Genomic DNA, 72,089 nt, shown 5'->3' on the forward strand with positions numbered 1-72,089 from the left:
TTTAAGAAGGAAAGTATGATTTTTGTTTGATCAGACATGATGTCCTAATTTTGGGAAGGAATTTTAAGAAGCTTTGTTGTCTCGATTATACAAGCCTGATGGTGATTTAAGATGAAGCATCAAGTATAGTCAAACGATTAAAGGGTTCAAAGAAGAATTCCATGGAATCATGTCTAGCACCCAAGCATTTGATTGCGCGATGACCTAGAATAGAGTCCTAGAAGCGCAAACGCGTGCCTGTGCTACAAATAATGCACACGAAACAACAGCAGGTGCGCAATCATGCACCCACCTGCACAACCAAAAGCTAATTCTTCGCCACCATGCGCCCAAGTCTACCAAAAATGTGAGCAACTTGAGTAAGCGACATGCAACAACGTGTTTTCTGCCCGCTATAGCACCCCACGATGCAAACTCAAGAAGAAAACCCTAGTTTTCGAGATTTACATGTTTTGTTGCTTTTCTTACATATAAAAAAATTTGTTAATATTGTTATTTGGAATAGTATTGATATTTTCGAAGTTTTCTCTCAATTCAAAGCTTGCCTTCGCTACACTTTTTTGTATTTTTCAAATCAAACTTATCAAAGTTTAATAATTTTTAGTGTTTGTCAATTGTTTTTTCACGAGAATTGTCAAAGACTGTGTTCTTTGAAAATTATTTTGAGAATGATTATTATATATGTGTTATTTGTTACTAAGCTTCCTAGTTTAGGGGTGAATATTACAAAATACTTGTTTCAAATATCGGGATAAATTAAAGATTGCTATGTCTTGGATTGAGGGAACAATTTCATCCAAATATTCGACTTTGCATTTCATGTTCATGAGAAATCATATCATATTCATACTTACAAATAAAGACATTCTTAGTCATCTCCTAACGTAACATATACATACAATATAAATGAATAAAAAAACAATTGCTAAATATGATTTTGAATAGTTACGAGTTGATGTCAAAACATTCTTATTTGAAGTATAGTTATAGTAGTTTGCCCAGAACAAACAAGTGAGCTAATTGGCTCAGGTAATCAAAAAGAGAAAATTTGTCTCTACCAACTAAATAGAGAAGAGGCAGAGTGGGAGACATCCAACAAGGAATCTATAAAGTCGTTTTTATTAGTGAAGATCAAGATATGGGTACTTTAAAAGGTCAATCAATGCTCTCTTTAAGATTTCACAAGGTAAAAGGACAAAAAGGAAAAAAATTTAAAGATTGCGAAGATCACTGCTTCGCCCCATTACCAAACCTTACGACCTTGACATTGTTTAACAATTTAACATTGAAAACAATAAATCTCGTAGATCATTCAGTAGCCAAAAAAACGGTCTTTTACGGTAAACAGAATTTTTTTCTTCACATCGCAGAGCATAATTGTGTGAAGGAACAATTAGCAAGTGAGGGTCGATTGAACACATAAACAACATGATATACATATACACATAATTTGAAATGTGGTATGCCGCACATAACATGTCGCAACAGAGGTTAAGACATAATATGAACAAAATTTGAAACAAATAATCAAAATGTATCTTAAACAGAACATACTTTTCATATAAAATACTTATAACACTGAAATTCATCTCATTATCCATGGTTTATTAATATGTAAGACCCAAAATGCGATAACGTAATCCAACTGCATGCGAACATAGGATAAATATAAAATGCCTAATAAAATTATTTTAATTGCATTAATTGAATGTGGTAGGCATGTTTACATGTTTAAAATATGATTTTCTATTAAAATGCATAAAATTGTGTTTTTAAGGGCTATTCGAGACGTGATCGAGGAACGGAGACAGGGGACCGTAAAGGGAAAATATTTTTATTAAATGATTATTTTTAATTATTTAATATATGGTATAATTAATATGTTATTTTCGAAAATGATGTCTTTTGAGGTGTTTTTACGCGTCGAATCGTATTTTAAACCGGTAATCGATTTTTTACGAAAATAACAAATTTTTGGGAACTCGGCTAATATTTTCTAAAAATTTTCCTAAATTAAATATTTCACCTACTATCTAATGTACCTATTATACCAAGGTTTTTGGGCCAAGCTTTCCACCTTATAATTTAATACGAAAGATAGAGTTCTAAAACCAACAAAACACACGCACACATCAAGAGTCCTAGGGTAGCTGAACACCAAACACGTACGTTTTGAGGCTTTCACATCGGTTTTGAAGATTAAATGCAACAAGGTCTCCTCCTTCATCTCTCCGCCAACATCCCTCGCATCAATGATTGTTTTTCGTGCGTGAAATACGCAAAGGCATGCCTTAATCTTCCTTTGCTCATCGTTCATACCATATTATGTGTATTTATACATTATTTCATGAAAAATATGACACCCTTCCTTTTATTTTCGTTTTTATGACATACACATGATAAAACTTAAGTTTTCATTCTTTTTAAACTATGTTATTGATGCACAAAGAGGCTTCCATGGTAGGGTCATTAGAAGCGTTGTTTTTTTGTAGGTTTAAGGGCCATAAGGGGCATGATTAAGGACTGGAACTAGTGAGGACAAGGGCTGCATGATTTTGGGTTGTAGAGGAACTAGGATTTTGGTTTTGCGTTTCTAGAAGGGCGCGGCTGTGGGCTACTATTGGGACATGTCCAGGGGTCCTAAGGGTGTGTGTCATGGTCCTAGATGGATTAAGGGAAGGCTGGTTCGAAGGGAAAGGCTGGACGCGAGTTCCTTTGGGCGCATGTTGCGTAGGTTGCGGTAGGAGGAGTCTAGCGTGCATGGGCTATAGAAGCAGGTCTTAGCGGGTCCTAAGGGGCTCGGTCTATGTCCTAGGAGGGTTTTTCATGGTCTGGTCCAATTGGTTAGGGTATAGGTATGAAGTGATTGATGGATTGTTAGGGCTAGGGCTTTTTCAACAAGGGCAGAAATTTTTTGTATCCTTATAGGCATGTTCAAGAGTTTTAAATGGCTTGATTTGTGTTACGTAGGGTATGGTCAAGTGTTATTAAACTATGGTTAAATTTTGGTTAAGTTTCGAGTTGATTCGGGTTAAAATCGGACGTAGGTTCAAGTTTTAAAAAGAATTAGCAAATTAGTCGAAGGGCATAATTTTACCACTAAGAAATGTTTATAGGTGTATTTTAATATGTTATGTTAAGACTGGATGGATTTGGGACGTTGTTTTAAGGTCTAAGAGTAAATTTTGAAAGTTGGGGTTTCAGGGGCAAAACGATCATTATACACCTGAAAAATGTTAGACGTCCTGGCAGTGCCTTGCAATGAATGTTAAAATTTTTATTTTGAAATTTTATGGGATTTCTTGATGAAAAATGTTACATGTTAAAAGTCGTGTTGCATGCTTGGTTTAAAAGAAAAATGTTTTATGCATGAATTTTTATAAGTGATTGATATGATGAAAAGATTGAAGGAGATGACTTGATTGTGACTGATACGAATACGAATACGAAATGATAGGATGATATGTAAGGCTAAGGCTCAGTTGATGGTTGAGAGTGTCGCTGATGACCTCGTCGCCTAGTACCATGGTTAAACGTAAGATTGATCAATCGACCAACAGCTGAAATGGAAGTCACAATTAATGATATGAATTCAATAAAAAGGGAAACGTATACATATATGATGAAAAGAAAGGATTTAAAGTTACGAATGTTCATGAAAAGTTATTTTTATTAAAATAATTTTCACTATTTCTTGTGGATGTATATGTATTACTTGTTATAACAGTTAAGGTTTGTTGAGTCGTTAGATTCACTAGGTGTGAGTGATGCAGGTGAGAATAATTTTGATGATGATGGAGGATTTGATGGTTTAACTAGCTGGACTGATGATGCACATAACCCGAGAACATTTGCTAGTTTTTCCGCATTAGAATGATTTTAAAGATTTTGATGATTGTTATGACTTTTATGCTATCGAGTGGTTTTTGAGAGGATTTAGGAGTTCATGCTTCTTTTTGAAAAATGCTAGTTTTAGGTTAGGTTTGACGGTTTACGACTATATGTTTTGCACTGCGTTCGGATTTTTATATAATAAGTTGGTTGGTTTATTTTTAATAGCAAAAATATTTATATATATGTAAGTATATTCGGCTAAAATTGTTAAAGGAAGAAAAAAATTCTAATACATTTTAATGAAAAACGAGTAATAGATGTTTCAGTTGGTATCAGATCAATGTTTTTGCAAAGGGTTGTGCCACCACCAGTTCCGAAAAGTTAAGTCGTCAAGCCTCAATTTGTAAGTTTTAATGTTTTAAATGATTTTAATGATGGTACCTGCATGTTTAAAAGGCATGATGGTTACGTTTAGAATTTTGAAAACGTTCAGATATAATGTCTCCTAGACACGCACTTAGTACTGATAGGCAAGCTGAGACTAATGATGATCATCAAGAAAATGTACCACCTCCTAATGGAGATGCTGCTACTCGTGTTCTAGAGGGCATGACATGTTTCTTTGCTCAGCAGGCTCCGAGGACACATCAAGACATGTATGATCAGTTCCGGAGGCTGGGTCCAAATGAGTTTTCTTGCACTACCGGCCCATTTTTTGCTGAGGGTTGGATTAGATCTCTTGAGGTGCATTTTCGTTAGCTGAATATGGGAGATGCTGACCGAGTTAGGTGTGCTACTTATATGCTACAAGATGATACTTCTCTTTGGTAGGAACGAGCGGAACATGGTATTAATCTTGCCACCCTCACTTGGGCACAATTCAAGAACCACTACAACAAAAATGACTTTTCGCAGAGCGCAAATTTTCTTTCCGCGACGCACATCGCATGCTGCACAACTGAAAGCTGTTGAAAGTTCAAGATTATCCGCGACGCGCATATGCACGCCGTTAATTGTATTATCCACGGAATGCGCTTGCGCGCCGCGAATAATCTTATCGGATACTCTTATCCGCGGTGTGCATTCGCACGCCATTAATACTATTATCAGCGGCACGTACATGCACGCCGCAGATACTATTATCGATAGCACGCACACGCACGTTGCGGATAAAATTATCTGCAGCGTGCAGTGTATGAAGTTAATATTCATATCCAAAACATGCAAACAAATTCTACATCGTTCGTTTGCAAGCCGATAAAATCAAATTCGTTAAAAAACTCAATCGAATGGACAAAAACGATAAACCAAAATTTTACAAAAAATTTTGTGCAGCTTTAAGTTTAATTAACACAAAATTGATAAAACACATTGTTTTTCAGTATATCAATACTGAAAGTCTGAAAATCCAAACCAAGATACGAAATCTGTAACAACTAGCTGGTACATATATAACAATGATTAAACTTTCAATACACGCACATCAGTAGAATATTTATCAATCACACAATACTATAAATTTAGATAACCATGCTACCATGCTTCCTATCGCGTCCTCGAGAAACTGCATTTCATCATTTGGTCGAATTAGGTCCACCTTCTCCACCAAAACCTTATCAACCCAAACTTTCCAACAAGATCTACCAAGAACAACGTGATGCACTTTTGTGTTTGGATATGTGGATGCAAGTCGACCTTCTGCAACAACTAGTTCATCAGCACAACAATGAAGCAGCTTACATTTAGTATTAGCACGGATATCTCCAAGACTCACATTCCTCAAATTTGACTGTAAATAAACAATGAAAAGTTATTGATTCAACCACGTCTATTTTAGTAGCAATTTTGCGGTTTAAAAATACATAATTTAAGGATAATTACCTGAGAAACATGATCAAAATTACCATTTTTCTTGGCACCAATATCTATATCACCATTACTAACAACTTCATTCCCAATACCGCTACAAATGCCACCACTAGCAACCTAATTTTACAATCAAATCGTGTCAAGCGATGTAATCATGATAATTCAAAAGAATTTAAGTGTGTATATATACCAAACATATTTTTTATATGTTGTTTACTTACTAATCTGTTCTTACTGATTTTGTTGATTCATACTTTGTAAAAACATGGACCTCATTTCTTGCATTTCTAGCTGATTTTGTTGCATTTGTTGTTGAAGGCTTTGTACCATAGTTTGAAAGTTGTTGAACATTTCTATTTTGTTTCACCGAAGCTCTAACTTTCGATGGTGTAACTCCGAAGCCCATTCCGCGCACTCTACCCCGAGCTTCCTTGCCAAACACAAGGCTAATTGCATCATCAACAATGTTAGTTGTGTTTTGAGATTCAGGTGGACATTCTTGTATTTCTTTCTGCAAAAAAAAATTATGAGCAAACACAATAAAACTGAGAAGGAGAAAATTGTGTTTAATATTTTAAAAATAAAATATTTATTTTATTACCATTTTCTCTCCAACAGCTTGAGTACTAGGCTCCCCATTTTTTTTCTTGTGACCTTCAATCCAAACTTGCGATCTCGTAATTTTTGTGTCTGCCGGGCTTCTCTTCTCCTTTAATATAAAAATAAATACAAAATCGTAAGAACATAATTCAAGATGTATATATCATTACTAATTACATAAATTATAAAAACCATAAAAATATTTACCATAATGTGAGTCAAACGAGCATAACCTCTCCGGCTCATTGTGTGAATGTGATCTTGTTTTTTTCTCATCGTTCTAAATCTTTCGCTCTTTTCCTGAAATTAGTTAAAATCGCATAGAATATAGATGCAACAAGTTTGTGATGTATTTACTTGTACTTAAGTCATGTACAACGGTCAGCAACAAATATACACAATTCGTACATCTTTATTGGCTCTTTAAGACTAATAATACGATAATAATCGATATTCCATCAATTAATATATACAAAGATTGAGGTCCAAATCGCTATTAAATTCTTCACCATAATCCTCAATTATTGTTTTAAACAATTTTCATGTTTATAGAGCTAATTATCATTTTAAAATATGGTTCTCAGTACTTCCACATTACAAGACAATAAAACTATATATACTTTGACCTAACGACAAGCTTGTGAGAATCACACAAGAACATTTCGTGAGGCTATCACAAGCTGGAAACTAAACTAATTGTAACTGTGAGGTTCTAAAACTAAAGAACCATATCAGACAAGAACATTTCGTGGGGCTATCTCTTTATTTAATAAAGAAATTAAATGTTGACAATATTTTGTGCCACAATTGTTCAAAATTTATATACAATTAGTTTTAGAACCTCACTGCTACAGCTTCATAATCACACAAGAACATTTCGTGGGGCTATCACAAGCTGGAAACCACCAAACCGGATTTTAAAAAAATAACACTCTTACACCAGCGTAAAAGAATAAGAGTGGCAAAAACCATAAACAAATTATCATCCAAAACAAAAAATATGATCAAATTCAGCCATTAGATAGTAAAATCTTCATCGAAAATGGTTTCAATTCTTGCATAGAAAGAGCCAATGGACACCAAACTTCACGTATGTCAAGTCAGAACTCAAACAAAGTCAAACATAGAAAAGAGAGTGGACACACCTAGTTTACAAGCTCCTGAATACTCCGCTTGCTTACAACACTGTAGACTGGAGTCCACCTTGTGATTTTTAACTTCTAGCACTTTGTGATTTTTAACTTAGTTGCATATTCACATGGTGCTATGTCACATGATCTAATCCAGAAAACTAATTCTGGAATACATGCCTTCATATAAGATTCACATGTCTTACATTTACACCCACCTCATATTTGCCACACGTTTTGGTATATTTTAAAATTGATTTGCCAATAAATCATCACAAAAATTACAAATACCAACAAATTGAAAGGTAAAGCGAATATAATAAGTGACCATAAAAGAGTCCAGAAAAATTCTTACTTGAAAGTTACGTGATAATGTCCTCTGTACAAACAAGTCTCACTGATTTTGGTCCATAAATTCAGGCTTCAAAAGATTGAGATCTCGTGAAGCCAGTCGACTTGTATTAGCTTCTTGTACAAGTATTTGCAATTTGGATTTCCTATCGCCCCACAATTTAGCCAACTTTCAAAAAATTTATTTCTTTTGACAATCCTCAACTTTGTAAGTTAGCTGTACATTAAATAACAAGAAAATATGTCTACATTTTGTTATGAAAATGGAAATGAAAAATTAAGTAACTAAATATATTACCTGAAGACAGCTCCACATCCTATCCTTCACTTCTTCGCTTATGTCATTTCATCTATCTAATGTATAAGGCACAAATTCTTTTATCATGCAACCTCAGAAAGAAGCATACCTCACTGAATTATCTTCAACCGGCTGTCCAAACTCATTACGCTCCAGCTCTTTACACCTGTCTTGGCCACTAACCATTTTCAACTTTGATGCACCCCGTCTTTTTTCTTATCTATTTTCTCATCATCAATTGGTTCTTTGCCATGCAAATCATGTGATGAATTAGCTGAATTGTTAGAATCCATTTTCGATAACCTATTAGATATATTTTCCTGTAAAATGGAAAAAAGATACATTGTAAAATGGAAATAAGATGCATTGAAATATACTAGTGTGCTTTAGTGAAATAAAACAAGATTTAATGTCTCACCTGAGTTTCATCTACAGATCCTTTGCTATGGTTTTTGACCATTTTGCTCATCTTTTGAATGTTATTTAATGACCTGATAAACATGTAATATGACATGATGCATCACTGAAAATAAACAAGCAAACAAATAATTTAAACACTAAATAAATAGTTACGTAACTTTAGAAAAACATGTATCAATCAAAATAAATAACTATAAAATCTATTGCTGTAAATTTCAGTCATGTCTCAGTCACATCGATTCCCTCACACTCATTACTTGAATACGGTTTTTTCTCAGTAATGTTAATCTCAAGTAGGGACACATCAAGAGGTGTTGATGACGTATAAGCATCTTCTTCAAGCACATTCATGTAATGAATACTCCGAGGCGGCGCTTTTAGCAACACATACCAATTTGTTTCGTCATTGTCCCTGGAATAAAATACTTGCTTTGCTTGTGATGCTAAAATGAAAGGATCACTTTCAAAAGTTTTTAGTCCTTGGTGTAAGTTGACCAGTGTAAAACCATCTTCAATTTTGATACCAGTTCCAGGATTGGCTCAATCACACCTAAAAACAGGAACTTTGAAAGAATAGTAGTCTAGCAAAACAATATCTCGTATAACCCCATAGTATGATAGTCTTCCTACTGTATGTGAATTGTCATTAGAATTAGATTGACAAACAGTATCAGCTTCAACTGAAACACCACTATCTTGTGTCGACCTTCCAACATCAATTGTGTGGATCCGATGTCCATTTACAATATATCCCGTATACGATGTAACATGCTTTCTTGGACCATGTGATAGCCAATGAATTCGGTCTGAAGAGTTAACATGAACCTGTTTTGATAGTCATTCAGCAAATGTTTCCATATGTTGCTTTTATAACAATGTTTCATTACTTAAGAAACGATGAGCTGTTTGTTTAAGCTCGTCAATGTGCTTCCTAATTAAAATCATTGAATGAAGATGTTAGAATACACAAGATATGTGTGTAATAAATCAAGACTAACAGTCTGAAACTAACTACAACTTCTGCAGTATTGAACAACACATATCGATGTGCAGCTTGTAACACGTGATCCTCTAAAATATTTTCTTTCCCTTTAGAAATTGGACCGACCTTCTAATATTCCATCTTCCAAATCATCGTTCCTATTAGAACGAACACCAATACTAGAAGCATTTTTTATATAAGCACTACAAAATGCCATTCGTTCTTCTGCGAGGTAACACTCAGCTATACAACCTTCTGGTCTTGCCCGGTTCTTCACATACCCTTTTAGTATTTTCATAAATCTAAATCACAAAGCAAAATTCACATGAAATAAGTGTTGATAGCAAAATATAAAATTTATCAAAAAGATTAATGATTACTTAATACCTTTCAAATGGATACATCCAACAGAATTGGACTGGCCCACACAAGCGAGCCTCTCTTGCTAAATGGATTGTCAAGTGAATCGAGATAGTAAAGAAAGCGGGTGGAAAATACCTTTCCAACATGCATAGAATTTCAGCAATATTCTCCTCGAGTTGTCATAAACGGTTCCTGTCTAATACTCTTTGACATAATTCATTGTTAAATGCACCCAACAGAAATATAGCATTGCGTGGACCTTTCGGTAGAAGATATCTCAATGCTACTGATAGCAATTGTTGTATCAGAACATGACAATTATGAGATTTAAGCCCAATAAGCTTACGCTCTTCTACAGAAACAAAGTTACCAATATTTGAGCTATATTCATCGGGTAACTTTATTTTCTTCAACCTAGAGCAAAATACATCCATTTCTTTTTTAGACAGTGTGTACGGGGCAGCAGGTAAATGATATTTATTTTCTCCTTTTTCTTGCGGATGTAATTCTTGTCTAATTTTTAATTGTACCAAATCTTAGCGAGCATTCACACCATCTTTGGATTTTTTCTTCAGGTTTAACAATGTGCCTATGATATTCTTGGAGACATTCTTTTCAACATGCATCACATCTAAGTTATGACGTAGCAGAAGGCCCTAAAGATAACCATGAACAAGTTTCATAGTGTCAGTTCAGAATATTTATAACAATTTAGGAACAATAAAAATATTTGCAAAAGCTAATGAAAAGAGTGCAAATTAACTTACACTCCAATATGGCAAATCGAAAAAAATTGACTTTTTCTTCCACCTTTGAACTGGTTTTTGTACCTCTTTTGACCTATCCTGCTTCTTCCTCTTTTTCCTCAAAGTGTCGACAGTCTCACCCTTTTTCTTTTTACCCCAGTCATTTTCAATATCTTTCAATGCATCGGTAATTTCTATCACATTCAAAGGTCTAGATTTCCCTTTACTCTCTTTTTTCCCATTAAACCACTTCTTTTTCTGACGAAATGGATGATTAGGTGCAAGAAATCTTCTGTGGCCTAAGTATGCAAACTTTCTACTATACTTAAGCCACACAGAACATATGTCTTCCCCACATATTGGGCAACCAAGTTTCCCTTTTATGGCACATCCAGCTAGGTTTCCATAAGCTGGAAAATCATTGATTGTCCACATCGAAATAGCCTTCAGATTGAACATTGACTTGCTAAATGCATCATACGCCTCCACACCGGTGTCCCACAACTCCTTCAAATCCTCCACGAGGGGTTCCAAGTATACATCTGTATCATTTCCCGGTTGCTTCGGACCTGGAATCAGTAATGTCAGCATAAGATTTTCCTTTGTCAAGCACAACAAATGATATGAATCTAGCCAACCACTATGCGTTCCAAGAACCAATCCCGAGAAGGACGATTGAAGATGTTGAATTTTGCCCTTCATTCAACCAATTAAAGCTTGGAAATAAGGCTCGAGGGGTTCGAGTTGCATCACCATCAAGTAGAGGATGAATTGGAAGTTTGCGCCTTAGCGCGTAAGTGGTGAAGATCAACAAATAATATAATGAAGGAATCCCGAACAACCAAGCATATGAGTGCAAAATTGCCTGAGAGAAGCAGTGCAGCAGCACGCGCTAGCGCAGATGTGCAGAAGCAGCAGCACGCCAGAAGCAATGTAGCAGCGCGCGCTAGCGCAGGGCAGAACTGTGCGCGCGCCCGCGCCAGAAGCAGCAGCGCACCCGCGCCAGATGTAGCGCCACTGCGCGCCCCGCGCTGGCCAGGTGGAGAACCTTGCGCGCGGCTGCGCGAGTTCACGCGCCACCGCGCGCACTGCCGTGTCAAACTTGCTAGACAACTTTCTTTATGACTTTTTACACTACTTTTTATGATTTTTGTTGATTATTTAAGCCTTGTAATAGTTCATGAACGAACCAATTCAGATTGATAAGAAATATTTTGAGGTTTTCTCTCAATTCTCAAGGCTTTTTTAGCTTTGTTCATTACCAAATCAAACTTATCAAAGATTGCATCTTTGTGCCGTTTGTCAATTGTTTTCACACGGATTGTCAAAACAAGTTCTTTGAAGGTTCGTATGAAATTCGATTGTTATTATCGTTGATATTTGTTGCTAAGTGTTAATCGCTTAGAGGTGAATATCACAAATTGTTGCTTGTTTCAAAAGATCGGGACAACACAATCGATCCTTGTTCGTTATTGAATTGAGGGCGTGATTCTAATTAATCGTGTTTGCTTCTCATTCGTACAAGGATTCGTATCATTTGGTATCAGAGCTTTTGGTTCTTTTTGATTCAAGTAAGCGTATCCGTTCAATTCCTCATAGGATTTTCAATACCGATTTTCGTGTAGCGATTTTCTACGTATTTGTTGGATAAAAAAAACAAAAAAAAGGGTACAATATGCTTGATAGACAATTTCAGTCATTGTTAGTAGAATTTGAGAAAAGAATGGAGGAAGAATTTACACATTTGCGTGAAAGGTATGGGCGAGTGGATGAGAGTGGAAGGATGAGTAAAGAGGAGAGAAGCACGACGACACCATCGAGGAGTTCAGAACGTGGATATCAAGGTACATCGCAATTCTCACATAATTGTATTTCTGATATTCGATGTTTGTGGTGTCTAGAGATAGGACATGATTTTCATCATTGTCCAAATGAGGATGTGAAGGTAGTGGATTCCACTTCCAACCTTGAAGCCAAACATGTGGATGATTTGAATGTTGAGGTTGATACTCCAATTGTGTCTCATGCGAGTATTGAGTTTTGTGGTGTGGAGGGTGAGTTGTTAGATGATGTGCAAGTTGTTTCTTTCGCTCAACTGTCTACGAATGTAATATGTATTGGTGAATCAATTTGTTATGAGTTGAGAGAAAATGAAAATGAGATGGCCGAAAAAGAGAGTGATAAAAAAGGCGGGATGGCCATCGAAGAACAAAAAGAGTTGTGTGAAAAAGAGGCCAAACAAACAAAAAAAGAAATTATATGTATGGCTCAAAAGAGTGAGGATGAGCGACTCTTTATTTTCAATAAACCACTTCATGTACATCGGTGCAAAGTTTATTTATTTTATTTTAATGAAATAGCCGGTTCGATCCCGAGCATTGTTAAACTCTACTTGCAGGATTGTGGAAAAGGCATGAAAAGTATTGATCTTCCTAGCTATCAAGAAAAACAAGATTTGAGGACAAATCTTTTTGAAGAAGGGGAGTATGATATGAATCTAGACAGCCACTATGCGTTCCAAGAACCAATCACGAGAGGACGATTGAAGATGTTGAATTTTGCCCTTCATTCAACCAAAGAAAACATGGAAATAAGGATCGAGGGGTTCGGGTTGCATCACCATCAAGTAGAGGATGAATTGGAAGTTTGCGCCTTAGCGCGTAAGTGGTGGAGAATAACAAATAATATAATGAAGGAGTCCCGAACAACCAAGCATATGAGTGCAAAATTGCCTGAGAGAAGCAGTGCAGCAGCACGCGCTAGCGCAGATGTGCAGAATCAACAGTACGCACTAGCGCAGATATGCAGAAGCAGCAGCGCGTGCTAGCGCAGAGCAGAACTGCGTGCGCGCCAGCGCCAGAAGCAGCGCGCACCCGCGCCAGATGTAGCGCCACCGCGCGCCCCGCGCTGGCCAGGTGCAGAACCTTGCGCGCGGCTGCGCACGCACTGCCGTGTCAAACTTGCTAGACAACTTTCTTTATGACTTTTTACACTACTTTTTATGGTTTTTGTTGATTATTTAAGCCTTGTAATAGACCATGAACGAACCAATTCAGATTGATAAGAAATATTTTGAGGTTTTCTCTCAATTCTCAAGGCTTTTTTAGCTTTGTTCATTACCAAATCAAACTTATCAAAGATTGCATCTTTGTGCCGTTTGTCAATTGTTTTCGCACGGATTTTCAAAACAAGTTCTTTGAAGGTTCGTATGAAATTCGATTGTTATTATCGTTGATATTTGTTGCAAGTGTTAATCGCTTAGAGGTGAATATCACAAATCGTTGCTTGTTTCAAAAGATCGGGACAACACAATCGATCCTTGTTCATTATTGAATTGAGGGCGCGATTCTAATTAATCGTGTTTGCTTCTCATTCGTACAAGGATTCGTATCAACAAAGGAGAAAGGTTATAATTGACCAAAATACTTGGCCAGCAACTCTATCTGGAACTAAGGTCACCAAAAGGGTTGAATCCATCTGTTGCAAGACCAAGGCGGAGATTTCTAGGATCTGATGCAAAATCAGGCCACTTATGATCTATTGTATCCCAAGCTACTGAATCAACTGGATGACGCATCATATGATCTTGACTTTTGTGTTTGGAGTTCCAAATCAACTCTTCAGCCTTGTCTTTTGATTTAAACATTCTTTTCAGTCTTGGTATCACTGGAATATGCCGTAGGACCTTTACAGGAACTCCTTTATAAACTTTGGTGGTGACTTTGTCTATCTTCCATCTTGAGGATCCACACTTTGGACACGAGTCCAGATCTTGAAGCTCCTTTCTAAATAGACAACAATCATTTGGGCAAGCATGAATCTTCTCTTATCCTAAATCAAATGGTTTCAACAACTTTCTCATCGTGTAAACAGTTTTTGAAAGTGTGTTGTTTTCTGGAAGCATGTCACCTAAAATCTTAAGGAGCTCATTGAAACTATTGTCTGTGTGACCATTAGTAGACTTGTAATAGTATAGTGTGACGACTGCCGACAACTTTGTGTAAGATGTACAACCAGGGAAGAGAGGAGTTTCCACACCTTTTAATAAATCATCAAACTCATAATCCTTTGCCTCAGGTATAGTGTGTCCAACCTCTTCTTCCGGCAAAAAAACATCCTTATATAAGTTATATGCCTCTCTACTTTTATCCTCTTTCTGAACTCCTACTGAACTACCTTCAGCTTCAGATTGTGAGTTATAAGTTTCACCATGGAAGACCCAAATAGTGTAAGAAGGATCGAACCCCTTAATACATAAATGGTCGTAAACTTGGTCAAATTTCATATACTTCTTATTTTTACAACGCTTGCAAAGACATAAGATTACTTCATGTGTTTTTGCATAGTTCCTAGTTTGTGCTATAAATTTTTTTACCCCTTCTTCATACTCGGGTACAAGCCTAGAAGGTAGATGCATCCATTCCTTATCCATCTCACGAACAAACCTTTTTCATTTGTATGAAATAATTATGAGATTTTATCATTACACACACACATATACACGATGATAATTTAATTTATAATGATGTAATTACTTAGGTGTCAGATGTTATCCCAACTTTTCTTTTCCAAAATATTCCCAACATTTTTATAAGAGAACACCACATAATAAATAAAAAAACTTAAATAAAAAAAACTTATTCATACATCATTATATTTTAAACAAATAAAATCATATATAAAAATAAGATAACTGATGTGACCTCGCTGAAATTGATGAGCCGGGTAAGGGGCTCCAACGGATCAAATCAGTAATTTATAGTGTTTGTGAAGTTGAGTGAAGGTAATGGCATGAATTAACACCTGCAAACAAGAAAAGAACTCGTGAATGTGCGCCGGAGGAGTGTCCGGCGTAGCCACTCCGATGCTAAAGTCAGCAGGTTTTTCAGATGAACACAAGCAATATTTGAGAGAAAATATTTAAGTGCTTAAGAGTTCAAAGATTTTTTTGGACCCTTTAAATGTCATTAATACCTGCTATTTATATTAGAAAATGGGGTAGATATCTCGATTCCAGAGCCACCTGCTAAACATGTCAAGTCGGCTACCCATGCTTATAGTCTCCCCCTTAAATTGAATTTCGTCCTCGAAATTCGCTTATCCTTAATAATCCAAATTTTAGACTTAGTTCTAGTATCCCAAAAATCCACGCTTCCGCTGCGCTACTCTGATAAAACTTAAGTTCTAAAATGTCCTTACGTCTCCTTGATCCCAATTAAATTTTCCTTCTAAATCCTTATTTTTGAATTGCAACTTAAGAAAACCCATAATGACATAATGTTGTTACTATTATAACCTCAAATTTTTAACTTTTCTTACCATTCCCAATAATAAAATATGGATGACCAAACTTATCATATATTATTTTCCTTAATTTATAACCAAAAATGTTCGTCGACTTATCAAATTTCAATCTTAAAATCCCTAACGCATCCGCTAACGCTTAGATTTTCAAGCCTAATATCGATTCATTCTAAAAACCCTTGATTAACATTCCTTATAACATTTTAACTAAGATATCCCAAGGTTCTAAATATTCTTTCTAGCCCAAATCATCAAAAATTCCTATCAATTAAACCATCAAATTACCGCTTATTGCTAAATTAGTTCCCAAATTCCTTAACAATGGAAAAAATCAATTATTAATTTCCTCAAAAATTATCTTTATTGGTCCTTAATTTCAAAAATCCTACGATTAACCCATAAGCTCTTGGCATTCTTAATTTCCTTCTACAGATTTCTCATTACATAATTTCAAAAATTTAAACTTATTTACCTAAAAATCAATTCCTATAACCAATCTTACTTTTCATCAAAACTTAAAATCCCAATTTATCCGTTTTCTTACTCCCAAAGTCATTGCAATCCTCGAATCATTATTTCTTATGAGTAATTCCCAAAAATTAATTCAACTAGTAACCACGAATCATAAATATTTTCTTAGAAGATTTACATGTCCCAAAAGCATTAATAATATTCACGATTAACTTATAGCCCAAAAATTAAAATGTCCATAATAAAACCCAAAAAGTCAACATAGTCCAATTCCACCACAAATCCAACATGCGTTTAAATCAAATAATTTCTTATTTCATATCGTATCACGTATAAAAATTCTAGAGCATATAAAACATTTATCATCATAATGCTATTAAACATGTGACGTAAACATATAAGCCATGTACTTATGCAGGTAACATCATAAAATCATATAAAGCATGTAAACTTACAACTTTGAGGTTTGACGACTGATCTTTCTGGCGCTGATGGTGGGACAACCCTTTACAGGACCTTTGCTCTGATACCAACTGTAACGTCTGCCCTTTTTATTGCTTTAAGAGTACTAGAAATTTTTTTTCTCTCTACAATTTTCGACCATCACATAAAAATATTTTCCCATTTGAAATAAAACATCAACCAACTATTTAAAAATCAGGTGAAATAGTCGTAAAACTGAAATCGTCAACTTTTTACCCAACCTAAATAAAGCAATAAGTTGAAAAAAATAGCCCATAGTAAACCTCTAAAAAATCTCTCAAAAGCATAAATAAATAGTCTAAAAATCTTTAGCTTAAATCATGAATCATAAACGTAAATGCGGAAAAATAGAAGCGCTGGTCCTCGGGTTGTGTGCACCGACAGTCCAGCAAAATCACCCATGAAGTCCTCCCTCCAAACCACCTGCATCCATCACACATAGTGAGTCTAAAGACTCAACACACCATAATCTTAATAACGAATAATATGTAATACAGTCAACATATAACAGTGAAAAATACTTGTACTTAAAATATCGTTTTCATGAAGATGCATAAATTTCAAAAATGAACATTTTTGTAAACCTTTTATAATGCATGAACTTTAGATAGAAACATTTTAAAAATGATGCATCAACTTTAAGCATAAACATTTTCATGAAATCACATAAACCTTAACATTTTCCCTTTTTTTTTCCTCAACATGGCATGACATAAAACATTTTTTCAAAATCATAAACGTTTTTCCTTTTCCTTTTCTTTTTCCTTTGTTGAATTCAGATCGTTAATTGTGACTTTCCTCAAACCTCAAAAGTCGATGGATCCATCTACATGTAACCACAGTACTGGGCGGCGGAGGACACCAGCAACACTCTCACCGGTCAACTGGGCCCTGGCCTATCATGATCGAATAGAAATACGATCGTCGGGGATCTCTCTGGGGCCTTCTCCCATAAATGGGCTCCCTCTGGGGCCTTCTCCCATAAATGGGCTCCCTCTGGGGCCTTCTCCCCTCACGATATTCCCATTCTTACCTCAAACCTCATATCCTCATAACTTCATATTCGCAATAATGGAAACACGATCGTCGGGCTCCCACTAGGACCATCACCCTCACGACATCGCCATCATTAACGAATTAGTCACAATCACTTCACTTCCTTCAACATTTTTCATTCCCATCACTTTAGAAAAATCATGAATAATATTAGCATTTTCATTTGAAACAAGGCATTCAACATGTATTTTAAATGTCTTCACTCAATCATAAAAATCAAATAGACATTTAAAAAAAATCATAATTTAATCATGAACATTTCATAAACATTTAAAATGACATTTTAACTTCAAAACATTTACAATAACATTTTGACATATTAAATCATAAACATATAAAATTCCTTAAACATTTAAAATATTTTTTTAACATATAAAATCCCATACACATTTAAAATATGATTTTAACATAAAAAAAAATTCCATAAACATCCATAACTATAGAAAATAATCATATTATCACATAAAACAGCATTCAGGGCACTGCCATGACGTTTACTAATTTTATGTGTAAAAAGACCGTTTTACCCCTATACGTAAAATTTCTCGTTTTTGATATTTTCTTAAATTCATTGACTCTAACATGTCTCAAAAATTATTTAAGCCTAAATTAATTTTTCCATAATTTTATTTAGCCTAAATATTAAACTTTTTCATTTATCTTTAATTACTTCTTTTGACGGTGTTTTAATCCCGAAAAATCCAAAACTTTATTATAAAATTCCTAAAATTTAAACTTAGACTTATAATAATTATTTAAGCTTAAATATAAATTTTCATAATTTTATAAAGCTTAAACTAGACGTTTCAATTAGCTCATTAATTAGCATTTCGTGCGGCGATTAAATCCCGAATAAATCCTAAACTCGTTATTTTGATCCCAAATTTTTAACATAACCTTTTTATGATTTATTCTACCCTTCCAAGTCATGAGCCACACTCGTGGACCCATGGATTCGATTTTAGCTTTATTATTTTCGTTTTTGACACCTTATCGAACACACCGAGCCATCTCCTAATTTACCCGAGCCACGCCCGAGCCACCTTGAGCCATAACCTAGCCAACCCACCTAGGGACCCTCCTGACCAAGCCCAGTCCAAAGAACAAGCCCCTAAGTCGCTCAAACTCCCCTGGACAGAAGCACCAATTTCTGCATGTGTGTGGGGTGTGTTTCCTTGGGTGTTAGGACTCCTAACTAGTCTAGGACTCTCCTAAACAAGCCAGCACCAAACCCACCTGTACCTAACCATCCCTAGACCACGACCAGACCCAGCCCAGACCAACCCAACCCCTGGAACCCAGCAGCGAAGCCCCTGAACCAAAGGACAGCAGCCTCGCCCAAAGCATCCCTCACGCGCACTGCTGATATATTCTTCGTGGGTGTTCTTACCCAGGCTACCACCGAGCCCAGCCCTTCCTAACCCTCACTGGACCATCCTAAAGAACCATCTAGACCACCTAGCCCAGCCTCAACCGAGCCACAGCCCTGAAATTCTCGGCCACGCCAGATTTCACTTCGTGAAGAGTCCAACCAGCCGAGGTCTCTACACCAGCCCTGTTGCGCGAGCCCTTGCCCCCTAGGACTCTACCAGACCCTCTCCCCTGACCCTACTCGAGCCCCAGCCAGCCCTGGCCAAAGCCCCAAGTCCCATGCAAAACAACCGAACACTTGCACCATACAAAACCCAAAACAATACTCACGCTATTCTTTCCTTGTTCCAGCTTACGTTTCTGTTTATTTCTTTTTTTTTGTGTAGCGTTTTGTGTGAGTGCTTAGGACCCTAAACTTGTGTAAAAACATGCTTGATCATATCCTAAATCATGGCAGTCCTTTTTCCATCATACAAACATGATTTTGAAACAAAACCCAAGCCTTAAAAATCCATGATCATGTATAAACGAAAAATAATTAAAAAGTCACTTGTTTTTCATGCAAAATTAAATTAAATAAAATACTATGGTGTGATAGATGGTTCAAGGAAAGAAATATGGCGTGCCTTTAAGTAATTAACGCACGAAAAATCGTTGACGATTTGCGAAGAACGGACAAAAACCTTGGCTATGAAACCTTAGCAACTCCTCTTTGAAACTTTCAAAATTTCCCTTCAAATTGTGGTAAGTGGGTGCCGTGTACTTGGAGTGATTTGGGAGAGAAAAGAATTCTGAAAGTGGCGTGTAGGTGTGAGGGTTTGGGGAGGGTTTAATCATATTATATAGTTTAATTAGTAACTAATTAGGCTTAAGCCCATTAAGGGATTTAATTAGGCCCATTAGTCTTTAATTATATACTAAAAATAATTTTGTTAAAATAAGTTTGTTAATTTATTAGCCGGGTTCCTAAAACGTTCGTATTTTTGTTGAAAATCCAACACCGTAAAAATTACGTCCCGGCGTATAAAATCACGTCAAAACCCCATATTTTCAAAAATACTAAAAAGCATCACCCATATTTTAAATAATTAAAAACAATTGTTTAATAAAAACATTTTCTATTTTTTTCAGCCATCGGTCTCCGTTCCTCGATCGCAACCTGAATAACCTTTAAAAATACATTTTAATGCAATCATGTAGAAAAATATATTTTAAACATGTAAATATGCACAACAAAATTAATTCATGCAATTAAAACATTTAATTAAAATACAGGAGAATTTAATAATTCAAATGCATGTGGTTCGCGTGGACCTTTAAATTTTCGGGGCGTTACATATAGCTTCTGATGGCTTTGAGGACACTCCAAGCACAAGTGGTTCTGACAGAATAGACAACATGTATCAATCACACTCGAGTGTGGTGCAATTCTCGAGGTGACCCGGGTAGTAGGGTACGCGAGTACTTGTATGAAGGCCCGGGCTATGATGATTGCCCGGGAAGTGGCGAAGTGCCCGGGAAGAGAAGATCTGCCCGGGTCCTCGGGAAAGTAACCGGCATATTGGTTATGATCTGGGCTATCCAAGTAACAAACTGAGTTAATGATGACCCGAATCCTTATGGGGGTATCACCACCCATCCCTAAAATAGTCGGGCTAGAGCTTGACTCGCTGTCCCGATCAGCCATACATGTACTTTAGAAGAAACATAATCCAGAATGTGTAAGAACATCGGGAGCTTCAAATATCCTATACATGAGACGAAATACCGGGGTCTGATGCCACCCGGGCTCAAGACAAGATACCGGGGCCTGATATTACCCGGGCTCTAGATAAGATACCGGGGCCTGATATCACCCGGGCTCTAGAAAAAATGCCGGGGCCTGATATAACCCGGGCTTGGATATTTTGTCGTTTAGTATTCTCGGGAAGTCTAAGGGGTGTCATTATGACGCATGTTTTAGCATTCATACCGCCAAAAATCGTTCTATATTTCGAGAATCCGATAAGTCTGACACCTTGATAAATGTGCACGTCCTTTCGCATGCCCGATACAATTTACGAGGTGCTTCTTCATCGTCCACGTGTATTTAGATTAACGGCCGAGATCTCCCCCCACCGCCTATATATGATAGCCCTCCTATTTTACAAAAATTACTTTAAAATTCAAAATCTTGCAGAAGCTCTTGCGAATTTTCTCCTCGCATCTCCTCCGTGCAAACTCCTGCAATCTCCGGTGATCCTCATCGCTGAAACAGCTACACTTCGTCCCAACACCATTTCTTTCAAAACATCATAAGTTTTCTATCTTTTTCCCAAAAAATGTAAAATTCTACCTCATCCACTTCCGGAGCAAATGCGCGAGGCTCGCCTAGTGACGAGTCTGCCGCGATGCGCTTTGATTCTTCCCCTTCTCCCCCTCGCCGTCGCATCATTTCCCATAGCTCACCAAACAAAACCTTCTTCTTTGGGTACTTCTCGAGTCCTTAAAAAGGACAAGGGTAAGGGAAAAGCCCGGGCTTCTGACCCTTCTTCGATCGAGGCCCCGGGTTCCTTGGTTCTCCTCAATGAACAGCACTCTGTGCTCGAGGGCAGACGCGGAACTTCGCACTCTAGGCTCTATCCCTTCGAACTTTTTTGTCCTTATACCGGTCCTTCTGATCGGGCTGATAACCCTCCTACCGGGTATACTACTTTTTTTCGGGACCAAGTAAGAAATGCTCTCCGATTTCCTATTCCCCCTTTCTATATTGCAGTAGCCAAGTTTTTTGGCGTGCCCGTCAACCAACTCCACCCTAATTTCTTTCGTATAATGGCTTCAGTCTTTGTTCTTTTTAGGATGAATAATCTTGTCCTCAACCCCATTATCCTCCACTATTTTTTCTCTTGTAGGCTTGGAGACAACGCCTTTTCCCTAACCGCCCGCCTCAATTCCTGGTTCCTTGATGATATTCCTTCTTCCCAGAAGGGGTGGAAAGGACGATTCTTTTATATTCAACTCCCGGGTCCTCTTCCCTGTTTGATCGGGTTTCTTCCTTCCCTTCCTCCACAACCTGCCCTTCCCAGGGCTTACAAATTTGAGGAATTTTATACCTGAAGCCAAGATTTGGTGGAGGGCGAAAAATTCTCCTCCTCTGTTCTCATTTTAAATGAGAACTTGATTGCCCACGGGTTGAGTGCTCGGGCTGAGGAACCTCTTGATCGGGTGATTGACGAGGTTGCTGACTCGGGCGCTCAACCCGGTAATTCTTAATATCTGAATCCTGTTTTCAAAACTTGTTAATACTTACCAACTGTTATTGAACCTTCTCCTATTTTGTGCAGATAACTCGAAAATGTAGGAGGCTTTTGCCAAGAAATGGGAGGCCGAGAAGGCAGCCACGGAGAAAAAACTGGCAGCCCGGAAGGCCACTGCTGAGAAGAAGCAGGCTGAGGAAGCGCCCAACAAGCAGAATTGGCTCGGGTCGAGGCTCAACGAGAGGAGGAGGCGACCCGAGATGAATCCCAGGAGGATTCTGAAGATCATATCCCTCTCATCCAGAGGAAGCGAAAGGCTATCACAAGCCCAGAGCGGATCCTGGTCGAGGATAACCGGCAGAGGGGACAAGGTTCGTCTCAGGCAACTCGGTCAACCACCCCCCCTCCCCCCGTCAACAATCCCACCAATAGCCCCTCCTCATCGAGCAACCTCCCCGAGTCAACATTTTTGAGGAGGGATCTTCGGCAAGAGGGCTTAATATTTTCAAACAACTCCTTACTCCTGATGAGGAGGCCTGTTTGAAGAACTCCCGGCCCTCTGCCAAACTTTTCGAAGGCTCGAATAAGCTCTTGGCGGTAAGTTTTTTGTCAATCTTTCTTGCTCTGTTTATCATTTATTTTTTACTGACTTGTTTTTGAACAGGCTGCTCAACTGCTGATCTCGACTTTTGAGGAGGTTGCCGCGGCTGCCACCATTTCTGGTAATCGAGCCCGGCAATTCCAAGACACTCAAGCCAAGATGCAAAAATAATTGTCCCGGGCTCAAGCCACTCACGAGGAGGAAGTGGTCAGCTTGCGCTCCGCTCTGGACAAGGCCCGAGATGACATCAATGAAGGCCTTGTTCAAGAAGAAAATCTGCGAGATACTTTATCTGTTTCGGAATCGAGGAACTATTCTCTTTGTGAACAGGTAAAGGTACAATTATTGCGGGCCAAGAAAGCCGAGAGTGCCCTGGCCCTGGCTGAGTACAACAAGGATAAATGGCAGGCCTCCTTCCTTCAATCTCCTGAATTTAAGAAAGCCGTTGAAGACCGGGCCTATCCTCCCTTTCAGACCGGGTTCGAAAATTGCCGAGAACAGTTTGAAGAGGCCGGGCTTTTACCTGAGGATAGGGAAAATTTCCCGACTTCGGTCGTGCCATAGCACCACTTCCCAAAGATGGGGAAGAAGAGAAGGAGGCTCCAAAAGAACAGCCAGAGTCCGAGCCTGTAAATATAGACTTGGATTTTATTTCTTTTTCCTTTTTTATCCTTTTTATGTAATTCTTGCCCCCGGGCTTTTTAATGAAATTTTTTATTTCTGTCAACTGCTTTCAATAATATTCTGATAAGTCTTCAAGAAACCTGGGTAATACAATTGCTTGTACGCGAAGCCTTCAGAAAATTTTCTAAGTGTTAAGAATTATCCAGTAAGTTCACATAAATACCAGGGGTCTTGATCCCCGCAATGTATTAAAATCCCATATTTAGCAAATGACCAAGATGTAGAAACCATAAAACCAGGTATAAAACCTTTGTATATATAATTCAAGTGTATAAAAAATGGGTAAAAGAGCATATCTCGGGATCTGGATTGGTCGAGGTGTGGTTCTCCGAGCCAAGGTATAGTGCCCTGGACTTCCTAAGAACCAAGGGACGGAGCCTTGGGCCAGGGAGCATGTCCCGGGACTTGGGAATGGTCGAGGTGTGGTTTCTCGAGCCAAGGTGTAGTGCCCTGGGCTTGTAAGAACCAAGGTACGGAGCCTTGGGCCGGGGAGCATGTCCCGGGACTTGGGAATGGTCTAGGTGTGGTTCCTCGAGCCAGTGTGTAGTGCCCTGAGCTTAGTAAGAACCAAGGTACGGAGTCTTGGACTGGGGAGCATGTCCCGGGACTTTGGAATGGTCGAGGTGTGGTTCCCCGAGCTAGGGTGTAGTGCCCTGATCTTAGTAAGAACCAAGGTACGGAGCCTTGGGCCGGGGAGCATATCCCGGGACTTGGGAATGGTTGAGGTGTGGTTTCTCGAGCCAGAGTGTAGTGCTTAGGCTTAGTAAGAACCAAGGTACGGAGCCTTGGGTCGGGGAGGCATGTCCCGGGACTTGGGAATGATCGATGTGTGGTTCCCCGAGCCAGGGTGTAGTGCCATGGGCTTAGTAAGAACCAAGGTAGGGAGCCTTGGGCCGGGGAGCATGTCCCGGGACATGGGAATGGTCGAGGTGTTGTTCACCGAGCCAGGGTGTAGTGCCCTGGGCTTAGTAAGAACCAAGGTATAGAGCCTTGGGCCGGGGGGCATGTCCCGGGACTTGAGAATGTTCGAGATGTGGTTCCTCGAGCCAGGGTGTAATGCTCTAGGCTTAGTAAGAACCAAGGTACGGAGCCTTGGGCCGGGGAGCATGTCCCGGGACATAGGAATTGTCGAGGTGTGGTTCCCCGAGCTAGGGTGTAGTGCCCTGGGCTTTTTAAGATTTAATTCCCCGGGACCTAGTACCTCCCGGGATAAGATAAAAGAAACATACATAACATTCTTCTTTTGGAAAATAGATCCTTCATTTATTTCTTACATCAAATAATTACATCTGTCAAGCATAATACTTTTTCAAATTAAATACATTCCAAGGCCTTTTGAGAAGACGGCCCTGGGCATCTTCTATATAAAAAGATCCCGAAATGACCCTCCGGGTGATCTTGTAGGATCCTTCCCACCGAGCTTCCAACTTCCCCACTTCCTCGGCAGGGTTGACTTTCTTCATGACTAGATCCTCTACTTGAAAGTCTCGAATCCGGACCTTCCTGTTATATGATTTTATAACCCGGCTCCGATATGCTTCCATTCGAATAAATGCTCGGTCTCTTTTTTCTTCCACCAAATCCAACTCCATGGCCCGGCTTTGATCATTGTCGTCCGGGTAAGATTCTACCCGGGAAGACGATTGCCCGATCTCAACTTTAAGGACTACTTCAGAATCATATACCAAGTTGAAAGGAGTTTCTTGAGTAGGTGCCCGGGGAGTGGTTCTGTATGCCCAGAGAACACTGGGTAATTTTTCCACCCAATCCTTTCCTTCACCTTGCAGCCTGGTTTTTAGTGCTTGTACAATAATTTTATTTACAACTTCTGTTTGGCCAATAGCTTGAGGATAGGCAATAGAGGTGAAAGACTGAGTGATTTTCATTTCCCGGCACCAAGATGTAATTTCTTTGCCTTGAAACATGTTTTTCATTATCAGAGATCAGTTTTTTGGGTACTCCAAACCGGCATACTATGTTCCTCCACAGAAATTTCAAAACTTCCTACTCAGTAATCTTAGCCAAGGGCTCAGTTTCTACCCATTTGGAAAAATAATCAACAGCTATTAGCAAGAATTTCTTCTGAGCCCGGGCAATTGGGAAAGGACCCATAATATCTATGCCCCACTGATCAAAAGGGCAAGATGCCCATGAGAGTGGCCGAGCTATGTTGAAAATTTGAATGATGTTTACAGCCCTCACAAGCTTGGACCACTCGAACAGAATCTTGGCTAAGAGTTGGCCACCAGAACCCGGCAAGCATTGTCTTCCAGGCCAAAGATATTCCTCTGAGGTGCTCCGCACAACACCCTTCATGAATTTCTCGGAGGACATAATCCACTTCTCTCTCAGATAAGCATTTTAATAATGGTCCCTGGAATGATCTTCTGTACAAGACATTATTTAAGAGAACAAACTTGGGAGCTTGTCTCTTAATCTTCTGAGCTCGGGCTTTATCCTCGGGCAGTTCTTTACTTTTAATGAATTTGATCAATGGTGTCATCCAGGAGTCCTCGGGTACTGTTACTATTTCTTCCTTGGTCGAAAGGACCAACCGGGAAACATGCAAAACTTCTCAGGTGCTGACCTCTGACAAAGAAGCAGCCATTATTGCAAGAGCATCAGCCTCTCCATTCTCTTCCCGGGGTATTTGTTCAATACTCCAATTCACAAAGGTTTCTGCTTGGGCTTGAATGAGCTGTAGATATTTGAGCATCCTGTCATCCCTAGCTTCATAAAAGCCCTTTATCTGTTCAGTGATTAGCTGTGAATCAGAGTATAGAATATTCCGGAAAGCTCCCACCTCCCGGGCAGCTCGGATACCGGCGAGGACAGCTTCATACTCGGCCTCATTGTTGGTTACCCGGGAATCAATGCTTAGTGCCAATTTAATCTTTTCTCCCGAGGGAGCTATTATTACAACCCCTACTCCACACCCAGTAAGGCTAGACGCCCCATCCACAAGCACTCTCCATACTTCCTCTTCCTCGGGTTGAATCATTTCGGATAAGAAATCTGATAAGGCTTGTGCTTTGATGGCAACACGGGGCTTGTATTCAATGTCATATTCTCCCAACTCTACTGTCCACTTGATCATCCTCCCGGATACTTCTGAGTGAGTCATGATCTTGCCAAGAGGACTATTGGTAAGAACAATGATTTGATGCGACAGGAAGTAAGGTCGCAGCTTCCGGGCGATTATGATTATGGCCAAGGCAATCTTCTCTACTTCACTATACCGGAGCTCGGGGCCTCTTAGAGCATGGCTGATATAATAGACAGGCTTTTGGTAAGAACCCTCCTCTTTCATCATAACTGAGCTGACAGCATACTCTGTAGTAGATAGATAAACGAATAGCTTCTCCCCGGGCTCCGGCTTCACCAATACAGGGAGCTCTGCAAGATGAATCTTCAAGTCCTGGAAGGCCTGTTCACATTTCTCATCCCATCCGAATTGCTGGGCCTTCCTCAAGACTTGAAAGAAAGAATAACTTCTGTGTACTGACCGGGATATAAATCGAGATAGGGAAGCAATCCTCCTTGTCAGCTTCTGTACTACTTTGACAGATCGAGGAGATGGCATGCACAACATGGACTTGACTTTTTCCTGATTTACCTCAATCCCCTGGTCGGTCACTATGAAACCCAAAAACTTGCCACTCTTTACACCAAAAATGCATTTGGCAGGGTTGAGCTTTATCCCGAAATGCATTAGAGTGGCAAAGGTTTTCTCAAGATCAACAATGAAATTCGCAACCTCTTTAGACTTGCCCAGGATATCATCCACGTATACCTCCACATTCCGGCCCAGTTGTTTCTCAAAGACTCTGCTCATGAGACGTTGGTAAGTAGCCCCTGAATTCTTTAACCCGAAAGGCATTACAACATAGCAAAATGTACCTCCCGAGGTGATGAAGCTGGCTTTATCTTGATCACTCTTGGTCAGGGGGCTTTGATGATACCCCTGGTAAGCATCCATGAAACTTAGCAGTTCAAAGCCCGAGGTGAAATCCACCAGTTGGTCAATCCTGGGCAGGGTGTAGTGGTCCTTGGGGCAAGCATTGTTGAGATCGCGGAAATCCACGCACATTCTCCACTTTCCGGTGGACTTAAGTACCAGCACCACATTCGAAAGCCATGTAGGAAATTGAATTTCTCGAATGTGGTCGGCTTTCAGCAGATCTTTCACCTGTTCATCAATAACTTTGTACTTTTCAAGACCAAAGTGTCTCTTCTTTTGTTTCACCGGGTGAGATCCCGGGAGAACATTCAGTTGATGCTCCGATATAAGGGGTGAGATCCCTGTCAACTCCTGTTGGGACAAGGCAAACATATGAATATTAGCTTTCAAACAGTTAATCAAACTAACTCGGGTGGATGTACTGAGGTCCCGAACCACCCGGATTTGCTTGCCTGGCCCGACTTCTATCACCTCCTGTTCTTCCTCAGCCACAAAATGAACCTCTCTCTTCTCCACTACTCTTCCTCCCACTTCATCAACTCTCGCTTTCTTCCCTTCCCTCCTGGTTTTGCTCTGATCAGCCCGAACGGCTTCCACATAGCATTTCCGGGAAGAAGGTTGATCTACCCGGACTTCTCCTACCCGGGCTCCCATAGGAAATTTGATCTTCTGGTGGTAGGTGGATGCCACGGCTTTCAATTCGTTCATAGCCGGCCTCACCAGAATGATGTTGTATGATGATGGGGAGTCCACCACAGTGAAAGAGGTCATCACCGTCTTTTTAAGATCTAGGGAGCCCAATATCAGTGGCAGGACAATCTCCCTTCAGGGTAAACCACATGGCCAGAAAAACCAAAAAGTGCAGTCTCTAAAGCTTCTAAGTGATAGCCCTGCAAATCCATCTGCATGAAGGCGTCTTTAATGATAACATTAACAGAGCTGCCCGAGTCCACGAAGACTCTCAAAATATCATAATTGGCTACCCGGGCTTGGATAACCAGGGCATCATTATGGGGTAGATTTACCCCCTTTAAATCTTCCTCGCCCGATTGGAGTCTCAATCAGTGGAGCCTCCTGATATCATTTTAATCAACCCCATGGCAGGGGTCGAATTCTTCTTTCTCTCAGGCTCGGGTTCTCTCCTTCTCCCGGGCTCACTCCTCGGACTACTTCTTACACCTCTACCTCGGGCACTGGACCCTGGCTGCTGAGATGTCCATGGAAGCGATCTCGGCCTTTTGTTGGCTTGACTTGGTCCCAGGGCGGAAGGTAAGGCATAGTCTCCCTTCAATGTTTTATAGTCCTCGGTGTTGTGATAACATAATTTGTGGAGCGTTCAAAATCCTCTCTTCTCAGGTCGGGATATTTGATAATCCGGGGCCATATCCCACTGCACTCCTGCACCTTCCTCTCCCGGGCAATCTTTAGAGGCACGTTGTGAGAAAAATGCCATGGATTACCCCTCCTCTGTCCTTTCTCCTCGGGCTTAGACAGCCGGTCCCCTCTCTTCTTCCTTACGGCCTCCCTCTTCTGCTTCTGGGCCTGCTCCATATTGATGTATTTTTCTGCCCGGGAAAATAAGTCCTCGAAGTCCCCGGGAACTTTCTTGGTTAGTGATTTGAAAAATTCTCCCTCCCTCAAGCCTTGGGTGAAGGCAGTCGTTTTGGTTTCAGTGGCACATGTAGGAACTTCCAGATCCACTCTATTGAATCTTCTGATGTAAGCCCTTAGACTCTCCTCCGGGCTCTTTTACCTCAAAAATACTAAAAGAAGTCTTCTTGTACTTCTTGCTGCTGCTGAAATGGTGTGAGAACACCTTCTTGAAGTCCTTGAAGGAATGAATACTTTGAGGAGCGAATCCCTCAAACCATCTTTGAGCAGAGTCTACCAATGTTGTCAGGAACACCTTACATTTGATTCGATCAGCGTAATAGTGTAACATGACCATATTTTCAAATCTGGCCAGGTGCTCCTCGGGGTCTGCATTGCCATCATAATCTTTTATTTTGGCAGATTTGAAGTTCTCGGGAAGAGGTTCCCGGACAATGGCTTCAGCAAATGGGCATCCTTTGGCGATTTCCCGGGAAGTACTCCGGCTCTCCAACTGTCCTTCCAGGACCTTCATCTTTTGTCTTAGCTCCAACAATTCCTCCGCTACAGTTGGAGATTTGGACCCGGCACTAGACTCCTCGTCTTCTCTCCTCATCTCCTCCTCCTCCCTCAACTCCTGCTGCGGCTCCTGCTCATCTCTTGGAGGAGTAGCCTGGCGTGAATGATTTCTACGGGCCATGGCCTTATCCACCGCTTCAGAGATCATTCTAGCCAGATCCTCCGGGGTCGTGGTAATAAGATTGGGTCCTGTGGGAGGAGCACCACCACCTTGTCCCGAAGTACGCGCATTATCACCCTAAACCCGGGAATTATCCTGGTTAGTTCTTCGCGTATGAGCCATTTCAACGTCATAGTCTCTAGTTTCCCACAGACGGCGCCAATGATCTGACCTCGCTGAAATGGATGAGCCGGGTAAGGGGCTCCAATGGATCAAATCAGTAATTTATAGTGTTTGCGAAGTTGAGTGAAGGTAATGGCTTGGATTAACACCTGCAAACAAGAAAAGAACCCGTGAATGGGCGCCGGAGGAGTGTCCGACATAGCCACTCCGATGCTAAAGTCAGCAGGTTTTTCAGATGAACACAAGCAATATTTGAGAGAAAATATGTAAGTGCTTAAGAGTTCAAAGATTTTTTTGGACCCTTTAAATGACATTAATACATACTATTTATAGTAGAAAATGGGGTAGATACCTCGATTCCAGAGCCACCTACTAAACATGTCAAGTCGGCTACCCATGCTTATAGCTTCTGATGGCTTTGAGGACACTCTAAGCACAAGTGATTCTGACATAATAGACAGCGTGTATCAATCACACTCGAGTGTGATGCAATTCTCGGGGTGACCCGGGTAGTAGGGTACCCGGGTACTTGTATGAGGACCCGGGCTATGATGATTGCCCGGAAAGAGGCGAAGTGCCCTGGAAGAGAAGATCTGCCCGGGTCCTCGGGAAAGTAACCCGCATATTGGTTATGATCTGGGCTATCCAAGTAACAAACTGGTTAATGATGCCCGAATCCTTATGTCAATAACCTAAATTCTACTTATATTTTTTATCATGTATAATAGAAAAAAGAACGAACGACACAGCATTACGCGTTATTCATAGAATATAAAATAATTTACTGTCTTACGGTTTATTATTGAAAATTAACTTAAGACATATATATTGTGACATAATCATGATAATTATTTTAGACTACAATTAAATTCAAATATAAAATTTCTTCTTTAATAATAAATTAGTTATTTACACAAATACAGTTCATTTTTATCTATTTGAAGATAATCATACTTTTATTTTTGTATTCAAGAGAATAAAAAAATTTAGACGAGTCGATGAACATACATTTTTAATGTCTACATAAGTAATTAGTGTAGCTTTTTTTGACACCGCAAGAGGTGAAAGAAAATTAAAAAGAACAATTTTTTAGAGGATTGACAGAAAAAGGGGAAAATTGTCGGGTATGAGTAAAAGTATAAGGGAGAAGATTATAGATCAAAGATTTACTTGAAAATGCACAAAAATCGGACAAATATTTTGGAGCTTGAGAGATTATATAAACTAAATGCAGTACTTGTTAATGACACACACCCAAAATCATCAAAATCACAAGATAGTTCAGGTTATATATATATATACAAAAAAGTTTCACACACACACACATATATATATATATAAACTTTTTTGAATTTCTTGCTTGAATGACAAGACTAGTATATAGTATTCTCATTTTTTAGTCATCTCTTTCAGCATTTAACTGTTATTAAGATCCAAGTTTTAAAAAGAAACAAGGGTCTGTAGTTGTTCGAAATCAGACTTCATAGCTTTGAAATATTTGATGATTCCCAACCCTTCAATTCAATTTGTTGTTTATTTTTTTACGCTTCCTACTTTGGATTGGATCTTGTTGTATCTGTTCCATGTTTAAAGAATCACATAATTATAAATATGATGCAATGACAATGACAGCACCTCCAGCGTCGTAGAGAAGAGATTGAGGCATTATTAATCGAAGATCAAGCATGAAAAACGAGACCGCCATGAGTGTGAAACGTTGAGCTATGTAAATCATGTCATCCCGATATGTTTGACAGTTAAAAATGAGGATGCACATCTAACAATTTGTCAAGAAATAGTGCTTCACTTCTCTCGAAGACTTCAAAGGTCAAACCAAATGTCATGGCAAGCATTCAATTCTAAATGAGATTTGCTGAATAACAGCTTGGTCTCTGGTAAAAACCAAATGTCATGGCAAGCATTCAATTCTAAAACAACTGCAGCAGATAAGGCAGGTAAAAACAAAATCGATTTTATCCAACTTTTAGAAATAAAAGGCTTTTTACATCAATTTTCTACACTTCAGCCTGGGTTATGCATGATAAATTTATTCCCTTAAAATATAGTTCCACGAAAATCCAGAGAAAAAGTTTGAATTTGGACATGAACTTCGATCAAACTAGCATTGTTCATATAAAGCTCAAATGAATTGAAGAAAGATAACGAAAGACAGTAAACCAAAAGTTGAAAAGGCCTTGACGCCCCGTGTTAAAACATCATACAGACCTTTGAACTCAACTCAGCATTGCACACTAAAATTGCGAATAAGGGCCATTCTAAATCCTTTTTCTTCACCAAATTGGCATATTCCCCCATTTCTTTCTGTTTTTGATCCAATCTAATTGGTTTCAGACTTTCACTAGAGAACGTGATGAAAAGTAAAAATTCCCAATTAACAGCAGCACCCCAATTCCCCAGAAAGAAAGAAAGGAAACAACATACATCATTCAACCAACAAATCAAAATTTGTACATACAAGATCATAGGGAAAACCGCCCGGAGTATAAGATTAAACACAACTAAAAATCGGAGTTAGAAATTTGTACATACAGGAAGCGTTAATGGGCAAAATCGACTTAGAAAAATTACAAAAAGAAAGAGTAACATGTATATTATATATTAACTAAGAAATAGAGAGACGCACTCACCGAAAACGGATGAAAAAGTCGTGCACGGAAAAAGACTGAAACTGGTCTCCTACTCGTGCTAGTTCTACCAATCTGAGGCAGGGAAGGAGGTGCAAGGTTAGGAGAACAAGGTTGCTGGCTACTGCGCTCCAATCTCCGGTAGCCAGACAGCACGCAGCGGTGGTTGGAGTCGGCACACAGAAAACCGACGGGAGGAGGGGAAGGGCCGGTTAAGAGATGGGGATTTGGGATTTTACTCTTTCTCTCGCGCGTGTTGTGTTGTGTAATACTATAATTGCATAGGTTATTAACAACGCTCATAAAGGCACGCTGCGGATAGTATATAATATTACTATCCGCAGCGATCATTTAATGCACGCCGTTGTTGTATAGGCATAGGTTATTAACAGCGCACATAAAGGCATGCTGCGGATAGTATTTATTATTACTATCCGCAGCGTGCTTTTAATGCACGCCGTTGTTGAATAGGTTATTAACGACGTGCACTAAATTACACGCTGCGGATAGTATATAATATTAACAGCACACATAAATACATGCTGCGGATATTACTATCCGCAGCGTGCTTTTAACGCCGTTATTTCTGTCAAGTGCAACAATATTAACAGCGCACATATGATTCACGCCGTTAAAAGTGATATTCACAGCCTTTTAATGTACATTGTCGATGACGTGCTGCGGAAAAGCATTTTTCTTGTAGTGAACATCTTCTATGAGAAGTATTTTACTGCCGACGTCCGAGTACACAGTACACTTGAAGAGGGAGTTTTTGACTCTCTGTCAAGGGGACATGAATGTGGCGGAATTCGTTAGGAAGTTTCATAGGGGTTGTAACTTTGTGCCCCTTATTGCTAGGGATGTGGATGAGAAATTGAGGGACTTCTTGGATGGCCTGCGACCTACTATATGTTGTGATGTGATGTTGATGCGACTGACGCATTATGCAGCTGTCATTGCTTATGCTTTCCAAGATGAGAAAGCCTTGAATGATATTGATATTGAGATGTAGTGCAAGAGGCAGCAACACCAGGACCAGCAGAACTCTCAGCCAGTCAAGAAGAAATTTATAAGACCTCTCAAAGCTCTAGGACAGCAAAAGCCCCAAGGACAGTGGAAGAAACCGGGGCAACATAAGCCACCACAGTCTGGAGCACCAAAACCTGAAGAGAGGCCACTGCGCATAGAATGCAATCACTTACACTTTGGCATGTGCATGTGGGGAACGTACAAGTGCTTCATATGCAAGGAGGAAGGACAAAAAGCTGTTGACTGCCCAAAGAATAAAGGACCAACTATTGGCAGAACTTGTGTTATGCATGTTGAGGAGGCTGAGGCTGAGGCAGAGCCAAACACGACTCTAATTATTGATAACCTAGTTGTTTAACGTTTTTATATTGCTTTTGTTGCATAAAATGTTAAATTTGTTATGGGAATTGATTAGGTTATTGAGAACCTAGAAAAAAATATGTTGTATGCTCTATTTTAGTTGGATTTTAAGATATGATATTGAGAATTATAAAATTGGGCATAAAATATAAGCTTTAATAATGCAAATAAATGAATTTAATCAAAAACGAGAATTTTAGGGCTTAAAATGAAGGGACCGAATTTATATGGCATGCATTGCATAAAAATAAAAAACTTAGGGACCAAAGTGTAAAACCAAAAGTGTAAGGATTAAATTGCATTAGGCCTAGAATTTCAGGGGTCAAACATAATTCTAAGAGGTCTAGGGACTGAAATTGAGATGATCGAAAGTTCGAAGGTGAAATCTGGATGTTTTGAAAATCCAGGGACTAAATTGCAAAATTTTGAAAGTTCAGGGGCTGTTTTGCAAATTCTTGAAGACCAGGGGCTATTTCGAAAATTTCCAGAATTTTAGGGATCAAAACAATCAATTTCGAGAATTTAGGGTTGGAATTAATTAAATTCAAAATTTATTGGGGGCCAAGATCCAACTTTCGAAAACTTAAGGGCCAAAATGAAGAATTTCTAAACTTTAAGGGTTGGAATGAAATTTTCGAAAATTTATTTGGGTGAAATTGTGTACTTTTAGAGAATTACTAGGGCTAAAAGTGGAATTTTTTTAGAATTTTGGGTAATTAATGATAGAAATTATTTAAGTTTTCGATTCGATTGGATTTGATTTTATATTTGTCGCTGGAAGGATATTTATTTTAGATATAGCTACGTATGCATTGCTGCATTCAGGAGCTACAGATTCATTCATATTCGAGACATTCATCAAGCGCAAAAAAATATATCTGAGGATTTGGAATTGGGCTTTAGAGTTTCTATTCCTTCTGGTGATCCAATGGCTACATCAAGTATTATGAAGAATCTGGAGCTTCGTTTACAAAAAGATGTGGTTCGGGAAGATCTCATCGTACTCCCAATGCTTGAATTTGACATCATTCTTGGCATGGATTGGCTATCTTCGAATGGAGCTTCGATGGATTTAAGGCAGAGATCAGTATCTATTCGACCGCCCATCGGAAAATCCTTTGTCTTTGAGGCAGCAAGGAACAAGCAAATGCTGCACATTATCTCCTGCATCTGTGCGAGCAAGCTTAAAGGACATGGCTGCCAAGCTTTTCTAGCATGTGTTATTTAAGAACTTGTTCCTATCAGTCAGAAGCTAGAGGATTTTGAGATTATCAGAGACTTGCTTAGCGTTTTTCTCGAGGAAGTTTATGGCATTCCACCAGACTGAGAGGTGGAATTTTCTAATGAGTTGATGCCGGGCATAGTGCTAATTTCTAAGGCACCCTATCGTCTAGCACCCGCCGAAATGAAAGAGCTAAAAAATCAAATTCAAGAGTTGTTGGACAAATGTTTTATTCGCCCGAGTTGTTCTCCATGGGGCGCAACGGAATTATTTGTGAAGAAAAAGGATGGCAGTATGCGACTCTATATTGAATGTAGATAAATGAATAGAGTCACCATCAAGAATAAGTATCCCCTGCCTAAAATCGAAGATTTGTTTGATCAATTGCAAAGAGCTTTGATTTTCTCGAAGATAGATCTTCTTTCGGGATATCATCAGCTGAAGGTGAAGGAGTCTGATGTTCGTAAGATGGCTTTCAGAACTCGATATGGGCACTACGAGTTTATGGTCATGCCATTCAGGTTGACCAATGCGCCAGTGTTCTTCATGGATCTCATGAATCGCGTATTTCAGTCGTATCTAGATCAGTTTATCTAAATCTTGAAGTACTTCTTCACCCAAAAAGAGTTCAATATGAGTCAACAAAGATGGTTAGAATTGGTGAAGTACTACGATTGCGATATTAACTACAATCCGGTGAAGACTAATGTAGTAGCAGAAGCTTTGAGTAGAAAGACAATAGTTATTACTCAATTATTAGTTCAGATACCAATGCAAGTACATATTCAGTGAATCAAAATTGCAGTGTATGCTAGGGGCGAGGCCCCTAATCTTTCTACTATGACAGTTCAGTCGACTCTAAGAGATAGAGCCCTTGAAGGTCAGTCTTCTGATGAGCAGTTACAAAAATGGTGAGTAAAAGATGAATCTAAAGCTGGAAGCTGTATTCCGAGCAGGATGGCATAGTTCGATATCGAGATCAACTTTGGGTTTCTAATGGCCATTCACTGAGAGAGGTTTTTATGAAATTAGCCCATAATATTCCGTACTCCATTCATACTGGAAGTACGAAAATGTATAAGGATTTGCAGTTATTGTATTCGTGGCCGGGCATGAAGCGAGACATCTTGCGTTTTGTGTCCGAGTGTTTTGACATGCTAGAAAGTTAAGACAGAGTATCAGAGGCGAGCCGGGAAGCTTAAGCCATTTCCTATTCTCGAGTGGAAATGGGAAAATATTACTATGGATTTTGTTGTGGGATTGCTTAGGAATATCAATGGATTCAATGTCATTTCGGTGATAGTTGATTATCTTAAGAAATCAGCGTACTTTCTAACTATTGAGAAGAGATTCACCATGACACAGTAAGCAGAGCTGTACATTCGAGAGATAGTTTAAATGCACAGAATTCCAGTACCTATTGTTTCTGATAGAGATCCGAGGTTCACAACATCCTTCTGAAAGATTCTACATTCAGCAATGGGAACGAAGTTGTTGTTCAGCATAGAGTTTCATACTCAGAATGATGGTCAGTCCGAAATGGTGATTCAAATTTTAGAGGATTTACTTCGAGCTTGTGTGATCAATTTCCAAGGAAGTTAGGAACCGAAGTTACATCTAGTGGAGTTCATCTATAACAATAGCTACCAAACGTCTATAGGTATGGCTCCTTACGAGGAACTTTATGGGAGGAAGTGTAGCTCACCGATATATTGGGACGAAGTTGGTTAAAGAGGAGTATCGGTCCAGACTTGATCAAGCAGACATCAGAGTTATTAGTCAAAATCCGAGATAGGATGAAGACTGCTCAAAGTCGCCAGAAGAGCTACTTGATAAGCAATGAAGGGAGCTAGAGTTTACAGTAGGTGACCACGTATTCGTGAAAGTAGCACCTATGAAGGGTGTTAAGAGATTTGGCAAGAAATGCAAACTTAGTCCGAGGTTCATAGGACCATTTGAGGTTCTAGCGAAGATTGGAACATTAGCCTATAGAGTGGCTTTGCCACCAATGCTGGCTGGAATACATAATGTGTTTCATATCTCGATGCTGCGAAAGTACATGTTGAATATGAAACGTGCACTCATTTTAAAATTCTACTGAAATAATTTTTTTTTAAAGCTAAGGCGGAAAATACACACGCTCAAAAAAAAAAATTAAATAAGTTAAATATGAATTTTAAAAAGTCATCCAACCTGTGAATAAAAATAACTGCAGTTAATTAAATCTTAAAATAAAATCAATCTTCTAGTCTGCTGATTTAAAAGAGAAACTCAAACTGGTAACAAAAATCCGATGAATCAACAACGTATAACAAGATTCAAAAACATTTAACCATATTGCTTAAACCCATGTCTCATAAACATATTATGCGGAAGAAAAGCAAGGTCCTCAGGTTTTCACGTGCACCCCCAGTTCGGCCTACTCAGTCTTCGATGCCTCCAGTCTTCTCAATCGTAAGATCACCTACATCAATCACACCTAGTGAGTTTAAAGACTCAACACATCTGAACCATTACAGCAAGTACATATACATAGCAGGCAATAGTGAAAAGTACCGAAATAAAAATACATTTCATGATATTTAAAGCGTAAACGTAAACATAATAGAACATATGTGTCAAAGAATGTCTCAACATATCATCATATACATGTTCATCTCTTTTAATTTAATCATGGTCGTTAGTTGTGACTTTCGTATCATGGTGTCAATCGATGGATCTATCTACGTGTAACCGTGGTACCCGACGGTGGGGACATCAGCGACAACATTACCCGTCCACTGACCCTTGTCCTTACATGTCATCGTATCATCGTCTCATCATAGTAGTCACAACCAACTCTCATCCATCAAAACATGTCATCATATTCATCACTTAGTAAAACAAAGCATATACCTAAAATTTCTTAAAATCAAGCATGTTTTTTTTATATTTCCATAAAATGTCATGTTTGTGATAACATAAACATTTAAAACATATTAAATGGTGATCAGAGCACTTCCTGGTTTGTTAACTCGATCCGCGTGCAAAATGACCATTTTGCCCCGGAAATTATAATTGACCATTCCCTGAGACTCAAAATTTTAAACCGAAGCCAACGAAACACCTTAAACTCCTCAAAACATATTTATAATTATTTCCTAGGCGTAACCTCGAGTCTGTTCCATAACTTCTACTATTCGCTTTAAAACTTTGACCAGAGTCCTGGTTTTAATATTAATCAACCAGAAACTCTACCAAACTTAAACCATGACTTAATACCACCTAAGCAGGTCTAAAACAACCTTATTCAGACCGTTTAGGCCCCTGAAACTTAGCTTAACCCTGCTGTAAACTTTCTGCACATAAGGACCCAAACCCTATCTCCAAGCCAAAGCCCATATCTAGAATCTAACCCAAACCAGCTCAGACCAGACCCTAACCAGCTCTTCCTAGACCACCACGGGACTCTCATGGACAGACCTAGCCATGGCCCTCAACCCCATGCACGCGAACGTGCAAGAATCACCCGAAGCAAGCCACAACCTAACCAATCCAACTCTAGCTCTTTCGATCTACCCCTAGGCCATGACCAGCTGTACTCGAGCCATCCTGAACCACGTCTCAGACCCACCAGGGTCTGATCCAAGGCCTGGAACCATTTTTAAAATATTTTCCGAACCATCAAAAAGGAAAAGAGCTGCTAAAATTTTGAAGAAAGCTGCTGGAACATGGAGGGGGCTGTAGCCATATGGAGGTAGGGGATTAGGGTTTTATTGATAGGTTTAGATATAATAATTAGTGTATTATGGATCCTTAATTAAAATAATGAGGTTTTGTAGGATTTTAGGCCCGTTATACATTAAAATATTTCCGTTTGGCCAAAAAACAATCGCGTAAAATATTTTGTTTAGGTACGTTTTTTAAAATATTGACCAAACCCTCAAAAAGTCCTTCGACTTGCTAATTTTTTGCGTACCGGTTAAAAATATGACCCGGCGAATAAAAATTCCACCAAGGCCCGTTATTGAAAATCACCATTAATTACACCATATATTAAATAATTATTTAATAAAAATATTTTTCCTAAACTTTCTCCGATCTCTGTTCCTCGTTTGAGCGCGAAATACAACTAAAAGGCCCTAATACAATAAATCCTAATGACCATGAAATTAAACATATGTATTCATGTTAAAATAATGCATTTAATGCATTAAATAATTTAATTAAAATACACAAGAAATTGATAACTTGCATTCGTATGGCTTACATGGATCTTCAAATTTTCGGAACGTTAAAATCTATCCCCCTTAAATTGAATTTTGTCCTCGGAATTTGTTTATCCTCGATAATAAAAGTTTAGACTCTTAATTCTAGTATCCCAATAATCCTCGCTTCCGCTGTGTCACTCTAATAAAATTAGTTTTAGGTTGTCATTATGTCTCCTCAAACCTAATTAAATTTGCCTTCAAAATCTTTATTTGTGAATCGCAACTTAGAACGACTTATGGTGACTTAGTTCTATTTTACTATGACCTCGAAGTTTGACTTTTCTCGCAATCCCTAGTACTGGAAATGGAGATCCAAACTTTATTGTATCTTACTTTCCTTATACTATGCCCAATATGTTCATCAACCTATTACATTAGCATTTATGAAATTCAACTTAAGAGATCTTAGCACTAAAATTTACTGATCGACTTCTATCTCGGGTAATACACTTAATATTTAAACCTTATATCAACCCCATAAAAATATTAGTCTAAGATCCTTGAATCGAACCTTTATTTCACGGCACCAAGCTAACGTAACTTAACTATTTACAAGTACATCCCAAATATAAAATTGTTGCAAAATTTAAATTTCAGGTAAGGTTAATCCATAAAACCCAAAATATACAATATTGATCTTCTACATATATAATAAACCCCTTCTAGCATCAATAACATGCTTAGACTATTTCCTTCCCAATTACAATTTAGTTGAGGCCTAAGACACTTGGACTTTCTTCATTTGGAGGAATGTCGTATTCTGACGTATCCTTAATGCTTAATTAACACTAGCTTATAAAACTTAATAAGTTATCCCATGTTAGTGTTAGACTAACTCTAACAATTCGAATTCACTTATAATATGTAGAATTCTAGCATTCTCATATAAAGATTTTAGATTACTTACTCGATAAAAATCTTAATATTTGTTCATTGGTAACGCCTGCTGAACACAATTACTTCTTTTTTGTTTTTATTTCGGCAAATGTTTTCATATAAATACCTATCATATTAACTTTTAATTCACTTAAACAACCCAAATAGTCTTAGATAACACAATTACAACACATATATCTACTTTCAATAATTTCTCAAGATATGGTGTCTATCTCCCTTCTTACATGCGTCTTTCAACTTTCTAAAAAAAAATTAACTCTGGAAAATATATAATTTTAACTCTTAATATCATGATTAAAACTTATGCTATATCAAACCGTAAGTTCCAAAAAATACGTTAACTTAATGTCTAATCCTATAACTTAACTAATTGATCAACTTTTCCTTAAATTTTCGTCACTCTAGATTCTTAATTTGCCACAACATTATTCCACCAACGCTTATATTTTCAAGTCCAATACTGATCCATCCTACGATGCCCTTGATTACCATTCTTTTTAACATTATAGTCCAGATATTTCAAGGTTCTAAATATCTCTTCAAGTCTAAATCATCGAAAATTCCTATCGTTTGAACCATTCAATTCTCACTTATTGCTAAACTAATTCCCAAATTCCTTAACAATTGCGAAATAAATTCCTAATTTCCTTGAAAATTATCCAATTGGTCCTTGTTTTCGAAAATTCTGCTATTAACCCCCAAGTTCTTGGCATTCATAATTCCACTCTATAGGTTTTCGTAACATAAAGTTAAATAATTTTAAGCTATTAAATCCATAATCAATTCATACCCTATCTTACATTTCCATCAAAACCTAGAATCCCAAATTATACATTTTTAGAATTCTAAAGATCAACGCAGTCTTGAATCATTATTCCTTATATTAAATTCTCAAAATTTAACTCAATTAGTAACCACGAATCATTAGTATTTTCTTAGAAAACTTACATACCCCAAAAGCATTCAGAATCTTCAAGATTAACTTATGACCCAAAAAATAAGGCATCAATACTAAAACCCAAAAATCAATATAGTCAAATCATTTTCAACATTTCCTAGCGCCCATTAACCAAATTCTGAAACGTGTCCAATTCCAAACGTAACCACCATGCAATCCAATATAGTTTTTAAAACATTTAATCACTGAAACATAAAAACAACTAAACATGTACTGTAAAACATATATCACGTAAACATGCAAGTGATAACATTAAAAATTTCAAAACATTTAGAACATGGAAACTTACAGACTTGAGGCATGAAAACTGAGCAGCTGAAACTGGCAGTGGCACAACCCTGTATAGGACCCTTGCTCTGATACCAACTGAAACGTCCACTCATTTTAAAATTCAACTGAAATATCTTTTTTTTAAAACCTAAGGTGGAAAATACACACGCTTAAAAATATTTAAATAATTTAAACATGTGTTTTAAAAGGTCATCCAACCTCTGAATAAAAATAACTGCAGTTAATAAAATCTTAAAATAAAATCAATCTCCTAGTCTACTGATTTAAAAGAGAAACTCGAACCGATAACAAAAATCCGATGAATCAACAACGTATAACAAGATTCAAAAACATTTAACCATATTTCTTAAACCCATGTCTCATAAACATATTATGTAGAACAAATGCAAGGTCCTCAGGTTTTCACGTGCACCTCCAGCTCGGCCTACTCAGTCTTCGACGCCTCCAGTCTTCTCAACCGTAAGATAACCTGCATCAATCACACCTAGTGAGTTTAAAGGCTCAACACACCTAAACCGTTATATCAAGTACATATACATAGAAGGAAACAGTGAAAGTACCGTAATAAAAATACATTTCATGATATTTAAAGCGTAAACGTAAACATAATAAAACATACGTATCAAAGCATGTCTCAACATATAATCATATACGTGTTCATATATTTTAATTTAATTCTGTTCATTAGTTGTGACTTTCGTATCATCGAGTCAATCGATGGATCCATATACATGTAACCATGCTACCCGACGGCGGGGACATCAGCGACAACATTACCCGTCCACTGAGCCTTGGTCTTACATATCATCGTGTCATCGTATTAGTCACAACTAACTCCATTCTTCAAAATAAGTCATCTTATTCATCATTTAATAAAACCAAGCATATACGTAAATTTTTCTTAAAATTAAGCATGCAACGTATTTTTTCATATTTCCATAAAAAGTCATGTATGTGATAACATAAACATTTAAAACATATCAAATTGTGATCAGGCTTCTGCCAGGACTGCTAATTCGACCTGGGTGCAAAATGACCATTTTGCCCCTAGAAACCATAATTGACCATTTTACCCTTGAACCTCAAAATTTCGACCCGGAGCCAACCAAACACCTTAAAACTCCTCAAAACATATTTATAATTATTTCCTAGGCATAACATCGAGTCCGTTCCGTAACTTCTACGATTCGTTTTAAAACCTGGACCGGAGTCTCGATTTTAACCCAAATCAACCTGAAACTCAACCAAACTTTTCCAAACTTAAAACATGACTTGACACCACCTAAGCAGACCTAAAATAACCATATTCTAACAATTTAGGACCCCGAAACTTAGCTGAACCCTGCTGTAAATGTTCTGAACATAAGTACCTACCCTATCTCCAAGCCAAAGCCTATATCTCGACTCTAACCCAAACTAGCTCAGACCAGACCCTTACCAGCCCTTCCTAGCCCACTGCGAGACCCACATGGACAGAAATAGCCATGGTACTAAACCCCATGCACGCGAACATGCAAGAATCACCCGATGCAAGCCAAAACCTAACCAACCCAACCCTAGCTCTTTCGATCTACCCCTAGGCCATGACCAGCTGTACGCGAGCCATCCTGGACCACGTCTCATTCCCACCATGGCCTGATCCAAGGCCTGTAATGATCCTTACATCTCTGCCCCCTTCTTATAACCCGATCAAGCCCTATTTTCCCAAAAACATGATAGATCTGATCGACCACTAGACGAACGGTTCCAGACCTGAACTTAGCATTTATAAAACATACAAGCCTACTATAGAACATGTCTCATACCTCAAACATGGCAGCCCCCTTCAAACCAAGGTAAAAACGTGATCTATATGTCATGGAAGTCAAGTTTTCTTATGAAATTCAATGAAAAACGTGAAGAAATCGTGAGGTCTTCCATATACTGTGTATAAACATTCAAAAATACATATTATGGCGTGAAATATCGGAAAACAAAGGTATAGGACGTGCCTTTGCGTGTTTACGATCAAAAATTCTGATATAATCGCGTAGAATGTGCACCGGAGAGACGGGGAAGAACCCTTTTGAGGAACTTTGACAAAACCCAAGGAAACGAGCTGCTGAAATTTTGAAGAAATCTTCTGGAACATGGAGGGGGCGGGAGCCATATGGAGGTAGGGAGATTAGGGTTTTAATGATAGGTTTAGATATAATAATTAGTGTATTATAGGTCCTTAATTAAAATAATGAGGTTAGGTAGGATTTTATGCCCATTATACATTAAAATATTCCCATTTGGCCCAAAAAAACTCCCATAAAATATTTTGTTTAGGTACATTTTTTAAAATATCGTCTGAACCCTCAAAAAGTCCTTCGACTTACTAAATTTTGCGTACTGGTTAAAAATATAACCCGACGAGTAAAAATACTCCAAAAGTCCCATTTTTGAAAATCAACATTAATTATACCATATATTACATAATTTTAAATAAATATTTAATAAAAATATTTTTACTAAACTGTCTCCGATCTCCATTCCTCGTTCGAGTGCCAAATACAACTAAAAGGCCCTAATACAATAAATCTTAATAACCATGAAATTAAAAATATATATTCATGTTAAAATCATGCATTTAATGCATTAAAATAATTTAACTAAAATACACAAGAAATTGATAACTTTCATGCGTGTGGTTTACGTGGACCTTCAAATTTTTGGAACGTTATAGAATCCCTCACATGTACTGAATTTTGAACCTCTGCAGTTGACTCTGAATATGTTCTATGAAGAAAGGCCTATACAAATTCTGGATATGCAAGAGTGAAGGCCTTGAAATAAAGTTATTCAAATGGTCAAAGTCAAATGACTAAATCATTCGGAGGAGGAAGCTACTTGGGAAATTGAGACTCACATGAGGAGTCGCTACCCGGAGTTGTTCGGTGAGTCTTAATTTCGAGAATGAAATTTCATTTAAGGGAGGGAGGAATTGTAAGGTCCAAAATGCGAAAACGTAATCCAGCTGCATACAAATCTAGGAAAAATTAAAATGACTAACGAAATTATTTTAATTGCATTAATTAAATGTTGTAGACATGTTTACATGTTAAAATATAATTTTCTATGAGAATGCATAAAACTGTGTTTTAAGAATTATTAGAAACACGATTGAGGAAAAAAGACCGGGGACTATAAGAGGAAAATATTTTTATTAAATGATAATTTCTAATTATTTAATACATGGTATATTTTATATGAGAATTTCAAAAATAATGTTTTTTGAGGTGATTTTACATGTCGAGTCATATTTTAAACAAGTAATCGATTTTCGACGAAAATAGTGACTTTTTGGAGGCTCGGTTATTGTTTTCGAAAACTTGCATAAACAAGATATTTTTCATGCATTATAATGGGCTTAATGAGCCTATTATACTATGGTTATTGGGCCTAAACTACTACCCAATTATTTAAATCAAACTTGAAAGGTTTCCAAGCCCTAATTTCAATCAAAACTCACGTCTCAAGTTCATATAGACCTACGGTTATTTTCCCCAGCAACTACAACACACATACCCCACGTTAGAATCAATTTATGTGACTTTGAAGGAGGAAGAAACGCAGCGAGTATCCCCCGTCTCTTCACCCATGTTCCTCACGTCTAGAATTGTTTTTCGTGCATGAAACACGCAAAGACATGCCTTAATGTTTCTTTGCTCGTCGTTCATACCATATTATGTGTTGGAAACTGAATTTCGGAAGTTTGACAAACTGAGCGTTTAATAGATTGAACTAACTGATCAAGAAGAATGAAAGAAACTGATCTAAAATATGCAAACTATCGGTTGTCTATAACTGAAGATTAGTGCACAGTTTCTTGAGGACAACTGACTGATCTATTGGAACTGGTCAGTTACTACTATCAAATTGAACTATACTTACAACTGAATGATCAGTTGGAACTGATCAGTTACTACAATCAGTTGTAAGCATATCAGCTGTATTCTATTAGCTAATCCTTCAGCTATACACGTCATCAGTTAAGGAAAATGACGTTCAACCAACAACTACACAAAAGCTGACTGCAACAAGTATCGACATAGCCGCATGTCAGAAAAGTTGCAGTGTACGATTTTCAGAAGAATGTTGACGTGGCAAACAACGGATACAAAGTTTCAAATCGGATTTAATATTATCGTTGGAGGCAAAGCCTATATATAGAAGAGAAGAACAGTTGAGAAAGACACAACAACACTCTGAATCTCAACTCTGAATCTGTATCAACCCAATTGATATGTTGTTACTCTGCTGAAATCTTTGCTCACTCTCATTGTATACATTCATAGAATTCAAGGCTATACTTCGAGCTTACAAGTACAAACCGTTATTTTTATATTATTTGATCTTGAAGAGATCGATTGTGCTAAGTTATTTCAGTCCAGTTGAGTACTTTAAATTGTTTTGTAACTAAGAGTTTCAGTTTGGCATTGTTAAGTCCAAAACTGAAGTGGGTCTGTACAACTATTTGTATCGATCAAAGTCTTTTATTGAATATCCTATCCTTGTGATAGAAGAGGTGACGTGACGTAGGAGTGTTTGAAATCTCCGAACATCCATAAAATCTTGTGTCTTCTTATTTCAGTTCTTATTATATCTATCATTCAGTTTGTTTCCGCATTTTTATTGTTAACTGATTGATATCGATTGACAAGATTCCCGAGTATCAGTTTATCACTAAACTGACTCATAAATCGAGAAAAGTTTGTGAAAATTGTTAGTATTTATTAAACCCCCCCTTCTAAGCACTCTTTCACCTTTAACCGATCCTATCAAGTTGTATTAAAGCGGCTGAATATTGTTCCTGAATATTTCAATATACAACTGATTACCATGTCTTCATTCAATAAAATTCCAATGTTCTCTAGAAAATATTTCGATGATTGAAATATCAGAATGCAGGATCATCTTGCTGCACAAGACGATGACATGTGATACGTTATTACAAACGGACCCATGAAAATATTGAAGGCAAACACTGCTGTTGCCATAACTGATGGGGCACCACACCGCATTGAAAAACCCCAAGATGAATGGACAGCTGAAGACAAGAGAAAAGCCAACTTGGACAACGTGGATAAAGATATTTTGTAAAAGACTCTGGATAAAGTCACCTTGAACAAAATAAAAATGTGCAAAACTGCTAAGAAAATTTGGGAGAAACTGATTCAGCTCTGCGAATGCAATTACAAAACCAAGGAGAATAAGCTATCTGTTTCTATTCAAAAGTTTGACAATATCAAGATGAGGATTGGAGAATTCATGTATGAATACGATGAAATGATCAACAACATAGTAAACAAACTGAATGCACTCGAAAAGGTGTATTCGAATAAAGATGTATCACTGAAAGTCGTCAAAGGTCTTACCAAGGGATAGGACATTAAGACCATGGCAATGCGGGAATCAAAGGACCTGAACAAGGTCGAGCTTCATGATTTATTTGCTGATTTAAAAGCCTACGAGTTTGAGTTGCAAACCAGAGAAGGAGAACCTTCTACACCAGCTCCTACAACTACCTTAACTGCTGTCAAACTTGAACCATCTGTTTCAGTTGACAAATCTGCTGATCAATTAAGTAATGATGCTATGTCATTATTTTTCAAAAAGTTTGAAAGATTTATGAGAAGAAATCAATGAAACATTCAAAGATAATATCAAAGAAATAACTCCAAGGAAGAACCCAATGTTTGCTACAACTGTGGCAAAACTGGTCATTTTTGTTAGAGTAGGTGCCCATCGAACCAAGTGTTGGCCGAGTGTTCACAACGAAACTCTATGTATAAACAATCTTTATTTTAATAATATTTGAATTATTGTTTTGGCACATCTTGTAATGCCCGAGATTTTGTTATTGTAATCTGAAATGATATATTGATAATTGATGTAATTATAGACGGAAATGATCAGAGTGGGAAAGGCAAAAGAAGACTGAATTATGTGTGAGGACTGAACCCCTCCCGCATATGCGCGACCGGAAAGAGCGCATATGCGCGAGGTAGGCAGAGAACCTCGCGCATATGCGCGAGGTAGGCAGAGAACCTCGCGCATATCCGCGAGTATGGTAGAGAACCTCGTGCATATGCGCCGGAAGGGGACGCGCATATGCGCGAGCAGAGGAAAACCTGAAGGCCGAGACCAGTAGGTCTCGCGCATATGCGCCGGAGGAAGTCGCGCATATGCGCGAGACGTGCTGCACATAGATGAAGCCACCTATCCTTGCCATGCATGATATATATAAAACTTTCATATTTCATTCATTCAGATGGAACAAAGAGAGAAACGAGGGAGTTGAGGAAAGCTTCGATTCTTTGATATTAGAAATTGATTTACGAACGATCCGTCCGTCTGATTTTCAATTCGATTTCAGTACCGTGTTTCTATCGACAAGAACTTCAACTGGACATTGAGTATTGACAGATTCGAATTCGAGACTTTGACTTTGTCAGACTGACAAGAGAAAGGTATAAATCAATGTTGAACCGGGGAGATACGACTCGAGTTTGATTTGACTTGAGTTTCCCAAAACCACATACTTTATTGTATTGCATTGATGTTTGCAATTCATGAGATTGATATGCTTGGTCTGTTGATTTATAGCAGAGCATGTATAGAGACATGGGCGGATGTGCCTAGTCATGGGCAGATGTGCCTAGTCACGAGCTGATGTGCCTTGTTATTGGTTGAGTTGCCAAGTCTTCGGCGGAACCGCCAAGACACTAGACTTTTGGTGTATCGATGTTGCATAGGACTAGATCGACTTCTATTGCGGAGATTCGATACAGAATGCCAAAGTCTGAGTTAGATCGGGATCCCTAGATTAGAGATGAGTCGAGTCTGTGATGATGAGTCACGAGTTTATTTACAGCTTTATATCGATTCATGTCTTTCAGATTATGATACATGTTATTGATATCTATTTCATGCTTTTATATCTGTTTATATGATTGCATATATACGTTGTTTATACTGGGAATTATATTCTCACCGGAGTTATCCGGCTGTTGTTGTGTTTGTATGTGTGCATGACAATAGGTGGGACACGATCAGGGTCAAGAAGAGAATGAGAGATCAAGATTATCGTGCAGATCCAGACTTAGAAGTAGATTTGGTTCAAAACCTGATATGTAGTTAATGAACAGTAGTTTGTTATGATTTACTTTTGTACAAGACTTGTACTTTAGATATGGATTTCGATCTTGTAAATTAAATAAGAGTTATTTCATATGTTGCACACTCTTGTATTTAAAAAAAATTTAGGACCTAGATTAATTAATTGATCCTAATAATGATTAATAAAATGAATTAGGTTCGGGTCCCTACACATCTTTATCTGTATACCAATGCTAGTTGCATAGATAAAGTCTTTGAATATAGAAATAGTAGAAAGAATATGAGATGCTCATATGATGAGTATCATGAAACTCATATTTGAAATACTGTATATTCTAAACAGTTCCTAGTTGATTCAGCCGCCGCTAAGAAGGATATAGGCCGCTCGAGTTTGAGACTAGTATCTGCGTTGTGAGTACCATGTTTCATTGGTAGGGGACATTGTGATGTCCGAACATGCAGATAGACGCTCCTTGTAGAGTGCACTGAACAACCCTCCATAAAGGATTTTCCAAGTGGTTCTCACTTATCGAGTGGAAACGTCCTAATTTATGGTTGTACACCATTAGTCCTTATGACCCGGGACAACATTGAGACTCTAGGTGCTAGCATTCCACTTCGACTTGTTTACCGACTCTCATGGGGTCATCAGGTGGCAATGTTGGGTGTTTTGTCGAAACATATAGGAGTCGATGCATTGTAGTCGGGGATTCACCGCTTATCTTCGGGTATGGATATCCTATGTGATCACATGTATATGTCGTATGAAATATCTGATCAGAGTATGGTGGTAATTATGAAAGGGGTTTGATAGATTACACAATCGATGCAACTACAACATGACACATAGTATCGATTCTTTGACAGCTTTCGATATACCAATAGTTGTCGAATCGGTCGGGATATATGAGTTGAAGGGACCGTACTGTACGCTGACCATAATTGGATGGTTCTTGCAGGCACTATCATTTGATACCTAGGGAATCATGTAAGCGATGCTGCTAGGCGTTTAACATGATTGGTTGGATACTATCAGACTTGAGTTCTGACGTTCTTAATATCAAGGAGTTGATAAGTAAGGATGGAGCATCTGGGGTACGTGATAAGGCCAAATCTTGAAAAGATTTTAGGGATTTGATTTAATAATATTTGCCCTTATCTAATATTTTTTATCCCTAATTTTATGCTTAATTGAATAATAATTGTAGATTTGAATAAAAGAGTAAAATGATTAAATTTGGAATAAAAGATGAATTTATAAGACTTCAAAGAAAAAAATATCAAAAAAAAGGAAATAAAATATTTTTTATTCCTTGATGATATTGAAATCTTGAAAAATCTATGTAAATATTGATAAAGGTCTTATCTACACTTCTTTTTATTTGAGATGGGCCTTTAAAAAGATTTGGAGAAAGAGGCCCATGGAGGAGGATAAAAGAAGCGTACAAGGGGCCGCGCCGTAACGTACAGAGTGAAAGAAAGATAGCAGAAGCACTGAAGACGGAAGGAAGGAGAGGAAGATCAGAACAAAAAGCTACTGTGAAGTAGCACCAGCGCGGAAGAAGAGCAGAAGCAGGAGGAATTCCTCACACATGCTACAAATTACAGAGAATCTCTTTCATTCCTTCTTAACTATGTTTTCTCCATTGACTTTAAACACTGATTTTGACTTTTATTTTAAGTTTATGGAGTAGATTTTTATAGACTAAGGCCATGATAGGGCCGAAACATATTATTTTTTGATGTTTTGAGTTTTATTCAATTAGATTATTTATTTTATTCATTGATTGATGTCGTTTATCACGTGTTCTTTTAATCTGGCCAATTAAATTGAATATTTGTTGGTTAATCTAAAATCGGAAGGCGATAGATTAATATTTGCTTCACACATCAATCAACACATGGTTAAATTGACTAGAAATAGTATTCGATTTCAGTGTGCGACTTTAGGTTGAAAAACTGGAATTTCACAGCGATCTAATGCGGTTGAATCTAATTAAATTCAGTTAGAAATAATTGGACTGTTAGATTTAATTAGGTTTATTAATTCGACGAATCGTTTAATAAATAATTTTGGGAATTCCGTCGTGAATTAAATAATTAATTTAAAGAATATGAATTTGACACGTAGATTATAAATTGTCTCGGTACCGTTGTGCGCCTTAGTCGCTTTTAAATAATTTGAATTTTCGTCTAATTTAATAATTTGGATTTTTTTTTTGCTTTAGTTAATTTATTTAAATTGTTTAATTTAGTTTTGATTAATCTATCTCCCATAATTTGAACTTTATTAGCCTAAATTAGGAAAAATAATTCATATTCTAGTAATTAAACGTCGATCTATGTGGGTACGATACCTGGACTCATCTCCAAATACTATTACTTGACCTAGTCCGCTTGCTAGATTTATTCCCAACCAAAATCGTTTGTCAGTACGCTCATATAAGAACATGTTTAGTCTCGAATCACATTGAGATGTGAACCCACGGCTAGTTGTATCATTGAATCATTTAGAGTCACACAAGTGATAACTTTCTAGATCTCGTTGAGAAGTAAAATAGTTCAATGTGTTGAACGGCTTATAAAGGAGTTTATAAGCGTAAATAAAAATAGAAGTATGACTTCTATGAGGGGAATGTGACTTTTAATTTGAGGAAGTGTTCCTAAATTAAAAGTTGGCCAAATAAATAATATATTTGAAAATTGTGATTTTCATAAACATTATTATGGACTAAATTATATTAATTCAAGTGTTGAATTAATTAAACACTAGTGGACCTAGTAAAGTCCAAATAATTAAATTAATTCATGTGTTGAATTAATTAAACAACATTGGGCCTTGTATAGCCCAATTAGAGATAATTAATAAACTAGTGGGCTTGAGTAAAATCAAGTAAGATTTAAATAGTCTCAAATATGTTTGAGATATTTAAATTAAATTCCATGGGCCTTATAATTGTTACAAGCCCAAACAAATTGCATGCTTGGAAAGTGAAGGGTTGGAGGCAACTTTTGAGTTAATGGCATGACATGCACATGCAACTTTTTGCTTTAACTTTTCCACTACCAAGAAAACACTTCCCTCTCTCCACACAAGCGTGTTGGACGAAATTTTGAGCTTCATTCTCCATTTTTTTTGTTCTTCAATTGTTGAGGAAACACTCTCTTCTCAAATGAAAAATGCTCTAATTTTTCTAGTGCAAAATTAGAGTGGATTTAGCTTGTTGGTGGTGGACCTAATTTGAAGGAAGGAGTCCAAGAACAAGGATGCTTGAAGATTTGTCTTGCCATTCAAGAGCTAAGATGTTTACATCTTAGTTGGAGCCATCATCAATCTCTTGAGATTGATTGGTAATTTTCTAAAACACCCTATGAATGTCATTTTGTGTTTATTGTATTTGCTACACATCTTAGTGTTTAGGGTGCTCGATTTCTTGCATGAAATTTTTTTTGAAACTTCCGTTGCACATTTCAGGCACCTTAAACGATCTCTTTCAAGTGGTATCAAGAGCTATGGTCACTATTTTGTGCAGTATATACATGATATTATATTGAGGTCAATTTCTAATCCGCATAATACAATCAAAACAACTAAAATCAGGTCCGGTTTGGGGCCGTTTTTGGGCAGCATGTTGCTGCACATTTCGGGCATCTTGGGCTGCCCAAGGGGCTGCCCGAAACGGGCACCAAGGGCAGCCCAAGTGGCTGCCCGAACGGCCCACCTTCGAAAATTAAAAAAAAACTTGTAAGTTGACCGGAATCCCGCGACGGAGCTCTGTCGACGGCGATGACGACTAGGGTTTCCAAGTGTTTTGGAATATCAAAGTGTCATGGGCCTTGAAGTTTTTGGGCCATTAAATGGCTAATACAATTTGTGAATTTAAATGGGCCAAAATGTTTTTGGTGAAAAATGATTTTTTGGGCCCTTAAGTTTAAATTTACCAAAGTTGTACATATTTTCTTATGAAATAAATAATTGAAGTTGAAATTTAATTATTTATAGTAAATTGTGATTTACAAGAAATTCGGTTATAAATAAATTAATTAGAAAGTAGACAAAGGAGTTTTTATACTTTGTTAATTTAGTTTATAATCGTGACGGTTAGTGATTGGATCAACATATATATTGGATCAATTGATTATTGTGATAATTAATTGATGGTGTATGATATGTGATATTATGCATGAAGAATGATCAAAAGCCGAAGCCCAATTTGCTAGGTGTATGCTAGGATATTTTGTGTTGAATGATTGTAATAAATATCAATTTATAAAGTGGGCTTGATTTATGGCCCGTTCCCACCCCATGAAATGTATCCCTAATTGCCATGGTTATTTATTTGTAAATATTAGTATAGTGGAAGATCAATATTGGAAGATGGCGGCTTTGATAATTATGAAGATCGAATACATGTAAATATTGGAAGCTTATGTAAAAGTTGCATTTGCATCCCATGCATTTCCCTAGGATTGGACCTAGGCCCGTGCTTAGCTCACACGAGCCATTAGTATTGGGGCAATTTATCATCCTTGTTTTGTTTACTGTTTATAATATATGCATGATATGTTATAAATTATGAGCATGTGCGATAATAACAAAGTTGCATGAATCCGGCAAACATACGATCAAACATGACGAGATTTTAAATAAAATTAATGATGAGACCTTTCAAAATTAAAAACCCTCACCGGAAAGGGGAATTATAAAGTACTTTATAATTTCCATGTCTTCCATCGAAAATGGGTGCATGATGAACGCTACCCGTATTCGGAGCTCGGCTCATATTATTGGGGGGGCCCTAGACACCGAAAACCTGTGACATCTATTGACATGGTGATGTGAACTACGTGAAACTCCCATGATTTCGCTCATATTATTGAGGGAACTCATGGCAACCGTCCATTAAGGTTCAACATCGATGGGTAAGGCTTGACACGTAAAGATGAACGACGTCATATTATTGAGTCCTAATCAAACTTGAGACAAAAGCTTACGAAGAGGGTTGCATAGTGATGCAATTGAAAACTACCTTTTGGGAATTATGATTGATTGATATTATTCGGGATCATAATTTGCTAATTGGATTTTAGGTACATACTGAGGAAAGGAGTTTCCCGTTTTCACTAGAGGGTGGTGAAAAATGTCAAAACAGTGGGAGAAAAAATTTATGAAGTAAAATTCCATACTTCATATCTTACTAAATATTTTAAAATAGTAATTAACATTTATCTGTTTTAATTTTCAATACTTTTTGACAATGTCTTCGATTCGCAATCTGCTATCTGTAATACTCGACAAACTCGTATTAGCCTGACCTAATTACCTCAATTGGCTAAGAAATATGAAAATCGTCTTGAATTCGGAAAGGATAGCATATACACTTACTGAGTCGCCCCCTGTTGAGGCTCCGACTGACTGCACTCCTGAGGAATTACAGACTTACAAGGAATGGTGTGACCATGACTTGAAAGCCAAGTGTTATATGCAGGCTTCTATGAATGATGAAAAGTCTGTTTTTTATGTGGGTTCTTCATCTGGTACGGAGATTGGTCCACATGAGAAGGGAAAGAAGCATTCTTTCCAACGTCCCAAAAAGAACGTGCCTTGAAGAGGCAAGCTCCAGATCCCGTTGTGGCAGCCACACCAGTAAAGGCTGACAAGACTGCTGATGTTTGTCATCACTGCAAGAAGCCTGGACATTGGAGGCGTAACTGTAGAGAATATATTGCCTAGAAGAGTCTTGAAAACGGTATGTTCTATATTGAAGTAAACATTTCAATTAATTCTACTTCTTGGGTATTGGATACGAGCTGTGGCTCACATCTCTGTAATGATTTACAGGTGATGGGAAGAAGTAGGAGACTTAGGGAAGGTGAGACCTTCTTGACGATGGGCAATGGGGCAAGAGTTGCTGCCAAGGCCATTGGAGATGTTTACTTCCTTTTGAACAATGATTTTAAGTTGATTTTAAGAGATGTTTTGTTTGTACCTTTTTTGGTGAAAAACATTGTTTCCATTTCTATACTTGATAAAGATGGATATTCTTGTTTATTTAGCAAAGGTGTTTGCAACATTTACAAGAATGAATGTTTGATTGGTACTGGAGAACATGAAAATGATCTCTATAACTTAAAATAGAAAGATAATCCACTAAACAATGTCCAAGAAATAACAACAACAAACAAGGGAAAACAAGATACTCTAAATTCGGCACAATTATGGCATGCTCGATTAGGACATATTTCCCTAAGAAGGATGAACAAGCTAGTGGGAGTGGGCATTAATTCGGCACAATTATGGTATGTCTGATATTAATTCTCTCCCAACTTGTGAATCCCGTCTAAAAGAAAAGATGACCAAAATTCCCTTTAAGGGCCATGTGGAGCGAGCCAAAGGGTTATTGGATTTGATCCATACCGATGTGTGCGGTCCGCTTAGCATCACCACTAAGCATGGACATGCCTACTTCATCACCTTTACCGATGAATTTTCGAGGTATGGGTATGTGTATTTGATGAAATACAAGTCCGAAACCTTTGAAAGGTTCAAAGAATTCAGAAGTGAAGTAGAAAAAAAGTTGGGACGAAGCATCAAGTCACTTCGATCGGATCGAGGCGGTGAGTGCTTTAGTGCCGAGTTCCAAGAGTATCTTAGGGACAATGAGATTCTCTCGCAATGGACTCCGCCTGCTACACCACAGTTGAATGGTGTTTCGGAGCATCGTAACCGGACTTTGATGGACATGGTTCGGTCTATAATGGGGTTCACGGAGTTGCTGCCATCCTTTTGGGGATATGCGCTTGAGACAGCGACACTGTTGTTGAACAATGTCCATTCAAAGGCAGTTGATAAGACACCATATGAGATATGGATGGGTAAGCCTCCCAAATATTCTTATCTTAGAATATGGGGATGTCCTGCTTATGTGAAGCAGGTAGTGGGAGATAAAATGGATAGTCGATCCATTTTATGTTACTTTGTGGGATATCCAAGGAATTCAGTTGGATACTATTTCTATCATCCCAAAGAAACAAAGGCGTTTATTTCTAAAAATGCAACCTTTTTGGAAAAGAAATTTCTATTGGATAGAAAAGGAAAGATGATAGAACTCGAAAAGATTCGAGAGACACCCACAATTGAAGAACCCACACCCGAAGAGCCAAGAGAGGAGATACAAGCTCCTAGAAGATCCGAGAGAGTCTCGAGACCACCTATGAGGTATGGTCTGCTTCTTGAAGAGGGCCATGATGAGCCTAACCATGGATGTGATCCAAGGACCTTCAAGGAAGCGTTATCTGATGCTGATTCATCCAAGTGGCTTGAAGCAATGGAATCTGAGATGAATTCCATGCATTCGAACCAAGTGTGGAACCTTGTGTATCCACCTGAGGGAACTGTTCCCATAGTGTGTAAATGGATTTACAAGAGCAAACTTGGGGCGCATGGGAAGGTATTGACCTTCAAGGCGCGATTGGTAGCAATAGGATATACTCAAAGACAAGGAGTTGGCTTTGAGGAAAACTTTTCTCCAGTTGCAATGTTCAAGTCTTTAAGGATATTGCTAGCCATAGCTGCATGGCATGACTATAAGATATGGCAGATGGATGTCAAGACAGTCTTTCTTAATGGGGATATTAAGGAAGAGATTTACATGTCTCAACCTGAAGGGTTGACATCTGTCGGAAGTGAGCATATGGTATGCAAACTTCAGAGAACTATTTATGGTCTAGAGCAGGCATCTAGGAGTTGGAACCTCAGATTCGATAGTACAATCAAAGATTTTGTTTTACTAAGAATCTTGAGGAACCCTGTGTGTATAAGAAGGTCAGTGGGAGTGCTGTGACATTCCTGGTGCTTTATGTTGATGACATTCTACTCATTGGGAATGATGTAGGAATGTTGCAACCAACCAAAATATAGTTAGCGAGTAAGTTCTCGATGCAGAACTTGGGTGAAACATCTTTTGTATTGGGAATACAGATCTATAGAGATAGATCGATAAGATTTCTTGGTCTCACTCAGTCCACATACATTGATACCATCGTGAAGCGGTTCTCGATGGATGAGTCCAAGAGAGGACATCAACCAATGTGTCATGGCGTGTCCCTAACCAAGTCAATGTCTCCCAAGACTGATGCAGAGATAGCGGCGATGACAAGCATTCCTTATGCATTTGCAATTGGTAGCATCATGTATGGGATGATATCTACACGTCCTGACGTGGCTTTTGCACTAAGTGTAGAGAGTAGATATCAATCGAACCCTGGTCTTCCACACTGAAAAGCTGTGAAAGACATCCTCAAGTATTTGAGAAGGACCAATAAGTTGTTCTTGGTTTATGGGGGTCGAGAACTGAAATTGGAAGGCTATACCGACTCTAGCTTCCAAAGCGATATCGACAACTCAAACTCAACCTCTGGGTTCGTATTCTTGCTCAATTGTGCTGCTGTCTCTTGGAAGAGTTCCAAACAAGACAGTACTAGCAGATTCTACCACTGAGGTCGAATACATTGCTGCATCTGATGCAGCAAAGGAGGCTGTTTGAGAAGGAATTTCGTCCAAGAGTTGGGCATCATTCCTAATGGAGTTTCTCATGTCCCGGTGTTTTGTTACAATACGGAAGTTATAGCTCAAGCAAAGGAGGCTGTTTCGATAAGAAATTATGTCCAAGAGTTGGGCGTCATTCCTAATGGAGTTGCTCCAGTCTCTGTGTTTTGTGACAACACGAGAGCTATAGCTCAAGCAAAGGAGCCAAGGTCTAATCAGAAATCCAAACACGTATTGAGAAAGTACCACATCCTCCGAAAGATTGTGTAAAGAGGAGAAATGTTGATTGACAAAGTCGGCTACGCAGATAATGTTGCTGATCCACTAACTAAGCATTTACCTGGACCATTATTCGAGAAGCATCGCGAATCGATGGGTTTGAAGCATATGTGTAGGTGGCTCTAGTGCAAGTGAGAGATTGTTAGAGTAGGTGACCGTCGACCCAAGTGTTGGCCGAGTATTCACAATGAAACTCTATGTATAAACAATCTTTATTTTAATAATATTTGAAATTATTGTTTTGACACATCTTTATCTGTATACCCATGCTAGTTGCATAGATAAATTCCTTGAATATACAAATAGTAGAAAGAATATGAGATGCTCATATGATGAGTATCATGAAACTCATATTTGCAATACTCTATATTCTAAACAGTTCCTAGTCGATTCAGCCTCCGCTAAGAATGATAAAGGCCGCTCGAGTTTGAGACTTGTATATGCATTGTGAGTACCATGTTTCATTGGTAGGGACATTGTGATGTCCTAACATGCAGATAGGTGCTCCTTGTAGAGTGCACTGAACAACCCTCCATAAAAGACTTTTCAAGTGGTTCTCAATTATCGAGTGGAAACGTACTATTTTATGGTTGTACACCATTAGTCCTTATGACCCGGGACAACATTGAGACTCTATGTGCTAGCATTGTACTTTGACTTGTTTACCAACTCTCATGGGGTCATCCGGTGGCAAGGTTGGGTGTTTTATAGAAACATATAGGAGTCGATGAATTGTAGTCGGGGATTCACCGCTTACCTTCGGGTATGGATATCCTATGTGATCACATGTATATGTAGTATGAAATCTCTGATCAGAGTATGGTGGTAATTATGAAAGGGGTTTCATAGATTACACCATCGATGGAACTATGACATGACACATAGTATCGATTCTTTGACAGCTCTCGATAAACCAATAGTTGTCGAATCGGTCGGGATATATGAGTTGAAAGGACCCTACTGTACGCTAACCATAATTGAATGGTTCTTGCAGGCACTATCATTTGATACCTAGGGAATCATGTAAGCATTGCTGCTAGGCGTTTAACATGATTAGTTGGGTACTATCAGACTTGAGTTCTGACGTTCTTATTATCAAGGGGTTGATAAGTAAGAATGGAGCAACTGGGGTATGCTCATATAAGGACATGTTTAGTCCCGAATCACATTGAGATGTGAACCCACAGCTAGTTGTATCATTGAACCATCGAGGGTCACAAAAGTGCTAACTTTCTAGATCCCGTTGAGAAGCAAAATAGTTCAATGTGTTGAAAGACTTATAAAGGAGTTTATAAGCGTAAATAAAAATAGAAGTATGACTTCTATGAGGGGAATGTGACTTTTAATTTGAGGAAGTGTTCCTAAATTAAAAGTTGACCAAATAAATAATGTATTTGAAAATTGTGATTTTCATAAACATTATTATGGACTAAATTAAATTAATTCAAGTGTTGAATTAATTAAACACTAGTGGACCTAGTAGAGTCAAAAAAATCTAATTAATTCAAGTGTTGAATTAATTAAACAACATTGGGTCTGTAGAGCCTAATTAGAGATAATTATTAAACTAGTGGGCTTGAGTAAAATTAAGTAAGGTTTAAATGGTCTCAAATATGTTTGAGATATTTAAATTAAAGTCCATGGGACTTGTAATTGTTACAAGCCCAAACAAATTACATGCTTGGATATGAAGGGTTGGAGGCAACTTTTGAGTTAATGGCATGACATGCACATGCAACTTTTTGCTTTAACTTTTTCCACTACCAAGAAAACACTTCCTTCTCTCCACACAAGCGTGTTGGACGAAATTTTGAGCTCTATTCTCCATTTTTTAGGTTCTTCAATTGTTGAGGAAACACTCTCTTCTCAAATGAAAAATTCTCTAGTTTTTCTAGTGCAAAATTAGAGTGGATTTAGCTTGTTGGCGGTGGACCTAATTTGAAGGAAGGAGTCCATGAACAAGGAGGCTTGAAGATTTGTCTTGCCATTCAAGATCTAAGGTGTTTACATCTTAGTTGGAGCCACCATCAATCTCTTGAGATTGATAGGTAATTTTATAAAACACCCTATGAATTTCATTTTGTGTTTATTGTATTTGCTACACATCTTAGTGTTTAGGGTGCTCGATTTCTTGTATGAAAATTTTTTGAAACCTCCGTTGCGCATTTCGGGCACCTTAAACGATCCCTTTCAATTTTATTGCTGACTGTCCTAACCCAAAGAATGATAGTAGAGGCTCAACAGAAAAGGGAAAGAAATCTTATGATCACAAGAAAAGAACAAAGGATGACAAAAAAATAATACTTAAAGAAGCATGAGGTGCTTCTAGCAGAGGAAAGCAAGTCCAAATGGGAAGAATCTGACAGTGATGATTTAGATTCTAAAAGCTTGAGCTGCTCCAGTGATGATGATGAAGAGGTCAAGTGTCTAATGGCTGATGATACAGAACTGGAGTCAACCAGTCAACATGTATTTGACTTTAGTTCAACTCTCTTCACACGAGTTGAACTTATTTCTACACTTCATGACATGGTCAATGAGTATCACAAGCTTGCCATATATTTTGAGAAGGCAATAGCAAAGCAAACTGATCCCATACACGATAAAACTGAAACTGGTTAATCAGTTGATTTGTTGAGCCTTAAACAAGAGATTTTTGAGCTGAATGCTGAAAGAAACAAGAATCAATATATGATTCAGCAGTTAATGCTTGAGAATTCAAAGCAAACTGAGCTTATTAAGGCATAGAATAAATCATCTGTTGCACTAGCTGAAATACAAGATAAACAAAAATCAGTAACTGATAAAACTGTTTTAGGGTTTGGCAACCAAGATGAAACTTCCACCAGTGATACTCAGCCAAAACTGAACATGAACAAAGAGAAATATATTCACTTTGTAAAATCAGTTGTGGTACAAGAACAACTAGAGCTAAGTAAACTAGTTGTACAGCCTATTTAAAATAAAAACAAGGCTAGAAGGTATGGTATTGGTTATAGCGCAAAAATTTCAACTAACCCACAAAGTCAGTCACTAAAAAGGTTCAGCAATAAATACCTGAACTATTCAAATGACTACTCCAATTACTATAACAGCAAGCCAGTTCAGAAAAGATATCGGCTGAACAACCAGTTGAAAAAGTCTAAATCTCAAATTGCTTCATCTACACACTAAACATCAAGCACATATAAGCCGAGAAAAACTATCTGGAACACAGCAACTAGAAAGTCAGTTAGACTAGTCCAAGTGTGGGATTCTAAAGGACTGATCCATTTAGGACCGAAATAGATGTGGGTACCAAGATCATATATTGTGTGTGATTACAGGTGACAGGTATAAACAAAGAATCCACATGGTATCAGGACAGTGGATGCTCGTGTCATATGACATGGGATGCAAGTTTGTTATCCCAACTGATCAAATACACTGGTCCAAACATCAGTTTTGGAGACAACTCCAAAGATAAAACTGTGGGTAAGCATAAGCTTATCCGTGGAAATTTTACTATCAATGATGCTTTACTAGTTGAGAACTTGAAGTATAACTTGATTAGAATCAGCCAGTTATACGACAATAAATTCTCAGTTCAGTTCGACAGACACACTTGCTCAGTTAGAGACTCAACTGATGAGGCACCCTAGCTGGTAATCATTGCGGAATACCTACAAAGTCAGTTGGACTGATCAACCTTACGCACCAGTTTGTTTTATAGACTCCAAATCTTCTAGAAACTGGTTGTGGCTTAAGAGGTTGAACCACATAAAATTTAAATCTATTGCCTCTTTGAGAAACCACAATTTTGTAACTGGTTTGCCCAAATAGATTTTTCAAAAGATAAAATTTGTTCATCATGTTAGTTTGGTAAGCAAGTAAGATCTTCATTTAAAAACAAGGGTTGTAAATCATCTTCACGATGCTTAGAACTGCTACATATGGATCTCTTTGGTCCTATACCAGTCATGAACTTAGGGGGAATCAAATACACCTTAGTAGTTGTGGATGATTTTTCAAGATTTACTTCGGTTATCTTTCTTATATCCAAAGACCAAACTGCTGCACAACTATTTAAGCTTTTCAAAAGATTATTAAATGAAAAATCAGTTGGGATTGATCGAATAAGGTCTGATCGAGGGACTGAATTCATCAATCAAAATCTTTCACAATTTTTAGAAAATACTAGGATCAAGCATGAGCTCTCTGCAGCAAGAACTCCTCAGCAAAATGGTGTAGCTGAGAGAAGAAATCGGACCCTTGAAGAAGATGCTAGAACAATACTTGCTGATTCTTGTATTTCTTAGAGGTTTTGGGTAGAAGCAGTAAACAATACATGTTACACTCAGAACATATCAATGATTAATAAGAATTATTTGAAAACATCGTATGAGATATGGCATGGGCTCAAAAGTGTTGTTTCTTATTTTGAAATATTCGGCTACAGATGTTTTATTTTTGATAATGGCAAAAAACATTTAAAAGCTTTTGATGATAAATATGCAGAGGGAATATTTTTGGGTATTCATTAGTTAGTGAAGCTTACAGAGTTTTTAACAAATGCACTTTGAATATATCTATTCATATTATATTTGATGAATCTGTTAACTGATAAGCAAACCGATCCATTTGAGCTAGTTGATCGCTTTATAGATATTAGTTTGAAGGATGATAATGAAGAAGATAATCACATTAATCAAAATATCCTTCAAACACCAGAACCAGAAGTGCTGGATCAATCCGTTGAACAAGAAACTGTTACTGATAATCAGTTGGTGGAGCAAAATGATAATACTCAGTTACCAACTGATACAACAGCAACTGAAACTGAAGAAAATATTCAGTTGCCAACCGAAACAGTTGCTGAGATGGATGCAACAAATGCTGAGTATAGATAGAAGAAATCACATCCACTAGAATTGGTGATAGATAATCCTTCTGATCCGGTAAGAACTCAGAATCAAATGTTTAATTTATTTATTCATTCAGCTTTCGTTTCCCAACTGGAACCTAAGAAAATTGATGAAGCTCTTGCTGATCGTAACTGGATAAATTACATGCAAGAAGAACTAAATTAGTTTACCCATAAAAATTTCTGGAACTTAGAACCAAGACCAGTTTCTAAAACCATTATAGGTACAAAGTAAGTATACAGAAAAAAACTGAAAGAAGATGGTTCAGTTGTGCACAACAAAGTGAGGCTTGTAGCACAAGGATATGGGGAAAAAGAAGGAAAAGATTAGCCGGAGCAATCTACAAAGTTGATCAAGAAGAAATAGAAGATTATTTGGCAGATTTTGAAGATTATTTTAGTCAGTTACAAGATTCTTAAGATTCTTTTATTCTTTTATTCTTTGTACGACTCTGTGCCTCGAAAGAGTTTTCAATAATAGATTATTTTATCTACAATAAGTTCAGTTGATCAATTCTTATTTTCTATGTTTTGTCAAACACCAAGAAAGAGAAATTGTTGAAACTGATTTTCCAAAGTTTGACAAACTAAGCGTTTAATAGATTGAAATAACTAATCAAGAAGACTTAAAGAAACTGATCTAAAATATGCAAACTATCGGTTGTCTATAACTGAAGATTAGTGTGCTGTTTCTCGAAGACAACTGACTGATTAGTTGGAAATGATCAGTTACTACTAGCAAACTGAACTACGTACACAACTGATTGATCAGTTGGAATTGATCACTTACGATAATCAGTTGTAAGCTTATCATATTTATTCTATCAGCTAATCCTTCAGCTATACATGTCATCAGTTAAGGAAAAGGATGTTCAACCAACAACTACAGAAAATCTGACTGCAACAAGTAGTGGGATAGCCGCATGTCAGAAAAGTTGCAGTGTACGATTGTCAAAGAATGTTGACATGGCAAATAACGGATACAAAGTTTCAAATCGGATTTAATATTACCAATGGAGGCAAAGTCTATATATAGCATAGAAGAACAGCTGAGAAAGATACAACAAAACTCTGAATCTCAACTCTGAATCTGTATCAACCCAATTGATTACTCTGTTGAAATATTTTCTCACTCTCATTGTATACATTCATAGCATTCAAGGCTATACTTCGAGCTTACAAGAACAAACAATTATCGTTATATAATTTGATATGAAGAGATCATTTGTGCTAAGTTATTTATGTCCAGTTGAGTACTACAAATTGTTTTGTAACTAAGAGTTTTAGTTTGACATTGTTAAGTCCAAAACTGAAGTGGGTCTGTACAACTTTTTGTATCGATCAAAGTCTTTTAGTGAATATCATGTCCTTGTGATAGAAGGGTGAAGTAGGAGTGTTTGAAATCTCTGAACATCCATAAAATCTCATGTCTTCTTATTTCAGTTCTTATTATATCTATCATTCAGTTTATTTCCGCACTTTTATTGTTAACTGATTGATATCGACTGACAAGATTCTCGAGTATCAGTTTATCGCTAAACTGACTCATAAATCGAGAAAAATTTGTGAAAATTGTTAGTGTTTATTCAACCCCCTTCTAAACATTCTTTCTTCTTTAATCGATCCTATCATTATGTGTGAATTTGCATGTCTCTATGAAAAATATGATGTCCTCTTATTTATTTTCGTTTTTATAGCATGTACATGTTAAAACCTGGGTTTTCATGCTTTTTAAATCATATTATTGATGCACAAAGGGGCTGCAAGGTTAGGGAAATTAAAAGGGACATTTTTCATTAGGTTTAAGCACTCTTAGATGCACAATTAAGGTCTGGAAAAGGAGGAGGAAAAAAGGGTGCACAAATTCGATTCTAAAGGGGACTAGGGTTTCAGGTTTGGTTTCTTGGAAGGGACAGGCTTTGAGCCACGTTTGGATCACGTCCAGAGGTCTTAAGAGGGTCTAGTCATGGTCCTAGATGGGTGGTACTGTACCTGGTTTGATGGGAAAGGCCGGGGCCAAGTTCCTTGGGCGCGCAAGTCGTGTAGGTCGCGGGTGGAGGGCTGCTCGTGCATGACTCGCTAGGGCTGGTCCAAGTGGGTCCTAAGGAGCTCGTTCTAGGTCCTAGGAGGGTTGGTCAGGGTCTGGTCCACTTGGTTAGGGTCTAGGATCGAAGGAACTCTTGAATTGTTAAGTCTATGGTTTCGCTTATAAGGGCAGAAAATTCAGTAGGCTGTCTAGGATTTTCTATTGGTTTTAAATGGTTTGAATTGGGTTGAAAAATGGTTGGTTAGGTGTTAATAAGATATTGTAAATTTTTGGTACAGTTTGGTTAATTTTCGAGTTGATTTAATATAAAACCGGGAATTCAGTTCAAGTTTTAAAACGAATTATGAATTTAGTCCAGGAGCTTAAGTTTACAAATAAAAAATATTTATGGGTGAATTTTAAGGTGTTACGATAAGTTTGGATGGATTCGGGTCATCGTTTTAAGGTCCAAGGGTAAATTGAGAAGGTTAGGGTTTCAGGGTCAAAACGGTCATTTTACACCTGAAAAATGTTACATGTTCTGGCAGTTCCCTGAATGTTGTAATCAATGTAAAAATTCTTATTTTGAAAGATTATGGAGTTTTATGATGGAAAACGATAAATGCTAAAAGATGTGTTGAATGTTTGGTTTAAAAGAAAAATGATATATATTCATGAATTTTTATAAGTGATGGTTATGATAAAAAAGTTTTGGAGGATGTGATTTATTTGTAACTATTACAAATATGAATATGAATGGATATGATGACATGTAAGGCCAAGACTCAATTGACGGGTTAGAGTGTTGCTAATGTCCTCGTTGCTGGTACCATGGTAATCCGTAAGATTGATCAATCGACCAACAACTAATACAAAAGTCACAATTAATTATATGAATTCAATTATTGGGAAACATATATGTATATGATGAAAGAAAAAGATTTAAAGTTTATGCAGATTCATGAAAAACTATTTTAATAAAAGTAATTTTCACTAATGCATGTGGATGTTTACATATTACTTGTTATCACGGTTAAGGTTTGTTGAGTCATTAGATTCACTAGGTGTGAATGATGCAGGTGAGGATATTTATGATGATATTGGAGGACTCGATGGTTGAACTGGCTGGTGGTTGTGGTTTTATACGTATTATTCGTTATCAAGAATATGATGTGTTGAGTATTTAGACTCACTAGGTGTGTATGATGCAGGTAATTTTAATAATTATGACATTGGAGGTCTTGATGGGTGACTTTGCTGGACTGTCGGTGCACATAACCCGAGGATCAGAGCTTATATTTTCCTCATTTAAGTTTGGATTTACGAATAAAGATTTTACGACTATTTATTTATATTTTTGAGAGATTTTTGAGAGGTTTAGTATGAGCTACACTTTTCATATTTATTGATTTTTTTAGGCTTGGTAAAACGTTTAACGATTTCATGTTTGACTATTTCCCTTGGATTTTCAAATACTAGTTGGATGTTTTATTTTTAAAATGGTGCAAAAGTATTTTATGTATACATAAGTGGCGTGTCTGTTACCAGATTCGTCGTTCTTCATCTTCGTGATCAATCCTTGCACTCTAGATCGTCTCCAAGTGTGTGATCTTCTTCTCTCACGGTGTTCTCTTCCAAAAACAGTTGTCCCCCTTTCTGAACCCTATACTTCTTGTTATACTTTCGTCTGGGCCGTAATTTGGAAGCCCATTTATTTTCTCGCAGGTGCTAGCGTTGTGGCACTGCTTGGGTAGTGCCTAGCCGCCCGCAAGGTCAAGGTCAGGCGCCGCAGCGCTGATGGTGTAGCGCCTAGGTCCTTGGTGCTCGGCAGTGAAGGTGTCGCGGTGCTTTTCCATTAGCGCCTAGGCGCTGCTCGTTTGGTGGGTCAAGCGCTGCGACGCTTCTTTGTGCCACCTGTTTTCCTCATTGAATCTTTAACGCTGCGGCTCTTGTTCCTTGGCACTGTGGAACTAGTCCGTCAACCGTTCAACATCAGATTTTGTTTTTAATCGCCATCAATCATCCAACAGTCGTTTATCTCCTACACGATACAAAAACAACAAATACCACGCATAATTCTGTCCGAAACTAATATAACTCAAATGGATTCTCATAAAAATTAATTGCAATTATTGAACATATAAAGCCTCCCAAACTTGAACTTTTGCTAGTCTTTAGCAAAACAAAAACAAAAATAAGAATAAGAATAAGAACTCAATCAAGAATTAATGCTAACAACTATAAGTCATGGATATGCAAACACTGTCCTTGGCCTCCGACTTATCCATTTTCATGTAATTCACAATTACTCAAGAGTCACGTGCGTGTGTGATATATCAATGTTCATTTACCTAGTCGAATGCTCCAATAGGTTCACAACATTCATTCGGCTTATAAACTCAAGAAAATTTTCAACTCAGTTCAACACACACTTCATTAAAATGTGATCATTTGGCTCATAAGATATTGAACACAAGTATACCAAAAATTATGTTACACAGTGAGATGCTTACATGCAAGTGGTTAAAGTCCATACTTGCTAACCATGTTTCTCAGGTATCCATAAGCTTGACTTGAACAACTTTTCTCAACTAGTATAATAGATAAATGTGACAAGGTTAATAGGTCTGGTAGGCTTATAAAGTTAGGCTACGACTCATGATAACAATAAAGGGTATGAAAATCAAAATTTGAGAGAAATATTTGAATTCATCATTTTTACTCATTTTTATTCTCATTTCATTCACCAATCTCTTCTTGTTTTCTTATCATTCACATCCTACATTTCCCATATTTTTATTTTTCACCACTTTTGATTCATTCTTTTCATTGTTTTTCTTCTTTTTGTTTCTTTTTCAACTCCTTTATACACATTTTTTTCCTCAAGGAGTGGTTGAATCATTTCAACACCAATGAACTTATTTCTCTTAAAGTTAGGTTAGACAGTAAGTATATAAGCTTCATTTGGTAGTTGTTGTGGGAAATAGAACAAGTGGGGCTAATTGTATGTCATTGACACGCTCCACTTGATTTTTAGTAGTCTCAAAATGGGATACTAGGTATATTTGATTTTCATTTGGTAGGCTCGAAAAGCTCAAACAGTTCCAAAGATTGCCTAAATCATTCTTATGTCACATATTATCCGTATTTTGTCTCGAAAAGAGTTCAAGCAAGTTCTAGATTAACCTCAACCCATTATTTATCTCATACAAACCAATCACATGCACTGTTCAACCAAAATGATATCTGAGGTAGGTACACCAAAAAAATTAAAGCGCCTAAATCAACTGGAGACTTAATGGGCTAACAATCGATAATAAACAATGAAACATGCCCAAAGATAATGAAAAAATTTGCCTAGATCATTTCTGTGTTTGCAAAATTTTCAATCAATTTCATGCGCAAATCACTAAAAATCAAGATCTTCGTTGTCTAATTAGCATCACAGATATGTAAATTATCTCTAAGCATCGATACTATCAACAAACATGACAGTGCAAAAGATGTGACTCCCAATTTATCATGAACACATATATGCTTTAGAACCGCAATTTTATTCTCATCATGGGCCACACAATGACAGATACAGGACTCTTTTCTAACGATTCAAGAATGCAATAATTAAAATGACTCAACTCATTAATTTTTCTTTTTCTTTTTTTACCATAAGGAATTGACTAGACTCCCTACGAAATTAAAAGACCTTAACTACTGTGTAGGAAATAACTGATCATGCAGTCCCCAAAACGAATTAATAGCTCAAACAAGCAAAGCAAATTCACAACCCCCCAACTTAAGTACGTGCATTGGCCCAAATGTACAGTAATAAACCAAGAAAAACATGGGATCACCTACCTCATACAACAAGCATCAGGACTCGCTTTCCTCACCTGACAGCTCAACCTCCTCATCCTCATCATACTCGGCATCATCCTCGATGGGTCGGTGTGAAAATTCTGGCGGCGGCGTGAATGGCTCGTCAGAGGCACTGGTCGCAAAGAAGCGTTGTGCAAGCACACGTGTAAAATCGTGCATGTAATCCATGTGCTCGCAGGTGATTTTCCACTGTATCCTCATCATACGCTCTAGATCATCGAGACGCTCGTGGGTGGTCTGTCCTCTTCCGGTACCTTCCTGCCATGCGTGTGGTGCACGTGGGACGGGCTGTGGCTGTGCTTCAATCCATGAAGTCTCGCCCAGACACTAGTAATATGCCTCCGTCTCTTATCCCTCGGGAGGTCCTCAACCAGTGAGATATCACCTTTCATCCGCAACATTCACTCACTATCATCCCATGTAACCCCTACTATGTGACAGAAATCCATGATGATCGAAGAATGGGGCATGCTAATTGTGGAAGTGCCTCGGCCAGCCTGCAAGATCGAATTAATAATCATCTGGCCTGCATCCACTGTCTTGCAGGTGATGATACAGTAAACTAAAGCTGCCTTCATCTTCGTCACATCCGACACATGCCCAGATGGCATCAACTGTGAGGCTACAAAATGATACCAGCTATATATCTCCCTCTTCATGGATGTCGTTGGGAATGTGACCGGGGCTCTTTGATTATTGAGCTTCCAAATTGTGCTCGGCTCACGAAATACAGTAATGATCGACTCATAGGGGTAGTCCTGTCTCATAAATGTCGTGTACTAGTCGGTGTCATAGTTGGGCATTGAGTACAATGAGTTGATCGTCTCACTGTCGAAGGCAACAATCCGCACCCTGATCTCACACGATAGTCCTCGTGTTTTACCTTCAAATTTGCGTATAATTCCCTAAGTAGGGACATCACAACATCTGCAGGGGGCTTCACAAATTCATCCCAATGTATCCCCCGAGTACGAACCAATGTATCACAGTTCGGGTAACTCTGATCCATCCCCGTCTCCCTCTGCATATTTTTTTTTTCTATCAATTTAGTATAATTCTCAGCGGCAACAGCATCCCAGAACCTTCGTCTATCAAAACTGGCTGAAGACGACTCACCATCCAAGACTGACTATGCTTACTCTTCTTTTTCGACGGCATGCTTAAACTCAAATAACAGTTCACTTGATAGTATTTTTCCCTAAAACAATGCCTCACAACAAAGATATTCCAACAATATAGCCACCAAAATAACAAATTAATCTATCGAGCAGTTGTTCCCTATAACATGCAATACCCCAATCCAACAATCTTCAAGAACAAACTCACTCAAACAATTTATCGAACATCTTATGTGCACAAACTCAAGAACTATATTCCTTCAAATTTGAACATGAAATTCGAGATTCTTGACACCAAATATTATTATCCTTGTGATAGGAATGAAATTTTATTGCACTTAGTCTGGGGTCGACTCGTTTTTGAAACTCTTGTTTAATTCTTTACGCCAAAGGAGACCTAATGTGAAGATGAATTTGTCTTGAGAGAGATTTGTGTTGTGTATTGTGTTAGTTTCCAAGAAGAATTTTGTGGAGAAAGACGTTTTTTCTCGGTGGTGGAGTGGAGGGAGGAGCTGCGGCGCTTGCTGAGTGTTGTGTTAGGGAAGAATGAAAAAAATTCGGAGGCCCTTTTTTTATATGTCTCGACCTAGCTTCGCAGCCCTAAATATTTAAAATTCTAGCGCTGCAGCGCTTAAAAACAGCGCCGCGGCGCTAACTCTTCGGCACTACAGCATAGCAGCGCTCGCTTGTAAGCACCTAGGCGCTAGGTCCTCGTGTAGTTGAGCGCTGCAGCGTGGATTGCATCGCACCTAGGTGCTATTTCCTCGCACGAATGGGCGCTGCGGCGTATGTGGCGCCGAGGCGCTTGTACTTCTGAAATTACGACATTTGAGCTCATTTCCACGACGCTTTTCAACCTTACCTAAAGGTGTCAATTCGGGTGGGTCGGGTCGGGTCGGGTTGATGCATAATACTATTTACAAAATTGTTCGACTTGAACCTAGCCAGAAAACTCTCAACCCGAACATGAATCCGACTTACCCAATATTTTAATTTTTTTTAAAATTAAATAAAATTCAAAAAAAAAATATTTGAATTTAAACACAAAATAACAAAATCTCTCTTATATATATGATTTAAATATAAAATTTTAATTTTAGAAAAATAAAGTATATTTACTAAATTAAATAAAAAATTGTCTAAAAAATAAAAAAATGTACAAAATAAATATTAAATTATGAAAATTATTAATATAAATATATAATAAATATTTTTTTCCAGAAATACAATATATTAAAATTTAGGCAATATTTGTTAATTATATTTTTTAAAAAAATTAAAATTCTGAATCCGACACAACCCGATAATTTTTTTCGGGTCAGCTATCAGGTCTAACCAAAACTGACCAGAACTTGAAAACTTCAAACCCAAACTTTATTTTTTCGGGTTGAACCGTGTCGGGTTGGTGGGTCAGATATGATTTTGACACCTCTAACCTTACCTACGTGAAAAAAACACGAATCAATGTCTAATCTTCACATGAATAATTCAGAAAAATAAAAAACGCAAAAACAATTATAATACTGAAAATTTAAAAAAAATAACCAAAGCATAAAAAAATACTGATTGGGTTGTCTCCCAATAAGCACTTAATTTAACGTCGTCAGCTCGATTGTCACAAGTCCTGTTCAAGGTGGGTCATGTGATCTCTTGGATGCCTTAATATCCACCCTCTGACCTTCGACCTCCATAGTCAATTTTTCTCGTTTCATGTCAATGACGGCTCCAGCAGTAGCCAAGAATGGTCGTCCTAGAATGACATGATTATTCTGACTGTTCTCCACGTCGAGCACAACGAAATCTGCTGGAAGCCTCAGTTTATTAATCTAAATTTTAGCATCTTCCACAAAACCCAACAGTACCTTGACCGATTTATCTGCTAGCAGCAAGATTAGTTATCTGGGCTTCATCCAGCTCAGTCCAAGTTTCTTGTAGAGAGAACTTGGCATTATATTCACGCTCGCTCCTGAATCACAAATCACTTTTCCCACTATTTGGCTCCCTATTGCACATGGTACAACGAATTCTCCGTGGTCTTGTAGCTTCTGTGGAAGATTTCTTTGTATCCCCTTATTGCCTCCTTCAGTAAGTTCTATTTCCTTCTGATCGGTAGATTGAATGTTAGTGTGTAGGTTCTTGAGATCTTCAAGACCTTTTTTCTTTTGAAACTCAGCATTCAATTATGTAAATCTCTGGGTAGGGAATTATATAAATATCAATGAACTGATCCAAATCGTAACTCTTACCTTCCTTAACTCAGATGCCTTTGCTTAGAGTTGTCTTTTCATCCCGGATGGGTGTGGGACCAATCTTTTCCTCTGCTCCATCT

General features: G+C 37.9%; 2 protein-coding genes across 2 annotated transcripts; both read right to left on the reverse strand.

Annotated features, from left to right (window-relative positions):
* Positions 1 to 5,275: 5,275 nt before the first annotated feature.
* Positions 5,276 to 33,100, reverse strand: LOC142530892 (uncharacterized). Its single transcript, XM_075636800.1, has 8 exons — positions 32,861 to 33,100; positions 8,501 to 8,573; positions 8,083 to 8,402; positions 6,511 to 6,603; positions 6,305 to 6,412; positions 5,975 to 6,214; positions 5,716 to 5,820; positions 5,276 to 5,623 (listed from the first exon to the last, which is right to left on the reverse strand). Exons 3-8 carry the CDS (start codon positions 8,098 to 8,100, stop codon positions 5,333 to 5,335), a joined length of 855 nt encoding a protein of 284 aa, XP_075492915.1. The 5' UTR covers positions 8,101 to 8,402; positions 8,501 to 8,573; positions 32,861 to 33,100; the 3' UTR covers positions 5,276 to 5,332.
* LOC142537109 (uncharacterized) lies at positions 10,384 to 11,295 on the reverse strand. Its single transcript, XM_075642681.1, has 2 exons — positions 10,615 to 11,295; positions 10,384 to 10,503 (listed from the first exon to the last, which is right to left on the reverse strand). The coding sequence occupies exons 1-2, from the start codon at positions 11,293 to 11,295 to the stop codon at positions 10,384 to 10,386; spliced, it is 801 nt and encodes a 266-aa protein (XP_075498796.1).
* Positions 33,101 to 72,089: the final 38,989 nt, after the last annotated feature.

The sequence above is a fragment of the Primulina tabacum genome, chromosome 2 (genome assembly GCF_025594145.1).
Source record: "Primulina tabacum isolate GXHZ01 chromosome 2, ASM2559414v2, whole genome shotgun sequence".
NCBI lineage: Eukaryota > Viridiplantae > Streptophyta > Magnoliopsida > Lamiales > Gesneriaceae > Primulina > Primulina tabacum.

Bases quoted from the DNA above. Each gene is read 5' to 3' on its own strand.
- LOC142537109 (XM_075642681.1), bottom strand. From the start codon at position 11,295: ATGAAGGGCAAAATTCAACATCTTCAATCGTCCTTCTCGGGATTGGTT. The intron at 10,504-10,614 runs GTAAGTTAATTT...GGTTATCTTTAG, and splicing joins TCGATTTGCCATATTGGAGT to GGCCTTCTGCTACGTCATAA.
- LOC142530892 (XM_075636800.1), bottom strand. The intron at 6,413-6,510 runs GTAAATATTTTT...TTTATATTAAAG, and splicing joins CTCGTTTGACTCACATTATG to GAGAAGAGAAGCCCGGCAGA. The intron at 5,821-5,974 runs GTCCATGTTTTT...TTGTAAAATTAG, and splicing joins CTAGAAATGCAAGAAATGAG to GTTGCTAGTGGTGGCATTTG.